General features: G+C 43.4%; 1 protein-coding gene across 1 annotated transcript; it reads left to right on the plus strand.

Moving 5' to 3' along the window:
• Positions 1-43,981: 43,981 nt before the first annotated feature.
• On the plus strand, positions 43,982-59,233 carry LOC140211214 (calcium and integrin-binding family member 4-like). The gene is made up of 5 exons (XM_072280828.1): positions 43,982-44,087; positions 51,074-51,250; positions 53,697-53,803; positions 56,423-56,511; positions 59,206-59,233. Exons 1-5 carry the CDS (start codon positions 43,982-43,984, stop codon positions 59,231-59,233), a joined length of 507 nt encoding a protein of 168 aa, XP_072136929.1.
• Positions 59,234-72,089: the final 12,856 nt, after the last annotated feature.

Genomic DNA, 72,089 nt, shown 5'->3' on the forward strand with positions numbered 1-72,089 from the left:
CTAATTTGTATGCTGCTTAAAGGATTGACGGTGGATATGCAATGGCAAGCATTTAAAGGTTGCATGGATGAACTGCAACAAATGTTCATCCCAGTTTGGCAAAAGAATAAATCAAGGAAGGTAGTGCACCCGTGGCTGACAAGAGAAATTAGGGATAGTATCAATTCCAAAGAAGAAGCATACAAATTAGCCAATCCTTTCTATTGCGTTAGTCTCTTCTTTAACCAGCAATGCCACCCCACCTCCCCTCCCTTCATGTCTATCCCTCCTGAATATTGAATACCCCTGAACGTTGAGCTCCCATCCTTGGTCACCCTGGAGCCATGTCTCTGTGATCCCAACTATATCATAATCATTAATAACAATCTGCACTTTCAATTCATCCACCTTATTACGAATGCTCCTTGCATTGACACACAAAGCCTTCAGGCGCTCTTTTACAACTCTCTTAGCCCTTATACAATTATGTTGAAAAGTGCCCCTTTTTAATGCTTGCCCTGGATTTGTCAGCCTGCCACTTTTACTTTTTTCCTTAGTACTTTTTGCTTCTACCCTCACTTTACACCCCTCTGTCTCTCTGCACTGGTTCCCATCCCCCTGTTGTGAACTAACCTCCTCTCGCCTAGCCTCTTTAATTTGATTCCCACCCCCCAACCATTCTAGTTTAAAGTCACCTCAGTAGCCTTCGCTAATCTCCCTGCCAGGATATTGGTCCCCCTAGGATTCAAGTGTAACCCATCCTTTTTGTACAGGTCACGCCTTATTTTTCCTGGAACAGTTAATACCTTAAAGATGAAAGGATTAAAGATTAGCTTTACGAACATTGAAACATCAAAACATACAGTAAATCAGGCATGTGCATCATCATTTGTGACGGGCTGGGGGCAGCCCACAAGAGTCACCATGCTTCCAGCACCAACATAGCGTGCCCACAACTCACTAACCTTAAACTTAATCATTTCACTGTCAGCTGCTGTGTCATCTTACAGAATATTTCAGGCATTATTTTTTGATGCAGATTTTCATCGGCGTTACCTTTTGTTTCCCATTGCTCCAGCATGTTGCTTTTAAGTTTTTTTTTTAATTTCCTTTCTGTTTCAGATCAGAATCACTTTATTGCAAGTCTGTGAAACATACCAGAATTGATTGTGCTTGGGTGCCGTAACAGATAACAATTTACAAGACAATAGTGCAAACAGTCATGAGCAATCAACAATTAGCAGAATGGTCACATGTGCAAATGTCAATCATCAAACTTAAATAAACACGGAGATATGAACAGGCTCAATAATTATCAACAGAACAAAGAGAGCAGGAAAAACCATTTAACAAATCTATCTGTTCTGAATCCTATAGCTCTGAAAACACTTGGACAACCTTGTCCTCCATCCTATCACAGACATTCCCTGTATTCTCTCCATCCGCCCTCTTCTCTTCAATTTAAAACACACCTATTTTCTCAGTTCTCCAGTTTTGATTAAGTCATTGACCTGAGATATTAACTCTGTTTGGCTCCCCATGGAGATTGTCTGACTTGCTGCTTGTTTCCAACACCTTCTGTTTTAATTTAAATTCGTACTAAATTTGTAAAAATAAGAATGAAATGTCAAATCTTTTATTTAATGCAGATTATATGTTTGATCAAATAGTTTCATTGATAGTAATTTGAAGCTTATAATATGTTTTGCAACTTCAAGGAAATTTTTTAATATCTCATTTCTTTTGTGTGTTTGCTTTATTATTCTTTCAGTTATTCATTGACATCAAAACACTTGTCTTTCATCCCATCATACATGAATATTGTACAATGGCTCAATCTTGTTCAGTTTATTATGTAAATTTATTAACCTCTCTCAGCTCCTTTTGAAAGGGGACAGACAGTACAGCACGTCAGCCTGTGAGTGACCTTTCTCTCGCTCGCTGCTCCCAGAGGAATGTGCCTGTGTTTGACCAGTCTCTCTTGATGCTGCCGGAGGATGGTGCCAGAGTCTTGAGTCTTGGGCAGGGTTTAATCAGCACAGTTTGTGGATTGAAGACTGCAGTTCATGTTATCAGGTGTTTCAGATTTTTGGTTACTCCTTTTTTACTGATATTTTGTGCGATTTTGATTGGGGCGAACTGGCTGCAGTCATTAAACAATACAGCACTAAATTGAAATGAACTGAACTAAACCAAACATTCCTAGACTGTTTCAGTTAACGACTCTGTGATTTGATGTTTCGCTCAGATTTTGCTGTTTGCGCAAATAGTTCTCTTTTTTTTGCAGGTTGGGTGTTCGATGTTTTCTTTGAACAGTTTCCATGTTGTTTCTTTGTTTCCTGCCTGTCTGTGGGAAGACAAATCACAGGGTTGTATACTGCATACATAATTTAGTCATAAATGTACTTTAAACTTTGAACTTTGATATAATCTGGGTTTCCAAAGCATTAATTACACATTGAACTATTATTTTGGCAAAATTAAATATAAAGTCAAGTCAAGCTTATTGTAATTTAACTATATACATGTATATCATCAAATGAAGCAATGTTTCTCCAACCAGGGTGTAAAGCACAGTAGTATACATAACATACATCTAACATACAATAACTTAGGCAAGCAAGGATAAAATCTACAGATGAATTACACATAATAAACAAACTAAAGTGCAAAAATCTAATACTGTAATGTACAGAACAGATGAACTGTGGCACTTCAAATGCGATGCGGCAGGGAGTTCAGAAGCCTAATGGCTTGAGGGAAGAAATTCTTTCCTATCCTGACCATTCTTGTTTTATGCATCACAGTCTCCTGCCTGATGGTGGAAAGTTAAAGATGGATGGGAGGTACCCTTAATAACACTAAGGGCCCTGAAAATGCAGAGCTCCTGATAAATGTCCCTGATGGATGGTAGGAAGGCCCCTATGATCCTCTCAGCTGTTCTCACAGTCCTTTGTAGAGATTCCTGGTCCAATGCTCACTGACCCCATACCAGGTGGAGATACAACTCGTCAGGACACTCTCAATGGTGCTCCTATAAAACACAGTTAAGATGGGGTGTGGGAACCTGGCTTGCCTTAATTTCTCTCGGAAGTGAAGGTGCTGCTGTGCCTTCTTGCTCAGGGAAGTGATGTTGAAGGACTAGGTGAGGTCATCCATGATGAGAACTCCCAGGAACTTGGTACACTTATCTCTCTATGGAGGAGCAACTTATTGGCAGAGGAGGCTGGTAAATCTGTAGCTTCCAGAAGTCCACAATGAGTTCCTTGTTCTTCTCCACTTTCGGGCTTAGGTTGTTCCTCTCACACCAGTCCACCAGCCGCTCCACTTCCTCTCTGTACTCCGACTCCTCATCGTTGTTGATGAGGCCAGCCTCTGTTGTGTCATACGCAAACTTGGTGACACGATTTGAGCTGAATCCTGCGAATCATGTGTCAGCAGTGGCTGAGCATATTAACTGTTTAGTTTTCCTAACCCACTTCAGTAAATTTTAAAAGTGATGGTGAAACACAAGCATTGACAATTACATTTGCAAAATTCCGAACTGGACTACAACAGGAAAATAGTTTTTTAGAAGGCCAGAAATAAAGTACTCCAATAGGCCGAGGTACTCTGCTCATAAGAGACTTATACATCATATCGTTCATAAAAAACACAATTAAAAAACTTTTCAATGCAGACTGCTCTGAAATGATATCGTATTTGTTATATAGGTACCGTGCACAATCCTGATTTGATGGAGACAGACGTGAAGAAGCACGGGGGAACATCTGGAGAAACTTCTGAAATGCCCGCTTCGCTGCCGCTGCTACTGTGCGATTGAGAATCTCCAGAGAGGAAGGCCCCAAATCCTTGGTTTTGCCTAGGCCTGTTGCCAGGGCTGGGGTCGAAGCGCTCGGCAGAGATGGTGCTTGGGGCTCGGTGTCGGAGGGCTGGTCGGAGGCTCGAAGTTTTCGGACGGACTCAGAGTCGCCTGTGGTCGGGTGCTTCCAGGGTGCTGCATCGACAAGTTTGCGGCGCCGGAAGCTCATGGCAGGAAGAGTTTTTCTTCCTTCTACCGTCTGCGTGAGATGATGGGACTTTCGAGAGACTTTGAAACTATTTTTTTACCGTGCCCATGGTCTGTTCTTCATCAAATTACAGTATTGCTTTGCACTGTTGTAACTATAAGTTATAATTATGTGTTTTTTGTCATTTTTTTTCAGTCTTGGTTTGTCTTGTGTTTCTGTGATATCATTCTGGAGGAACAAATTGTATCATTTCTTAATGCATGCATTACTAAATGACAAAAGAGGACTGCGTGTCCTCATAATCTAATCTAATCTAATCTAATCTAAATACAGTATTTAATTAAATCGATTGGGTTGCAGGGTGGAGATACGTCTCTACCAAAGAAGGTGTAAGGCGCTCCTTCCCTCCGCTAGCCGGCAGATCACCCTTGGGCAAGGGTAGTACCTGATTATCTCCACGATCAGTGTCACATGAACCCATGGGAGCAGGTGGTGGATGGTCACATGAGCAGCTGGTGCAGATCACAAGTCCTGGTTATGTGACGACTGACACCAGGTAGACAATCTCTGAAGAGTATAGATAATGGCTGGGGTCACCCATCTTGTAAAGACACTGCCCAGAAGAAGGCAATGGCAAACTACTTCTGTAGAAAAATTTGCCAAGGACAATCATGGTCATAGAAAGACCATGATTCCTCATGTCATACAGCACAGCATATAATGAATATACTTCAGTGAAATACTTCACAGAAAAAGAATTTCAATCTATCCTGATATAACATTAATAAGCAATTTGGTGTACCGGGTTTTCAAATTTTCTGCACGCAAGAAAAAATATTCAAATAATATCTGATCCAGAAGATAGCCCTTGAAAGCAATTACACTGTTGAAACCTCACATTTTAATACTTTTTCCATGGACTATATCTAGCTATCTGCATGATTTTCCATTTTTTTTTTTGTTTTTACTTCCCCTATACTTGACAGAGTTGTTTTAAATGCTCTAAGTGTTGATATCTGCTTCTTGTCCTCCTACTCATCTGCATCTGGTGACGTTCAACGTTGATCTGTCACATCAGTGCAGTTGCATGCACATCTTATAGCATCAAAATCAATGGAACATTTAGCAGTCTGGCCATTTTTGTTTGGTTGTCCCTCAGCTGACACAATACTTTACTGAGGCACTTGTTGAACAAATAACTTGTAGACACACAAATGCTGGAGGAACTCAGCAGGTCAGGTGGCATCCAGGGAAAAGAATGAACAGTCAACGTTTTTGGCCGAGACCCTTCTTCAGACTGGAAAGGAAAGGGGAACACGCAAGAATAAAAAGGAAACTTACCCACTCACCTGGCTTCACCCATCACCTTTCAGCTTGTCCTCCTTCCCCTGCACTGTCCTTTTAATTCTGATGCCTTCTTCCTTCCTTACAATTCTGAAGAAGGGTCTCGGCCCGAAATGTTGCCTGTTTATTCATTTCCATAGCTGCTGCCTGACCTGCCGAGATCCTCCAGCATTTTGTATGCTTTGCTTTGGATTTCCAGAATCTGCAGAATTTCTCGTGTTTATGAAATAACTTGTAGAGATTGGATTTAAACGGGGGTAATAGGGCTACCAGGAATCTTTCACAAAAAGCTGGGGTGGAAGTTTGGAGGGATTAAGCTTAATTTTTTGTCGAAGGGAAGTTTTGTGACAGTAGATTGGAAACGGAAGAGGATACCAGAGCAAAGGGGAGAGAATTATTAACACAGCCAAAGTGAGAAACAGAAATGGGAACTGGGCAGTCTACAGCTCAGTGTTGAACCTCCATGACCACAGGGAGAATGTGATTACTAAAATAAAGGGACCATAGAGAAAAACAAAGGAGAGATAATAGAAATCAAAGTTAAGTGTTTGCATACAATGTGACAGACAAACAGGTGAACAGTAAAATTCTACGTTCCATTGACTGCTATACACTGTCATGGAGAAGGTGGTGAAGAGAGAATAGTAAGAGGGAGCTTATGCATAAGATATGTATGGATTTTACTAAGGCATCTGACAAGGTTCTCCATAATAGGCTTATCCAGAAATTCATGAGGCATGGGATCCGTGAAATTTGGCTGCATAGAAGGTAGAAGGTGGTAGGGGTTGGGTCATATTCTGCCTGGAGCTCAGTGACTAGTGGTGTCCCACAGGGATCTGGTCTGGGACCCCTGATCTTATGATTCTTTTATAAATGACTTGGATGAGGAAATGGATGATTATGGGCTGTGTAGGAGGGAAGGGTTAGATTGATTGTGAGGAAGGATTATGTAGGTCAGCATAACATTGTAAGCTGAAGGTTCAACGTGGTGCTTTACTATTCTATGTCCTATGAACTAGATTTTAGGTGGTGAAACTATTCCTGCTCAGTTGACCAATCATAAGCTCAGCAGTGATGTGAAAATGCTGTAATCCAATCAGTGATGACAAAATGTCAGTGTGCAGCAGTTCAAAGACTTGGCACATGACACCAAAGCAATCCAAAGTTCAAAATGCAGAGTAAACTTATTATCATAACACTTATAGGTAGTTAGCACAATGCTTTACAGTACCAGTGACCGGCCTTCAATTCCCGCTGTGAGGAATTTATATGTTCTCCCTGTGACCGCGTGGGTTTCCTCCTCTCACAGTCCAAAGACTGGTAGGTTAATTGGTCGTTGTAAATTGTCCGTGATTAGACTAGGGCTAAATCAGGAGATTGCTGGGCGGTACAGCTCGAAGGGCCAGAAAGGCCTGTTATACATTGTATCCCCATAAATAATAAATACACAACTCTGGTATTACCTTTCCTGTGGGCATTCACAGCAAATACAAGAAACACAATGAAAGACACATCTAACAGGGCAGATAACAACCAATATTAAAAAAAAACTGTCCAATACAAGAACAAAGAGAAAAAAGATACAATAATAATAGATAAATAAATAAGCAATAAATATCGAGAACATAAGATGAAGAGTCCTTGAAAGTGGGAACAGTTCAGTAATGGGTGAGTGAAGTCGAGTGAAGTCATCCCCTCTGGTTCAGGAGCCAAGTGGTTAAGGGGTAATAACTGTTCATGAGCCTGGTGGTGTGGGACCCGAGGCTCCTGTACCTCCTTCCTGATGGCAGCAGTGAGAAGAGAGCATGTCCTGGATGGTGGGGCTCCCTGATGATAGATTCTGCTTTCCTGCGACAATGCTCTGTGTAGACGTGTTCAGTTTTGGGGAGGGTTTTACCCCGTAATGGACCAGTGCAAGTGTACAGCGCTCCTGGTGCCTGGTTCAGTTCGGAAGTTTTAGAACAGATTGTTTGCTCACTGAGGCTAGTTACAGGCGGTCATGATCAGGGTAAGGACTGGAGTAATTCAGAATTTTAGCTGAGAAAATAAGCACGTAGTTCACTGTGGAATGGGGAAGAAGGAAAAGCACAGAGGATAAATGCATTGTATTATTCCCAAAGTATCACTATTCCTCTCCATTGGTTGTCTTCAAACCACCAGCATTTATAGTTCATTTGGTTTCTATTATATTTATTGTTTTTCAATGTTTGAAACGCACGATACATTCTACTCTAAAAGTACTCTTTCAGCCTCTGCTGTAATGTAGGAAAAACAGAAATCAATATTATACACACTGAGGTCCAATAAATATCAGACGCTGTTTCAAATGTGGGTTCATGATCATTAGGAGCCAAATTCAGACTGGTCTTGGGGCCTCAAAGACTGCAGACTATCAGTCTTGGTTGTATTGAAACCCAAGTCAGAGTGGTAAGATGTCTACGCATCACAGCACCTGTAGTATCGGCAGCTGTCGATCCCAGGGGATCATGGGTTTGTGCCTCTGGTGGACTGTGTCCTCTCCAGGGCATAAGCCTGGGGGGGAAGATTTGAAGAACTGACTGTTGCCCATGCAGTGGGCTCACCCTCTCCAGGTCACTGATGTAGTCCAAGGGAAGAGCAAACGCCGATACAACTTAGCACCAGTGTCGTGGCAGAGGTTACCAGAGTGAAGTTGTAAACAACATCAAACTGCCTTAGGGACTCTGGCTCCGGATTTCTTCCTCAGGGTTTACTCCCGAAGCCTTTCCCATGGATGGGTATGGCTGCAAGGCAGCGGAGGTTTAAAATCAGAGTTTTCCTTCTCCTAGGTGGGCTGCCATCCAAGGTTGAAGAGCCCTACCTGCCCGAATTCACACCACCACCTTCCTAGTATTAACACAAGGGACTCTGCAGATGCTGGAAATCCAGAGTAACACACACAAAATGCTGGAACAGCTCAGGCAGCATCATTGGAGGGGAATAAACCATTTCTGGAGGGTTTCAGCCCAAAGCATCAACTGTTTATTCCCCTCCATAGATGCTGTCTGACCTGCTGAATTCCTCCAGCATTTTGTATGTGTCACTTGTACCGTGGGGAGCATTCTAACTGACTGCATCTCCATCTGGTATGGGGGGCAGATGGGGAAGCAAGCTGCAGAGAGTTGTAAACTCAGTCAGCTCCATCATGGGCACTAGCCTCCTCAGTATCCAGGACATCTTCAGGGAGCGATACCTCAAGAAAGCAGTGTACATCATTAGGGACGCTCTGCATCCAAGATCTGCCTTCTTCTCATTGTTACCATTAGGAAAAGATCACAGGAGCCTGAAGGCACACACTCAGCAATTCAGGAACAGTTTCTTCCCCTCTGCCATCCGATTCCTGAATGAACATTGAAACCTCACTACATTTTTTTATTTATTTATTTTCCACTACTTAGTTAATATAACTATTTATATATACATACTTACTGTAATTCACAGTTTTTTCTCTATTATTATGTAGTGCAATGTACTGTTGCTGCAAAGTTAGCACATTTCACGACATATGCCGGTGATATCAAACCTGATTCTGTCATGGTCCGGATCGGGGTCCCTTTAAATTTTGCTTGTTTATATTATGATCCGGACCGTTGATTCCCTGTTTTCCTGTGTCCCTCGACTTTGGTGATTAGAGGCAATTAACACTCGGCTGAACCGGTAGTTTATAGTCTCCGGCTTTCAGCCGTTCGGTGCGGGAGCGTCTGCAAAGTCACGGCGTGCCAATGTCATCTGGCTGGCGCAAGCCTTGTCTCCACCCGAAGCGAGTGCCGGTAAATTGCCTTTCCTCACCGAAGCAACCCTGTCCAGTTACCTCACTGAAGCGAGCCTGCAAAGTTTCCTCACCGAGTCAGTTAACTCACCAGAGAGAATCAAGAACCGCTGTCTACTGTTCCCGAGCCGAGTCGAGAGCTCGCCACTACCTGGAGGTTCCAAGCACCACATCCCGGCCCTGGTGGCATCCAAGTACCACGTCCACGTCCCGGCCCCGGCAGCATCCGAGTACCACGTCCACGTCCCGGCCCTGGTGGCGTCCAAGTACCATGTCCACGTTCTGGCCCCGGCAGCGTCCAAGTACCACGTCCAAGTCCTTGCCCTGGTGGTGTTCAAGTGCCATGTCAAGTCCTGGCCCTGGCAGCTTCCCATTTCTGAGTCTAGTCCTGGCCCTGGTGGTCTGTGATTCCTGTCCTACCCCCTTGTCTGAATCCCTTTGCTGCCCCTCTCACCTCTAGCACTCGTCTACAGCCCCCACCTGCACTTTGGTCTAGTTCCATCACTGGAGCTAGATAGGTACTGTCTGGTGTTCATTTGTGTTGGTCTTGTCTTGTCTTGTCCTCGCCTCCATGGGGGTAAGTCAGGCCGTCTTGCTGTTGCCCCGCAGGAGTCATGTCTTGTCTTGTCTTGTCCTCGCCTCCGTGGGGTAAGTCTGGCCGTCTTGCTGTTGCCCCGCGGGGGGGGTCATGTTTTGTCTTGTCTCATCCCCTCACCTCCATGGGGTAAGTCAGGCCATCTTGCTGTTGCCCCGTGAAGGGTCATGAGTACCGGCCCTATGTCCTGTACCCAAGGAGGGGTCCCAGCTCTCTGTTCTGTGTGCGAGTCCTGGCCCTATGTCCTGTTTCCAAGGAGGGGTCCTGACTCTGTGTTCTGTGTATGTGTCCATGGTTCCATGTACCTGCTCCCCTAGACCGAGGCTCTGTGTTCCCATGTCCCTCCTCTCCCTAGCCCATGTCATGTCCATGCCTGGTTCTGGGGTCCGAGCCCGAGGCAAGACCCAGGTACTGGGTCCTTGGCCAGTCTCGAGCTCGGAGTCCATACCCTAGCCTCTTCATGTCTCCTCTAGTTCTGGGAGCTGATTCCGAGTCCTAGCCTAGACCCTTGGTCCCAGCCTAGTCGTAGTCCTCAGTCCTTGTCCAGTTTGCCACTCCTGCTCCTGCCTAGCTCTCCCAATATCAAACAATAAACTAAATTTAATTAACCTCACAAGATGTGTCTTGCATTTGGGTCCACCCTTGCTCCCAAGCCCCCACCATTGTGGCAGATTCTGATATTCTATTATTCTATCCATGGTTGCTATTTTAAGTCACAGTGGTAATGATGTGCTCACTTTCACAATCGGCTTAATGTAGTGTTCAAACCAACTTATTTCACCGAACATTGCAATAAAATAATGTACGCGCAGAAGAACGTGAAAAGCAGAATTATTGAACGCAGTTGATGACTGCATTTCCAGTCATGTTTGAGATTGACAACTGAATCATCATATATAGCAGTTAGATTAAAAATCTAGATTGATTTTCCTAAAGTACAATGAACCTTTAGCCCATCATTACTGAGGTAAAGTTAGTGTCATAATTGAACTGGAGCCCTGTGTAATTCAGAACACACTTGGTGCTTATCAACCTCCCATCTCTACCCTATTAACAAAATTGCTTATTTTTACACAGGAGATTTCTTGACTCAGAATTTATCACACTGTTCTGTTTTTAATACATATTAAAAAGGAGGAATGATAGATGAGGGAAATAATTGAAAACTGGAGAAAGATAATTTGGTAACTGTGGGCATTGATTATTAAGTTGAAGAACAAAAGATTTTAACAATTGCAAAGGACGGATGACTAGTGGGTCAGAGGGAAACTGAATAGGCATAAAATGTTTCTGATTGTTGTATGTGACAAATAGTCTGCTAAAGGGATCAGTGCTGAGGCTTTTTTTTATATAATTTATAGAAATTAGTTGGTTCCTTAAAGTTGTTATAGCCAGGGGTGGTAATGGGGACAAGCTCCCATGACCTATTAAATGCTGCCTCTGATAACCAAGTCCAGCTCCTGGCCTTCATGTGTGGCTTAGCTACTAAGCCGAGTACTGATAGGAGAAGGGGCAAAGGGGGGGTTACTGGTGCCTTAAAACTAATCACTTCAGGCAGATGGGGCTCATCAGCTGCAGTTAGCCTCTTGGCGGAGGAGAAGAAAATCTCTGATCTCAAACCCACTCATGGGGAAGGCTTGGGAGTAATCCCCGAGGGAAAAATCCAGAGTTGGGTGTCTCTAAGGCAGTCCTACACTGAGTTCAACGCTGACTGGCATCTCCTGGGACGCCGCTGGTGCTCAACTGTATGGGTCTCTGCAGTCCCTTTGGATTCATCAGCTGCTGGAGAGGGCAGTCTGCTACATGGACAACAGGTCGCTCTCCATATTGTACTGCCCTGGCTTGCTGACTATGTAGACAGCCGGGACACAGTGTCCATGTTTGTCCCCCGAGCAATTATTGCAAATCATTATCGCCGGGCAAAATAAAGCAACAAGGGCTCGAGCACCTGCGGTGTTTCACCTGTCGGTGCGCCCGGTCCGGCGGTTCGCGTCTCGGGGCGCCGAGACCGGGACCCTGCAGCTCGCGTCTCGGGGCGCCCGGTCCGGCGGTTCGCGTGTCGTGGCGCCGAGACCGGGGACCGGGACCCTGCAGCTCGCGAGCTGGGGCGCCCGGTCCGACGGTTGGCGTCTCGGGGCGCCCGGTCCCTGCGGTTCGCCTCTCGGGCCGCCGGGACCCTGCAACTCGCGGGCTGGGGCGCCCGGTCCGGCGGTTCGCGTCTCGGGGCGCCGAGACCGGGGACCGGGACCCTGCAGCTCGCGAGCTGGGGCGCCCGGTCCGACGGTTGGCGTCTCGGGGCGCCCGGTCCCTGCGGTTCGCCTCTCGGGCCGCCGGGACCCTGCAACTCGCGGGCTGGGGCGCCCGGTCCGGCGGTTCGCGTCTCGGGGCGCCGGGACCGGGGACCGGGGACTGGGACCCTGCAGCTCGCGGGCTGGGGCGCGGGGCTCCCTGTGGATCTCGGGCTGATTTTGAAGTGTAACCGAAGGAGAAGCGGCCATGGGACAGTCTGCCAGTTCGGACAAGCGTTTCTCCAGAGAGGAACTGTGGGAATACCAGGTCACCCCTGCTCGGCAGTTTGGTGTGGGGGGAGAGGACGGGGGTCGGGAACGGGACTGAGGGGGCTGGGGCTAATTCCAGCTAAACAACGCCATTAAAATTACCGGGGAGGGCAAAGATGCTCGTATTGAAGACAAGAAGGCAGTCCTCAGAATCGGGTTCATTATTACTGACATATGGCGTGAAGGTTGTTATTCCGGCAATACAGTGCAATACGTAAAATTAACTCTAAATTACAATAATAAATCTATCTACACAAATTAAAGTAGCGTAAAAAGTAGGGAGGTAGTGTTAATGGATTCAGAAATCTGATGGTGAAGGGAAAGCAGCTGTTCCTAAAATGTTGAATGAGTGTCTTCGGGCTCCTGTACCTCTTCTGATGATAGTAATGAGAAGAGGGTATGTCCTGGGTGGTGAGTGTCAGATGTTCTGTAGTCAGAACTGTTCCCACAACCTATGGACTCACTTTCAAAGACTCTTCATCTCCTCAATATTTAATGCTTGTTTGTTTGTTTGTTTATTTATTATTTTTTTTCTTTCATATTTGCACAGTTGTCTTTTGCTCCTTGGTTGTTTGTCCATCCTGTAGTGTGCGACCTTTCACTGATTCTATTATGGTTCTTGGATTACTGAGTATGCCTGCAAGAAAATGAATCTCAGGACTGTACATGGTGACATACAGAATCTGAACTTTACTTTGATAATAAAGTTACCTTGAACTTTGATCATCATCTCACTTCTCACTTCCCTATTCAGCCAACAACCTCCCCTGTTCCCCATCCTGGTGTGTACCTAACGCAGTTATTCTCCATTTTTAATACCTTTATTGATACCACTCTTTTCCGGTTCTGCACATCTGATGTCTATTTCACTGGGACTGTCCACATTCAGTTGATCTCTTAGCTCCATAATCGTAGCCACAACATCTCCACCAATGACTTCCGAATCCACCTTTCCAGTGTCACTACCTGTTACCTGTTCTGTACCTGTTCCTTTCCCCTTCCTTCCCTGTTAACCCTCCTTGCACCTCCTTGCAATTAGCTCTCAGATCTACTCAATGCCTGCAAAGTTAGCAATGCCAATATGAATCAGAATCAGAATTGGGTTTAATATCACCAGCACATGTCGTGAAATTTGTTGACTTTGCAGCAACAATACATAATAGTACAGAAAAATCTTGAATTACTGTAAGTATACATTAAATAGTTAATTAAATAAGTAATGCAAAAATAAAATAATGAACAGTAGTGAGTTAGTGTTCATGAGTTCAATGTCCATTCAGAAATCGGATGGCAGAGGGGAAGAAGCTGTTTCTCAATCATTGAGTGTGTATCTTCAGGCTTCTGTACTCCTTCCTGATGGTAGCAATGAGACGAGGACACGTCCTGAGCAATGGGGGTCCTTAATGATGGACACCACCTTTTTGAGGCATCGCTCCTTGAAGATGTCCTGGACTCTACAGAGGCTAGTGCCCATGATGGAGCTGACTAAGTTTACAACTGTCCGCAGTCTATTTCAATCCTGTGCAGTAACCCCCCCCCAAACCCGCTACGCCCCTCCCCATCCCCATTCCCCATACCAGACGGTAATGCAGCCAGTTAGAATGCACTTCAAGGTACATCTGTGGAAATTTGCAAGTGTCTTTGGTGACATACCAAATCTCCTCAAACTCCTAAAGAAATATAGCCACTGTGGTGCCTTCTTTGTAGCTGCATCAATATGTTGGACCCAGGACAGATCCTCAGAGATACTGACATCCAGTAACTTGAAACTGCTCACTCTTTCCACTTCTGATCTCTCTGTGAGGACTGCTGTGTGTTCCCTCACTTTACTCTTTCTGGTCCACAATCAGCAAATTAAATTAGATTATGAGGACACGCAGTCCTCTTTTTTTGTCATTTAGTGTTGCATGCATTAAGAAATGATGCAATGTTCCTCCAGTATGTTATCACAGAAACACAAGACAGATCAAGACTGAAAAACTGACAAAATCACATAATTATAACATACAGTTACAACAGTGCAAAGCAATACCGTAACTTGATGAAGAACAGGCCATGGGCATGGTAAAAAAAAGTTCAAAGTCTCTCAAAAGTCCCATCATCTCACGCAGACGGAAGAAGGAAGAAAACTCTCTTCCTACCATGAGCTACCAGCGCCGCAAACTTGCCGATGCAGCATCCTGGAAGCACCCGACCACAGTCCAACTTTGAGTCGTCTGAAAACTTCGAGCCTCCAACCAGCCCTCCGACACTGAGCACTTCGACCCCGGCCCCAGCAACAGGAAATAGGCAAAGCCGAGGATTTGGGGCCTTTCCCTCCGGAGATTCTCGATCACACAGTTGTTTGTTGTTGTTGTTGTTGTTGTTGTTGTTGTTGTTGTTGTTCGTCCTTCGTAGTCGAAGATGACCATGGCTTCAAAGTCAAATGGGAGATTGGTGGCTGTGGGTCCGGAGGTGACTGATGAGGCCAATCCGGGCCCTGAAGGCTCGCCCACATGTGGGACACAAGTGGGTGGGTGCTGTCGTGGCAGTGGATGCTGCTCAGGCCTTGCGCACAGCACGCTTTCGTTGTGCCTCGATGATGCGCCTGACTTCAGCTGCACGGGCTCCTGTGGTGATCTTGCTGCGCCAAGCTGGACAGTCGAGGGCAAGCGTCTCCCACGTGTTGATGTCGACACCCAGGCCTTTGAGCGACGCTTTGAGGCAGTCTTTGTAACGTTTCTTCTGCCCCCCGACTGAGCGCTTGCCCTGACACAGTTCTCCGTACAGCAGCTGCTTAGGCAATCGGCTGTCTGGCATTCTGACCACATGTCCAGCCCACCTGGCTTGGGCTTTCAGCAGGAGGGTGTAGACGCTGCAGAGCCCAGCTCGTTCTCGGATTGCGAACCGGGCATTTCAGAAGTTTCTCCAGATGTTGCTCCGTGCTTCTCACGTCTGTCTCCATCAAATCAGAATTGTGCACGGCCCTTATTTGACAAATACGATCTCATTTCATCGGAGAGGCCGCGCGCGCTGCGTTGCGCCGCCATCTTCTCCTCCCGCCCGTGCTGCTTAACTGCTATACAAAATATGACACAGTTACTTTAGTTTCTATCTTTAGTAATAATGTCAATTCTTTGCATAACAAGACTTACTTTTTGACTGAAAGAAGACTAGATAATTACCATATAAATAACTCACCCCTTCTTAGCTTAAGCCCACCTCCCCTACAGGGGCAGAGGCCACTGACAGCTGCTCACCAGAGTCTTTCAAGTTGTCCCCAGATGTAGACAATCATACATCTTCTTGGCAAGGATCCTTCCTGTTGCCATTTCCGTAGCTTTGGGCTTTTACCGGATGGTGGTTGCTAGCCCCACGCCCAACCCTCCTCTTTTCACACCCAGGCTTGGAATCGTTCATGGCGAAGTTAATTCCCCCCTTGCCACATTATATTTTCTCATTCATCAGGTTAAACCTGCATGATTGTGCAGTTCCATTCTGAACCAGGTAAAAAGATTCTGCACAGGTTAACAGGATTAAAAATTAGCAGTAAGTCCTAACGTTAAGGAGATCAAGACTAATTGTAGTCTTACTCTACACTGTCTTCTTTTGATACTGCTTTACCGTTGCATTTTAATAATACGTGGTGCTTTTCTCCCCCTACTGGTGGCAAAGCAGTATAGCAGATACATAATGTTTTATCACCAACAGAAAAAAACTGCAGATTCTGGAAACCCAAACAACACACACAAAATGCTGGAGGAACTCAGCAGACCAGGCAGCATCTGTGGAAAAGAGTAAACAGTCAACATTTCAGGCCAAGACCCTTCATCTGAACAGTTCACAAACACTGGACACACTGGAGGCTGTGGTGGAACAAAGGACCCCAGGAAAAATTCCGGCAATTCTGGACAATGTTTCTCACCCTCTGCATGTCTCCTTGGCTGAACAGAGGAACACTTTTAGTAATAGACTTAGACAACTGTGCTGTTACAAAGAGCGCTATATAAAGTCAGTCTTATCCTCGGCCATTAGGCTCTATAATGAGTCAACCTATAGACACATAGAAACATAGAAAAATAGGTGCAGGAGTAGGCCCCTCAAGCCTGCACCACCATTCAGTATGATCATGGCTGATCATCCAACTCAGAACCCTGTACCTGCCTTCTCTCCATACCCCCTGATCCCTTTAGCCACAAGGGCCATATCTAACTTCCTCTTAAATATAGCCAATGAACTGGCCTCAACTGTTTCCTGTGGCAGAGATGGGGACTGGAAGACCCCTCCTGTTAGATTGTTTGAGGCAACTTATTTTTTATTCTTTCTTACTTCTATTTTAATATTTGTATATCTGTGCACTTGTAATGTTACTGTGACACTGTAATCTCCTTTGGGATTAATCAAGTATCTATCTATCTATCTATCTATCTATCTATAAAGGATTTTTGCAGTCTTTGCAAAAATCACCATTTTGTCTTTGTCTTTTTCCTGAGTTTTTTACCTTTATTTTCATATACTCTGTACCTGTTACATCATGGTCTGGTACAGCAATTTTAATAGACCATAAGATATAGGAGCAGAATTAGGCCATTTGGTCCATCAGGCCTGCTCTGGCATTTCATCATAGTTGATCCAATTTTCCTCTCAGCCTCAATCTCCGGCCTTCTCCCCATATCCCTTCATGCCCTGACCAATCAAGAATCTATCAAATTTTGCCTTAAATATACATAAAAACGGCCTCTACAGCTGCCTGTGGCAAAGTATTCCACAGATTCATCACCTTTTTTCTAAAGAAATCCTTCTCATCTCCTTTCTTAAAGGATGCCCCTCTATTCTGAGGCTGTGTTTTCTGGTTTTAGACTCTCTCACCATAGGAAACATCCTCTCCACATTCACTCTATCAAGGCCTTTCACCATTTGACAATTTCAATGAGGTCACTCCTCATTCTCCTGAATTCTAGTGAATACAGGCCCAGAACCATCAGCTGCTCTTCATATGACAAGCTGTTCAATCCTGGAATCATTTTCATGAACCTCCTTTGAACCATCTCCAGTTTCAGCACATCCTTTCTAAGATAAGGGGCCCAAACCTGTTTGCAATACTCCAAGTGAGGCCTCACCAGTGCTTTATAAAGTTTCAACATTATGTTCTTGCTTTTATATTCTAGTCCTTTTGAAGTGAATGCTAACATTGTATTTGTCTTTCTCATCACAGACTCAACCTGCAAATTAACCTTTAGGGGATCCTGCCCAAGGACTCCCAAGTCCCTTTGCATCTCAGTTTTTTGAACTTTCTCTCCATTCAGAAAATACTCAACCTTCTCACTTCTTCGACCAAAGTGCGTGATCACCGTATTCCTTCTGCTATTTCTTTGCCCATTCTGCTAATCTGTCTAAGTCCTGCTGTAGTCTCTCTACTTCCTCAAAATGACCTGCTCCTCCATCTATCTTCATATCGTCTGCAAACTTTGCAACAAAGCCATCAACTCTACCTTCCAAATCATTGATATATAACATAAAAAGAACCAGTCCCAATACAGACCCCTGTGGAACACCATTAGTCACCGGCAGCCAGACAGAAAAGGCTACCTTTATTCCCACTCTTTGCCTCCTGCCAATCAGCCACTGCCTTATCCATGTTAGAATCTTTCCTGTAATACCATGAGCTCATAGCTTGTTAAGCAGCCTCACTTGTGGCACTTTGTCGAAGGCCATCTGAAAATCCAAGCACACAACATCAATTGATTTTCCTTTATCTATCCAACTTGTTATTTCATCAAAGAATTCCAACAGATCTGTCAGGCAAGGTTTTCCCCTGAGGGAACCATGCTGACTATGACCTATTTTATCATGTGCCTCCAGTTTGATTAATACTGAAGATGCGTCGTAATGGTAGTAACATCATCTAGTGGTCATCTTTAAGAACTACTTCCACTCAAGTCAAGTGCAGTGCAGAAACTTTAGGGATTGTAACATCCCAACACCTCATCCTTAATAATCGACTCCAACATCTTCCGAAACGCTGAGGTCAGACTAACTGGCCTATAGGTTCCTTCTTCTGCCTCTCTCCCTTCTTGAAGAATGGAGTGACATTTGCAATTTTCCAGTATTCTGGAACCATTCCAGAATCAAGTGATTCTTGAAAGATCATTACTAATGCCTCCACAAATTCTTCAGCTACTTCTTTCAGAACTCTGGGGCGTACACCACCTGGTCCAGGTGACTTATCTATTTTCAGACCTTTCAGTTTCCCAAGAACCTTCTCTCTAGCTATGCTAACTTCACACACTTCATGCCCCCTGACATGTGGAACGTTCACCATACTGCTAGCGGCTTCCACGGTGAAGATCTTCTCATACGTACCATTGAGCAGGAGGTCCAGAAGCCTGATGTCACACACCATCAGGTTCATGGCCTTTGATCGATCAGCTCATGAACGTGCACAACCTGTTCATTACCTCAGGTCAGCAACATCATGACCACTTTGCACTACGATGGACTTTATCTTTTTATCCTTCTTGTAAAAAATGCTATGATGTTTATAAATTGTGCTTAATTGATGTTTTCTTGTGAAAGCTGCTTGTCTGATGCTGTGTGTCAGTAATGGTGCTGCGAGTAAGTTTTTCAACACGGCTGTGCACACATCTACTGTACTCGTACATATGATAGCAAACTCGATTTTGACTTTTGACTTTGAGATAATACACAAGATTCAGGAAATACTCAACTGGTGAAGCAGCATCTGTGGAGAAAGATATGGTTAAAATCTCAGTTCAGTGATCTTTCATCAGAAACAGGGAAAAATGGAAATAAACAGGCTGTACAATGCAAACAAAGCAAGGGAACGGGGAAAGGGGGAAAATTTGACTTTGATTGGGTGAAAGGCAGGAGCTGTGTAGAAGCAAGAATGTTCCCTTGGCATAGGGTGCCACAGCAGTGTACTGGTTAGTGAAACACTATTACAGCTCAGGGTGTTGCAGTTTGGAGTTTAACTCCACTGTCCTCTGTAAGGAGTTTATATGTCTCCCTTATGAACGTGTAGATTTCCTCCGGGTGCTCTGGTTTCCTCCCATGTAATGATTAGTAGGTTACTTGGTCACAGTAAATTGTCCTGTGATTGGGCTAGGGTTCAATAGGTGGTTTGCTGAATGGTGTGGCTCACTGGGCTGGCTGGGCCTGTTCTGCTCTGTATCTCTGAATAAATAATATAAAAGTTCCACTGCAACGTTTCAGAGAAGTTTGGATGGGAGGGGTCTGGAGGGCAATGGTCCCGATGCAGCTCGATGGGACGAGGCAAAAAACTGTTTGACACAGACTAGATGGACCAAAGTGTCTGTTTTTCTGCTGCAGTGTTCTGTGATTCTATAACTACGTCAGACTATTGCTGGGCTATTCTGTGTTAGTTCTCCTAACAAATCCTCCTTCTTTTGAGAGAAAGACTTTGGAGGATCAATGGGTTGTGAGTGACTTTACCATATCCAGACTCAGGGCCGAAGTAGGTACCAGGTGACTTTCCAGATTTGTTACTTTCTGTGCTCCAGTTTCCTCCCACAGTCCAAACATGTCCTGATTAATAGGTTAATTAGTCATTCTAATTGTCCTGCGATTAGGCTAGGGTTAAATAATTATTTATTTATTTATTTATTGAGATACAGCACTGAATAGGCCCTTTGAGCCATGTTGCCCAGCAATCCCCTGATTTAATCTTTGATAATATCAAAGAGGATACTAAAAGCTTTTTCAAGTATATAAAGAGTAAAAGACAGGAGAGAGTAGATATAGGACTGATAGAAAATGATGCTGGAGAAATTGTAATGGGAGATAAGGCGATGGCAGAGGAACTGAATGAGTATTTTGCATCAGTCTTCACTGAGGAAGACATCAGCAGTATACCGGACACTCAAGGGTGGCAGGGAAGAGAAGTGTGCGCAGTCACAATTATGACAGAGAAAGTACTCAGGAAGCTGAATAGGCTAAAGGTCGATAAATCACCCGGACCAGATGGAATGCACCCTCGTGTTCTGAAGGAAGTAGCTGTGGAGATTGCGGAGACATCAGTGATGATCTTTCAAAAGTTGATAGATTCTGGCATGGTTCCGGAGGACTGGAAGATTGCAAATGTCACTCCGCTATTTAAGAAGGGGGCAAGGAAGCAAAAAGGAAATTATAGACCTGTTAGCTTGACGTCGGTGGTTGGGAAGTTGTTGGAGTCGATTGTCAAGGATGAGGTTACAGAGTACCTGGAGGCATGTGACAAGATAGGCAGAACTCAACATGGATTCCTTAAAGAAAAATCCTGCCTGACAAACCTATTATAATTTTTTGAGGAAATTACCAGTAGGCTGGACAAGAGAGATGCAGTGGATGTTGTATATCTGGATTTTCAGAAGGCCTTTGACAAGGTGCCACACATGAGGCTACTTAACAAGATAAGAGCCCATGGAATTACGGGAAAGTTACATACGTGGATAAAGCGTTGGCTGATTGGCAGGAAACAGAGAGTGGGAATAAAAGGATCCTATTCTGGTTGGCTGCCGGTTACCAGTGGTGTTCCACAGGGGTCCGTGTTGGGGGCCGCTTCTTTTTACATTGTACATCAACGATTTGGATTATGTGCTGATTTGGATTATGGTTTTGTGGCTAAGTTTGCTGACAATATGAAGATAGGTGGAGGGGCTGGTAGTGCTGAGGAAACAGAGAGTCTGCAGAGAGACTTGGATAGATTGGAAGAATGGGCAAAGAAGTGGCAAATGAAATACAATGTTGGAAAGTGTATGGTTATGCACTTTGGCAGAAAAAATAAACGGGCAGACTATTATTTAAATGGGGAAAGAATTCAAAGTTCTGAGATGCAAAGGAACTTGGGAGTCCTCGTACAGGATACCCTTAAAGTTAACGTCCAGGTTGAGTCGGTAGTGAAGAAGGCGAATGCAATGTTGGCATTCATTTCTAGAGGAATAGAGTATAGGAGCAGGGATGTGATGTTGAGGCTCTATAAGGCACTGGTGAGACCTCACTTGGAGTACCGTGTGCAGTTTTGGTCTCCTTATTTAAGAAAGGATGTGCTGACATTGGAAAGGGTACAGAGAAGATTCACTGGAATGATTCCGGGAATGTGAGGGTTAACATGTGAGGAACGTTTGTCCGCTCTTGGACTGTATTCCTTGGAGTTTAGAAGAATGAGGGGAGACCTCATAGAAACATTTCAAATGTTGAAAGGCATGGACAGAGTGGATGTGGCAAAGTTGTTTCCCATGATGGGGGAGTCTAGTACGAGAGGGCATGACTTAAGGATTGAAGAGCGCCCATTCAGAACAGAAATGCGAAGAAATTTTTTTAGTCAGAGGGTGGTGAATCTATGGAATTTGTTGCCACGGGCAGCAGTGGAGGCTAAGTCATTGGGTGTATTTAAGACAGAGATTGATAGGTATCTGAGTAGCCAGGGCATCAAAGGTTATGGTGAGAAGGCGGGGGAGCAGGACTAAATGGGAGAATGGATCAGCTCATGAAAAAATGGCAGAGCAGACTCGATGGGCCGAATGGCCAACTTCTGCTTGTTTTATGGTTTTATGGTCTTAACCTGTGCCTAATCACAGGACAATTTACAATGACCAATTAATCCCCTGATTTAATCTGAACCTAATCACAGGACAATTTACAATGACCAATTAATCCCTGGATTTAATCTGAGCCTAATCACAGGACAATTTACAATGACCAATTAATCCCTGGATTTAATCTGAGCCTAATCATGGGACAATTTGCAATGACCAATTAGCCTACCAAATAGTACACTTCTTTAGACTGTGGGAGGAAATGGGAATACCTGGCAGTAACCCACACGGTCACGGGGAGAACGTACAACCTCCTTACAGGCAGCAGTGGGAATTGAACTCGGGTCACTGGTACTGTAAAGCGGTGTGCTAACCACTACACTACCGTATGATGGGAATTGAACCCGGGTCGCTGGTACTGTAAAGCGTTGTGCTAGCCACTACACTACTGTGTGATGAGAATTGAACCCAGGTCACTAGTACCGTAAAGCGTTGCGCTAACCACCACACTACTGTGCCGAGGTTCACTTGGAGGTGCGATTCATTGGGCCAGAAGGCCTGTTCCACGTGATATCTCTAAATAAGATAAAATAAAATACTGCTTTCTCCATCCATTATATTTCATTGCAATAAATATCAAACATTGTATTGAGCCTGGTATATTTTTCAACCCTCTTGATATCTGAATCAGAATCAGGGTTAATATCACCGGCATGTGCCATGAAATTTATTAACAATAGAATAGAAAAAAATAGAATAGAAAAAAATCTGTGAATTACAGTAAGTATATATAGTTAAATAGTACAAAAATAGGAAATAAAAAAGTACTGGGGTATTGTTCATGGGTTCAATATCCATTCAGAAATTGGATGGCAGAGGGGAACAAGCTGTTCCTGAATCACCGAATGTGTGCCTTCGGGCTTCAGTACCTTCTACCTGATGGTAACAATTTGATTGTGCTTTAAAGAAAGATACTATGATAACCATTGTTTTTATATTTCTACAGGCACTAACATTTTTAACAAGAAAGGAAATTCAGTGGTAAGGATGTTTGCATTAACACTGCTTTTTATTTGCAGATTGTAGAACTCTAAAGTGAAAGAGAGAAGATGATGGAAGTACCCAGCAGGTCAGGCATTTGTGGGAAGAGAAACAAGAGATAATATTTCAGATGGAGATATCTGCTGAAGAGTTTTTCAGCTGTAACATTGACTCTGGTTCTCTTCCCACAGCTGTGACACAACCTAATCAATATTCCCACCATCTCCTGTCTTTTTTAATTTTTTTGTTACGTTTATTTATTTATTTATTTATTTATTTATTGGGATTGTTGTCACGTGAACAAAATCATTGGAGAGACGTAGCTGGTAGATACGAAGTGGTCTTTTATTCAACAAAATGAGATACAGCAGCATCTTATTGAGAACCTTTCAGAAGAAGAGGCCTGCTCAGCCCAATATTACATTCTACTGACACCCAAAATGAACGTTAAATCAGCATTGTCTGGTTTTCTGATTGACTGCAGTTCACGGCTCTTTGGAACCCATTGTTCAGAGCTGCATTTTAAATTTAATCCACGGTCCATACTCAGATCTGAAGATTGGTGGCTGAAGTTAGTATTTTGCTATATGTCCTAAAATGCTCTAACAGAGATACAGCGTGGAATCGACATTTCCAGCCCTCCAAGCTGTGCTGTCCAGCAATCCCTGATTTAACTCTACTCTTTTTCTGTGTTGAATTTACCAGCAGAGAGATGTAGCAAGTAAATAATTTCAAGTGACATGCTAATATTAGTGCAATTACAAATTGCGTATCTCCTTGCAGATATTTTCTTGCATTAGAGATGATGTACAACTGTACAGTGTTGACTTTTTGAGTAATCATGTAATTCCGATAGAGTGTTGCTCTATCCTGTGAGTCTTTTTTTGGAAACATAGGTGAGCTGGCCGCTCTTCTAAGACACTAGACCAGGAGTTCCCAACCTTTTTTATGGCATGGACCAATAAGTCAAAGTCAGCATGGTTTCTATCACGGCAAATCTTGCCAGACAAATTTGTTAGAGTTCTTCAAGGAAGTAACAAGCAGGGTGGACAAAGGAGAGGCAGTGGATGTCATTTACTTGGATTTTCAGAAAGCTTTTGATAAGGTGCCACACATGAGGCTGCTTAACAAGATAAAGTTTTATGGTGTTACTGGATACTGGCATAGGTAGAGGAATGGCTGACAGGCAGGAGGCAGCAACTGGGAATAAATGGGGCCTTTTCTGGTTGGCTGCCAGTGACTAGTGGTGTTCCCCAGGGGTCAGTATTGGGACCGCTAATTTTCACATTGTTTGTCAGTGATTTAGATAACGGAGTAGATGGCCTTGTGGTAAAGTTTGTGGATGACATGGAGATAGGTGGAGGGGTAGGTAGTGCTGAGGAAGTAATGCAGTTACAGCAGGACTTAGACAAATTGGAAGAATGGGCAAAAAAGTAGTAGGTGGAGTAGTGCTGGGAAATGTATGATAATGCATTTTGGTTAAAGGAACAATAGTGCAGACTATTATCTAAATGGTGAGAAGATTCAAACATCAGAGGTGCAGAGGGACTTAGGAACCCTCGTGCAAGACTCCCAGAAGGTTAATTTACAGGTTGAGTCTGTGGTAAAGAAGGCAAATGCAATGTTGGCATTTATTACAAGGGAGATAGAATATAAAAGCAAGGAGATAATGCTGAGCTTTTATAAGACATTAGTCAGGCCACATTTGGAGTATTGTCAACAGTTTTGGACCCCATGTTTCAGAAAGAACGTGTTGTCATTGGAGAGAGTCCAGAGGAGGTTCATGAAGATGATTCCAGGAATGAAGGGGTTAACGTATGAAGAGTGCTTGGCAGCTTTGGGCCTGTACTCACTGGATTTAGAAGAATGCAAGGGGATTTCATTGAAGCCTACCGAATGTTGAAAGGACTAGATAGTGCGGGTGTGGAGAGGATGTTTCCTATGATGGGGATATCCAGAACTAAAGGGCACTGCCTCAAAACTGAGCAGTGTCCTTTTAGAACAGAGGTAAGGAGGGATCTTTTTAGCCAGAGAGTAGTGAATCTCTGGAATGCTCTGTCACAGACTGCAGTGGAGGTGAAGTCCATGCATATATTTAAGGTGGAAATTGCCAGTTTCCTGATCGGTCAGGGCATCAAAGGATATGGGGAGAAGGCAGGTGTATGGGGGTTGAGTGGGATCTGGGATCAGCCACGATGGAATGGCAAGTAGACTCGATGGGCTGAATGGCCTAATTCTGCTCCTATGTCTTAAAATCTTACACCATTAAGCAAGGGGTTTATGGACCCCAGGTTAGGAACTCCTGTCCCAGACCCTCAAAAATATACCTAAGTTACACGTCACAGGACATTTTTGTACAAGACATTCTAATCAACTGAACTTCAGATTTTGACTCAGTTTTATTTATCACATATACATTGAAACATAGAATGAAATGTGTCAGTTGCATTAACAACAAACACACCCACGTGCTGTGGGCAGCCGGCAAGTGTCAACCCACACATTCTGGTGCCAACATAGCGTGCCCCACAATGCTCTACGCAAGCAGCAGCAGGACAACACAGAATAAAACAGGACAACAACAGCAACACAAGTCTGTTTCCCACCCTCCCACCTCCTCACTCATACAGGCCTCCAACCCCAGATCAGGGTACCTCCGGGCATGTAGAACTCTCAAATACGGGCCAATTTTTCCTGTCCATCAGGATGTGAGGGCTAAATTTGAAGATAATAAATTTTACCTATCAGTAGATAATTACGTTTTCTATTTTCTCTTTCTTGTTCTAGATGTACCTGACTTGACATTTTATCTGATCTTGCATTATCCTCACTTGGTACCATTTGGCACCAAGGATCAGAGGATATGTTATCTCTTGTTGCTCACAGATCTACCTTCCATGAGTACCATTCATGAAAGGATGTACAGAGTCTCAACCATATTAATGCAAAGAACTTTATCAGAATTCACTGTAAATAGTGCAGAAGCCAATCATCTATCTGCAGTTGAATTTGTCGCATTGCAGTCTACCTTGGAAGATATGACGAGATCTGAAATGGAAGTTTTTTGGTATTGTACTTAAGAGAAATCTTTTTTCCATCACTGTTCAAGTTTTTACTCAAGATGCCTACTTGAAGGGACCTGTATCTCACCTTCTGTACAGACACTCCTGTACCTAGCATCAGTTCATGTACTTAGAGTATAATCAATCTATGTATATAAACTATCTTATGTAATTATATTTATTGTGTATTTTTAATTACTGTGTTCTTTATCTTAATTTTTTTTGTGCTGCATCAGATCTGGAGTAACAATTATTTTGTTCTCCTTTACACTTGTGTACTGGAGATGACATTAAACAATCTTGAGTATTGAATATTTCAGCCTTCAAATAACTGATTGAGTCACAAAAGTGTGTCTCATGAGGATTCAGTAACTCTTAAATATTGTCTGAATTATTCTGTGATGGATGCATCAGTGAAAAGGCCAGTATTAATTGCCCATCGCTAAATGTCTGTGAAGATTAGAGACACTGTGGGACAAATGGTCTGTTCCTCTTCTATTACAGCAAATTAAATGTTTGAAGGATTATTGTTGAAGATGATGGCAAATTACCTATTTGAAGGATTACGTTTGAGTTTCACTTGTTGAAGGTTATCATTACCTGCACTTTCGAAACACAGGTGTTACTTGCCACTTACCTGCCCGTGCCTGAATGTTGTCCAGGTTCAGCAGCATGGACAGCTTCATTTCGTGAAGAATATTTAATGGAATTCAACAGTAAAAATCACTGCCTCTTACAGTATGATGGAAGAGCAGTCACTGATGAAGATTGCTGTGCCCAGGTCAATGCCCCCAACGAATTCCTGCAGTGAAGCCTAAGGTTGGGATAATTGTCTTCCAATAACCAGAACATGTATGGTTTTCGCCAGGAATTATCCAATTTGAGCTTTTCTCCTCCTGATGCTTATTGACTTTCCTATAGTAGCATGATCGTACTTTCTAAGCATCTATATGCATCCTTTTACAATGCAAAACGGACACCACACAGCATGCTCTTTCCCAAGATGCCGTAAAGCTCAAGTCAAAGGATGTTAAACATAGACTCAGAAAAGAAGCAAGTTTGCATCACATCCTTCTTAAGTATTAGCTGCTGTGAGTTTTACCTACCTCAAGAATTGATAACATAGTGATGCAGTCAAATCACTGAAGCTTTTCTTAGCACTTCGTTCATTCATTCACTCCTTCATGACTTGCCGTGTTGTACCACATGGGCGATCATGGTCTTTCCGTGACTATGATTGTTTCTGGCAAATTTTTCTATAGAAGTGGTTTGCTATTACCTTCTTTCAGGCAGTGTCTTTACAAGACGGGTGACCCCAGCTATTATTAATACTCTTCAGAGCTTGCCCACCTGGTGTCAGTTGTCGCTTAACCAGGACTTGTGAGATGCACCGGCTGCTCATATGATCATCCATCACCCGCTCCCGTGGGTTCAGATGACCCTGATCGGGGAGAAGCAGATGCTACACCTTGGCCAAGGGTGATCTGCAGGCTACCCTCTTCTTTGGTAGAGATGTATCTCCACCCCACCACCATCTTAATACTTAGATGGATTCTGCATTAAGACTAGTGTTAAGAATACAAAAAGAGATAAGAAGTTAGAGGAGCACATCACATTCCTCTCTTTAGTGTCTCTTCTTTCCTTTTCGAGGTGGCTGGGGTTCTGTCAGAGTCTGTGATCTACAGCTGTGCTCAGACTACGGTTCTTCATGGTGGTGATTTCCCGTTCCCGGATCTTCCAACCGGCTGTTTCTGGTGTCTCCAGGAGCAGCCTGGAAGACGTGTGGAGTGCTGCCTCGTGAGGCTCTGTGGCCCACCAATTCCTCACTGATGAGGGAGGAGGGGGTCCAGGGGGAGGTGATAGACGGGTGAGAAGAGAGAAGAGGTCAGAGTGGGAAATAGAGAACGAAGGGAGTGGGAGGGAATTTTTTTTAACTGGAAGGAGAAATTGATATTCATGCCATCAAGTTGGAGGCTACACAGTCACAGGGAGAATGTACAAACTCCTTACAGGCAGCAGTAGGAATTGAACCAAGATTGCTGGTACTGTAAAGCGTTGTGCTAACTGTTACCATTCAAAACAAATAGAAGGAATTTTAATGGTGGAATTAAAATGTACATTAGTTATCATGTACAACAACCTTTCAATGGTAACATTTTATTGCTGGTAGAGAAAGATGCACATATATATCAGACATATCCAATAGTAAAGATAATGTACATTAGGCTGATATACCTATCACAACTTGGATCAAAACGTAGTAACTGGAAACTGATCCATATCTTCTGGTACAAGCTACCTTCCGAGTCAGGGAACCATAAAGTTACCTGGAGAGCACTGTACCTCTGTTGCCACCTCCCACCCCACTCTTCTGAGCCAGGACCAAAGTAAAGGCATCCGTTAGTCTTGCGAGACCATGGATCTGCTTCTGGAATGTCTTCACTCTGGGCAAGGTTGTATGGAAGACCAGCAGTTGCCCATGCTGCAAGTCTCCCCTCTCCACGACACCGATGTTGTCCAAGGGAAGGGCATTAGAACCCATACAGCTTGGCACCAGTGTCGTCACAGAGCAATGTGTGAGTAGGTGCCTTGCTCAAGGACACAACACGTTCCCTCGGCTGGGGCTCGAACTCACGACCTTCAGATCGCTAGTCGAATGCCTTAACCACTTGGCCACATGCCAGGTCCAAAAGTGAGTCACAAATTGGTTATCCCTGATATGGGGAAGAGTCTTGTTCAATGGACATTTAATACTTCGTTACCCTATCAAATCCTTTACAAGATTGTTTCCCAGAATTCCTTGTGCACTGGGGCTCCTGTTCACTCATTGCTTGGTAAATGCATGATGGGTTCACAGACCAAAGGATAAAGTGATGTTTGGCTACTCTCCAGCTTTTAACTAACTAGAGCAGAGTGTGCTTTGGAGGGCCTTGCTGGACGAAAAGGGGGAGTGATTTTGCTTTCAATCCGACAAAGAAAAGTTTCTAGTTCATATGAATGACCTACGTTTTTGCAGCCTAATCCCAGACCTACTTCTGCTTAGCATGAATTCTTGGTATTTTTCCTGTTTACATGCACGTTTATTGCATTAACCTGCTTACACACAAGGCTGTTACTCAGTTTAGTTGGAAGCCTGATCATTTGTAAATCCTGAAGATATTGTGGAGCATTAATCATGATCTTTCAAGAATCAATATATCCTGGAATGGTTCTGGAGAATCAGAAAATTGTAGATGTCTCTCCACTCTTTAAGAAGGGAGAGAGGCAGAAGAAAGGACATTATAGGCCAGATAGCCAGACTTCATGGGTTGGAAGCTGCTAGTATGGATAGAAGATTGGCTGACTGGCAGGAGGCAAAGAATTGGAATAAAGGGCATCTTTAGTACCGCTTGAGCACTGTCGGGGGTGATGGCCCATATAGGGGAAGCAACAGTGGCTGTGCCTCTGTCACAGAGTCTGGCCCTGTGGCTCAGAAGGATAGGGAAAGGAAGAGGATGGCGGCAGTGATAGGGGACTCTATAGTCAGGGGGTCAGACAGGTGATTCTGTGGATGCAGGAAAGAAACACGGATGGTAGTTTGCCTCCCAGGTGCCAGGGTCCGGCATGTTTCTGATCACGTCCACGATATCCTGAAGTGGAAAGGAGAACAGCCAGAGGTCGTGGTACATATTGGTACCAACGACATAGGTAGGAAAAGGGAGGAGGTCCTGAAAACAGACTACAGGGAGTTAGGAAGGAAGTTGAGAAGCAGGACCTCAAAGGTAGTAATCTCTGGATTACCGCCTGTGCCACGTAACAGTGAGTATAGGAATAAAATGAGGTGGAGGATAAATGTGTAGCTGAGGGATTGGAGCAGGGGGCAGGGATTCAGATTTCTGGATCATTGGGACCTCTTCTGGGGCAGGTGTGACCTGTACAAAAAGGACTTGAATTGGTTGCACTTGAATCCCAGGGAGACCAATATCCTGGCGGGAAGGTTTGCTAAGGCTATTAGAGAGAGTTTAAACTAGAATTGCTGGGGGATGGGAACCGAACTGAAGTGACTGAGGAAAGGGAGGTTGGCTCACAAATAGAGAAAGCTTGGAGACAGCGCGAAAGGGAGTATAGGCAGGTGATAGAGAAGGGACGCACTCAGACGGATGGTTTGAGATGTGTCTATTTTAATGCAAGGAGTATCATGAATAACGCAGATGAGCTGAGAGAGTGGATCAGTACTTGGAGCTATGATGTTGTGGCCATTACAGAGACTTGGATGGTGCAGGGACAGGAATGGTTACTTCAAGTGCCAGGCTTTAGATGTTTCAGAAAGGACAGGGAGGGAGGCAAAAGAGGTGGGTCATGGCACCGTTGATCAGAAATATTGTCACAGCTGCAGAAAAGGAGGAAATCATGGAGGGGTTGTCTATGGAGTCTCTGTGGGTGGAAGTTAGGAATAGGAAGTGGTCAATAACTCTAATGGGTGTTTTTTAGAGACCACCTAATAGTAACAGGGATATCGAGGAGCAGATAGGGAGACAGATTCAAGAAAGGAGTAATAATAACAGGGTTGTTGTGGTGGGAGATTTTAATTTCCCAAATATTGATTGGCATCTCCCTAGAGTGAGGGGTTTAGTTGGGGTAGAGTTTGTTAGGTGTGTTCAGGAAGGTTCTTTGACACAATATATAAATAAGCCTACAAGGGGAGAGGCTGTACTTGATCTGGTACTTGGGAAATGAACCTGGTCAGGTGTCAGGTCTCTCAGTGGGAGAGCATTTTGGAGATAGTGATCATAATTCTATCTCCTTTACAATAGCATTGAAGAGAAATAGGAACAGACAAGTTAGGGAAATGTTTAATTGGAGTAAGGGGAAATATGAGGCTATCAGGCAGGAACTTGCAAATATATTAAATTGGAAACAGATGTTCTCAGAGAACGTACAGAAGAAATGTGGCAAATGTTCAGGGGATATTTGCGTGGAGTTCTGAGTAGGTACGTTCCAATGAGACATGGAAAGGATGGTAGGGTACAGGAACTATGGTGTACAAAGGCTGTTGAAAATCTAGTCAAGAAGAAATGAAGAGCTTTCAAAAGGTTCAAAAAACTAGGTAATGTTAGAGATCTAGAAGATTATAAGACTAATAGGAAGGAGCTTAAGAAGGAAGTTAGGAGAGCCAGAAGGGGCCATGAAAAGGCCTTGGTGGGCAGGATTAAGGAAAACTCCAAGGCATTCTACAAATATGTGAAGAGCAAGAGGCTAAGACGTGAAAGAATAGGACCTATCAAGTGTGACAGTGGGAAAGTATGTATGGAACCGGAGGAAATAGCAGAGCTACTTAATGAATACTTTACTTCAGTACTCACTATGGAAAGGATCTTGATCGTTGTAGTGATGACTTGCAGCAGACTGAAGAACTTGAGCACGTAGATATTAAGAAAGAGGATGTGTTGGAGCTTTTGGAAAGCATCAAGTTAGATAAGTCACTGGGACCGGACGGGATGTACCCAAGCTACTGTGGGAAGCGAGGGAGGAGATTGCTGAGCCTCTGGCAATGATCTTTGCATCATCAATGAGGACTGGAGAGGTTCTGGAGGGTTGGAGGGTTGCGGATGTTGTTCCCTTATTCAAGAAGGGGATAGCCCAGGAAATAATAGGCCAGGGAGTGTTACTTCTGTGGTTGGTAAGTTGATGGAGAAGATCCTGAGAGGCAGGACTTATGAACATTTGGAGAGGCATAGTATCATTAGGAATAGTCAGCATGGCTTTGTCAAGGGCGGGTCGTGCCTTACGAGCCTGATTGAATTTTTTGAGGATGTAACTAAGCACATTGATGAAGGTAGAGCAATAGATGTAGTGTGTATGGATTTCAGCAAGGCACTTGATAAGGTACCCCATGCAAGGCTTATTGAGAAAGTAAGGAGGCATGGGATCCAAGGGGACATTGCTTTGTGGATCCAGAACTGGTTTGCCCACAGAAGGCAAAAAGTGGTTGTAGACAGGTCATATTCTGCATGGAGGCCGGTGACCAGTGGTGTGCCTCAGAGATCTGTTCTGGGACCCCTACTCTTTGTGATTCTTATAAATGTCCTGGATGAGGAAGTGAAGGGATGGGTTAGTAAATTTGCTGGTGACACAAAGGTTGCGGATGTTGTGGATAGTGTGGAGGGTTGTCAGAGATTACAGCAGGACATTGATAGGATGCAAAACTGGGCTGAGAAGTGGCAGGTGGAGTTCAACCCAAATAAGTGTGAAGTGGTTTATTTTGGTAGGTCAAATATGATGGCAGATTATAGCATTAATGGCAAGACTCTTAGCAGTGTGGAGGATCAGAGGGATCTTGGGGTCTGAGTCCATAGGACATTCAAAGCTGCTACGTAGGTTGACTCTATGGTTAAGAAGGCATACGGTGCATTGGCCTTCATCAATCGTAGAATTGAATTTAGGTGCCCAGAGGTAATGTTGCAGCTATATAGGACCCTGGTCAGACCCCACTTGGAGTACTGTGCTCAGTTCTGGTCGCCTCACTACAGGAAGGATGTGGAAACCATAGAAAGGGTGCAGAGGAGATCTACAAGGATGTTGCCTGGATTGGGGAGCATGCCTTATGAGAATAAGTTGAGTGAACTTGTCCTTTTCTCCTTGTAGCGACAGGGGATGATAGGTGACTTGATAGAGGTGTACAAGATTATGAGAGGCATTGAGCATGTGGATAGTCAGAGGCTTTTCCCCAGGGCTGAAATGGCTAGCACGATGGGGCATAGTTTTAAGGTTCTTGGAAGTAGGTACAGAGGAGATGTCAGGGGTACGTTTTTTTACGCAGAGAGTGGTGAGTGTGTGGAATGGGCTGCCGGCGACGGTGGTGGAGGCGGAAACAATAGGGTCTTTTAAGAGGCTCCTGGATGGCGACATGGAGCTTAGAAGAATAGAGGCAATGGGCAGAGCCTGGGTAGTTCTAAGTTAGGGACATGCTCGGCACAGCTTTGTGGGACGAAGGGCCTGTATTGTGCTGTATGTTTTCTATGTTTCTATGTTATTCTGGTTGACTGCCGGTGACCAGTGTGTTCCACAGGGTCAGTATTGGGATAGCTTCTTTTCACATGATATGTATGTTAATGATTTGGATGGTGCAATTGATGTCCTTGTGGCCAAGTTTGCAAACGATACAAAAATAGGTTGACGGGCAGGTAGTGTTGAGGAAGCAGGGAGTCTGCATAAGGACATAAACAGATTAGGGGAATGAGCAAAGAGGTGACAGATGGAATACTGTGTAAGGAAGTGTATGGTCCTGCTCTTTGTTAGAGAGAATAAAGACACAGACTATTTTCTAAACAAGGAGAAAATTCCAAAATCCAAGGTGTAAAAGGACTTGGGGTCTTGACTTAAAAAGCCTGGATAGAATAGATGCGGAGCAAATGATTCCTATAGTGTATGAGTCTAGGACCAGAGGTTACAGCCGCAGAATTGAGGGACATCCATTTGAAACAGAAATGAGGAGGAATTTCTTTAGTCAGAGGGTGGTAGATCTGTGGAATTCATTGCCACAGGTGGCTGTGGAGGCCAAGTCATTGGGTATATTTGAAGTGGAAGTTGATGGGTTCTTGGTTAGTCAGGTTGTCAAAGGTTGCGGGGCAAGTCAAGAGAACGACGTTGAGAAGAATAACAAATCAGCCATAGCAGAGAAGATTGATGGGCCGAGTGGCCTAGGTGTACTCCATTACACCATGAAGCTTAGCTTTATGTGCTCAAGCTTCTGGAGTAGAACTTCAAGCTGAAACTTTCTCAGAGGTGAGAATGCAACCAAATGAGCCATTGCTGGCTGATCAGGGAAATCTGACCCATTATTCTGTGCAGTTCACCATAACAAAAAACATAGTAAAAAGTTTTTTTAAGAAAAGTAGCAATAACTTCTGTATTCTACTAATGTTTTGTGGGCACAGTTCAGCGCATCGTGAAAACCGCCTCCTCTCCAATGACTTTGTCTACACTTTTTGCTGCCTCAATAAAGCAGCCAAAATCATCTCCCACCCACCCTGGAATTTTTCTCTTCTCTCCTCTCCCATCAGGCTGAGGATACAAAAGCCTGAAAGCACACACTGCAAGGTTCCAAGGTTCACAGGCAGCTTCAGTCCTGCTGTTATAAGAGTACTGAAGAATTCTACAATATGATATGATTGACTCCTGTCTTGACAATCTACCTTATTGGCCGTGCACCTTACTGTCTACCTGCACTGACTTTCTCAGTACTGCAACACTTGATTTTGCATTTTGTTTTTTTTATCTTGTACTACCTCTGAGCCACTGAGCTGTTGTCATTCCACACCACCACTTTCCGGAAGATTCTCCATATTTTCTAGCCAAGAAAGATCTCCAACCGCGTCCTACTCTTTCAGTGTCATCAAGAAGGTATGGCCACAATCATCATGAGGAAATGTTGGAGATGGATTGGGCACGTGATGAGGAGACAAGCCAACTTCATCATCAGGACAGCACTGGATTGGACACCTAAAGGCCGGAGGAAGCACAGGAGACCAGAGACAATTTCATCATACCACAGAGACAGAAATGAAGACCCTGAACCATATCTGGGACACAATAGAGAAGATGGCCAAGGACAGACAGAGGTGGAGGACCTTCATTGCTGCCCTAAACGCCAGCGGCATAACAGGCAGTAGCTAACAAACTACCTCGGTGCACTGTTGTAATGAATTAGTCTATGTGGATGGTATGCAAGACAAGTTTTTCACTCTCCCTCAGCACATGTGAGATAAACAACCTGTGCTGTACTGTTTTATATGACAATGATAAATCAGTTTACCCATTCATATATATATTCAAACTTGTTTGCTTTTTCATAGACGTGTCATTCATCATTGTCAATAATTCTCTGAATTAGTATATACTTAATCACTGCATTCTTTTTTTCAACTGTTCCCAATTTGTTTCGTCTACTTCACATAAATCTCTATTTCCATTCTCTATCATCTCACCTTTGTTTTCAAGACTTGCCTGCCCCCTAGTGGCGACTATCACACAGTACTCAAGAGCTTTTGAGAGCAGGACTCAACTGCACCAGTGATTTTCAAAGTGGGGCCGAGCCCCATTGGTGGGTTGCAGGACGTTAAAGATTGTTATATTTTCTCCTTTAATTAAATATTGGTCCATGACCTATTTTTTTGCATCGTGTAGGTGAACCATTTGATTAAAGTGCATTGCCTGAAAAATATTGAATGCAGTAGATTATAATTCTACAATAATCCTATACAAGATGAGTTTTGCAAATCTGAAATAATACAGGGACTACACGTTCCCAGTGTTGATGCCCAACTAGTCAATCTGGACCCATGGTGTATTAGACCATAGCAAATTAGGCAACTTGGCCCATCGATTCTGCTCTGCCACTCTACCATGGCTGATAATTTATTATCTCTCTCAGCCCCATACTTCTGCCTTCTCTCAGTAACGGACGCCCTAACTAATCAGGAGTCGAACAACCTCTGTTATAAGAGCAAAATAAATATTATTCATATTACACTGTAGAAAATAGTGAGACAAGATTTGAAGGAAAACAAGTCCCAAATGATACAATGTTCAAGACCTGGATAAATTATTTTTTTAAAAACCTATTTACCTAACATTTGGAAATGTTTCCAGCTCAAAACTAAATGTGTCAGTTCCTTGTTGTTATTTGGACTATTATTGTCACATTTTATTTATTTATTAAGATAAAGGAAAGGAAAGGTACGCCACATCCGGTGCTTCTCCGGTTAGCGGCCGATTTCCCTCCACGCCTCTCTGATGTAGTGGGGAACTGCATACGAGGCAAGTTACAGAAGTGGTTTGCCATTGCCTTCTGTTTGGTGAGTTTCCAAAGAGATCACCAGCTCGTAACCCAGCACGGATGGAAAGCGTGCAGGGGAGCTGGCTGGATTCGAACTCGGGACTTTTTGTTCCGAAGTCCAGCACTGATGCCACTGAGATACAGCTGTGAATAGTCCCTTCTGGCCCTTCGAGCTGCATTGCCCAACAATCCCCAAATTTTTTAACCCTAGCCTAACCACAGGACAATTTAGAATGACCAATTAATCTACAAACTGGAACATCGTTGGACTGTGGGAGGAAACCAGAGCACCCAGAGGAAACCCATGCAGTCACGGGGAGAACGTACAAATTCTTTACAGGCAGCGGTGGGAAATGAACACGGGTCGCTGGCACCATAAAGTGTTGTGCTAACCACTACACTAGCCATGTATGAAGATAATGTGAAAAACTTTATTTTACATGATGTTCATACAGACTATTCCAAAATATCAGTACAGCAAGGTCATACAAAGGGTCAAGCATTCACAGTAAGCCCCTCTATAACAGTCACACTCAGGCTACATCCACACTAGACCGGATAATTTTGAAATCACCAGTTTCGCGTAAAAATGATAAGCGTCCACACCAGGCGTTTTTGAAAATACCTCCGTCCACGTTAAAATGGGTATTTGGGCAAATCTCCTCCTACTGGGCATGCGCAGGACACATCTACAGAAAACAAGCGACAAGGAAATGGTATACTTGGTGTGCGTTTGTCCAGTTACAGACTAGAAAAACTTAAAAGGAAATTGCCAAATTACGGACAGCTGTTGGCTCTCGCGCAGGAGGACTTAAAGCTAAAAAACAAATACTGGAGCGGATGGAGGCAACTGACAGGGAGCTCATGGACAGTATGACCTGGCTGACGACAAACATTGAAAAACTGACTAACTCTGTTGCAGAGGGATTTGCAATGATGAGGAATATGATGGCTCCCCCTCAGTATTTCTCACCGCCACAATGCCAGCCTCACAGCCACTACAACAGCTACACATACGGACACACAGACCCCCGGCTGGCCCCACCAACATCTTCCCCACTCCCACAGAGGGGTCACCCTGGAAATATTTCCGACAGCCACAGTCTCTTCACCGATGAAAGGGACGACAGGTTTTTTAAAACCTCCAGTTACCCCGTACACACTACAACGCCCAGCCGGCGTTTTCAGATTTAAACACTCTGGAGAGCGTTTTAGAAAAGCTCTGTTTTCAGGGGAGGAAAATGCCGTTTCAGTGTGGACAGAGGGTCAAAACAAAGAGAAAAAGCTCCAGTTACGGATTTGTCTGGTCTAGTGTGGACGTAGCCTCAGCGTGAGCAATTAGGGTGAACAAAGGGATTGGCAGTGCCAATGCCCGCTACACTTATACAACACCGCAAACAAAATTACATTTGTAGCACGTTTAGGAGGCCGCTGTTCATCACTGCAATATCAGATCAGGTTTGGGTCTGGATCTGTGAGTGAGCTAAACTCAGGCATGGTAGCACTTAGAGGTCTAAACTAGCCTCCAGCCTCCGGGCCAGGAAAGGCAGATCAATGCCTGCTGATTTCCAAATGAAAATTGCCTCTGTCCGGATGTTACATGGAGATAAAATTAGACTGGACAGTGACATATTAGTCATCAACTATACGAAGGGTGTCGCTAAGCAGGAAAGAGCATGGAGAAGATTCACTAGGGTATTACTGGGACTGCAGGACTTGATTATAAGGAGACGTTGAATAGGCTGAGGCTTTTTCCCTGGAGTGCAGAAGGCTGATGGGTGACTTTATAGAGATTTATAAAATCAGGAGGGGTGTAGATATAGTGGTTGGCGGAAGTGTGGAGATACGTCTCTACCGAAGGGGGTGTAAGGTGCTCCTTCCCTCCACTAGCCTGCAGGTCACCCTTGGGCAAGGTGTAGCACCTGCTTAGCCCCTGATCAGGGTCACGTGAATCCATGGGAGCGGGTGGTGGATGGTTGTATGAGCAGCTGGTGTATATCTCAAGTCCTGGTTATACGACCATAAGACCACAAGTCCCTGTGGACGGTCACAGCCTTTTCCCAAGGTAGTGGCGTCTAGAACCAGAGAACATAGATATAAGCTGAGAGGGGAAATAGTTAAAAGGGACTGGTGAGGGGGGGTTCTTTCTCACTCAGAAGGTAGCTTACATATGGAATCAGCTGCTCAACAAAGACGTATTAGCAGGTACTATTCCCACATGTATCCTGAAATTGTACCTTAGTAAAACACAAATAAGCAAGTTATTTTCTCTTACGTGTATTAAAAGCAACACACACAAAATGTTGGAGGAACTCAGTAGGTCAGGCAGAATCTGTGGAAATTAATAGACAGTCAAGGTTTCAGACCAAGACCTGAAGGGGGGTCTTGGCCCAAAGCATTGATTATCTCAATAGTTCAATGGTTGAATTTAATATTAGAGAATGTATAAATTTACAATCTGAATTTCTTACTCTTCGCAGACATCCCCGAAACAGAAGAAAACCCCAAAGAGCAAATGACAGAAAAACAGAAAAAATCTATTGATTTCCACGGATGCTGCCCGACCTGCTGAGCTCCCCCAGCATTTGGTGCATGTTGCTCTGGATTTCCGGGCTTTCTCATGCTTATGTAATGTTCTCAAAATGTCAGACGTCCCAAAGTGCTTTGCATCCAGTGCTGGGAAGTAGAGAAGGATATCTTGGAGAGGGGACTTGGGAGTGAAAAAAACGTGATACTACTCTTGAACTTTAGTCAACAAATTAATCAAAAAATTGTGCTTTATGTTTCAGTATACACAAAGCATTCCTTCATTTGACTAAAGGGGCAACTGACAGTGGGGAACCAGTTCTCACCTCTGAGCAGGTCAGCAATATTCCAGCCTTAAGGGTGAGTATGGAGATCTCTGTATTTCTATCACATGGAGATTTACTAAACTGTGTCTTTTTTACTGCTGGCATTTAGACCAGCAACGAAGGTCATCCATCTCTGTCTGTCCATACTGTCGCACACAGGTATAGCAAGATGTTTCTTTGCTGTTTCTATAACAATTTTTTTTACCAGTCGGTGTTGTTAGCCCTGAGTGGAATCCCGAACCTGGAGGACCAGTGAACCACGTTTATGCTGGCAGCTCATTCCACACTCTTATGACCCTCTGAGTGAAGAAATTTCCCTTCATGTTCCCCTTAAACATTACACATTTCACCCTTAACCCATGACCTCTAGTTGCAGTCCCACCCAACCTCAGTGGAAAAGGCCTGCTTGCATTTACCCTATCTACACCCCTCATAATTTTGTATACCCCTATCAAATCTCCTCTCAATCTTCCACATTCTGAGGAATAAAGTTCTAACCTATTCAATCTTTCCTTATAACTCAGGTCCTCCTGTTCCGGCAACATCCTTGTAAATTTTCTCTGTACTCTTCAAATCTTGTTTTCATCTTTCCATTAGGTAGGTGACCAAATCTGCACACAATACTCCAAATTAGGCCTCACCAATGTCCTATGCAACTTCAACATAACATCCACCTCCTGCACTCAACACTCTGATTTGTGACTTGTCAGGCCCTTCGTGCAAACAGCATTGCTTCTGCCAAGTTGGGGATAACCACCCTGTTGTTCATTATCAATCACTGTCAGAAGGGTCCCTTTTTGATTTACAATGATTCATCTGTAACAGGGCTACATGTAAAGATGCAGAATCAAATCATCTCTATCTAGAAATTCTTAAGATTACGAGAGGCAGCATCTTTTTCCCAGGGTTAAAATACTAGAGACTTAACGTGAGAAGGAGAAAGTTCAAAGGAGATACGCGGGGTGGGGCAGGGCTTTACACAGATGCCTGGAATGAGCTGCCGAAGGTGAAGTTAGACAGAAACAACAGAAGCATTTCAGAGGATCTTAGGCACATGAGTATGTAGAGATGGTACAGGTATGAGCCATAAGCAAGGATCTAATGTTGAGGCTTTATAAAGCACTGGTAAGGCCTCACTTGAAGAATTTTGAGCAGTTTTGGGCCCCTTATCTAAGAAGGATGTGCAGACATTGGAGAGGATTCAAAAGAGTTTCACAAAAATGATTAACAAGAGAAAATCTGCAGATGCTGGAAATCCGAGCAACACACACAAAATGCTGGAGGAACTCAACAGGCCGGGCAGCATCTATGGAAAAAAAAGCACCGTTGACGTTTCGGACCGAAACGTCCTCCAGCATTTTGTGTGTGTTTCACAAAAATGATTTTGGGATTGAAAAGCTTATCATATGAGGAGCATTGATGGCTCTGGCCTGTGTTCACAGGAATTCAGAGAATGAGGTGTAACCTCATTGAAACCTATCAAATTATGAAAGGCCTCAATAGAGTGGATGTAGAGATGATGTTTCCTATGGTGGAGGAATCTAAGACCAGAGGACACAGCCTCAGAATAGAGGTACGTTGACTTAGAACAGAGATGAGGAAGAATTTCTTTAGGCAGAGAGTGGTGAATCTGTACAAACGTTTGTAGAATTTGTTGCTACAGGTGGCTGTGGAAGCCAAGTCATTGGGTATATTTAAGGCAGAGGTTGATAGATTGTTAATTTGTCAGAGTATGAAGGGACACAAGGAGAAGGCAGGATATTGGGGCTGAGAGGGAAAATGGATCAGCCATGATGAAATGGCAGAGCAGACTCAATGGGCCAAATGACTTAATTCTGCTCCTATAGCTGCAAGGTGATGTTACAGCTACATAAGACGTTAATTAAAACACACTTGGAGTACTGTGTTCAGTTCCAGTCACCTTGCTACAAAAAGGATGGGGATACACTAGAGAGAATGTATAGGTTGACAGTGTTGTTAAGAAGGCGTATGTTGTGTTGGCTGTCATCAACCATGAGATTGGGTCCAAAAGCCGTGAGCTAATTTTACAGCTATATAAGACCTTAGTGAGACCCCACTTGGAGTACTGTGTTCAGTTCTGGTCACCTCATTGCAGGAAGGATGTGGAAACCACAGAAAGGGTGCAGAGTAGATTTACAAGAATGTTGCCTGGATTAGAGAGCGTGCCTTATGAGAATAGGTTGAGTGAACTTGGCCTTTTCTCCTTGGAGCGATGGAGGATGAGAGGTGACCTGATAGAGATGTATAAGATGATGAGAGGCATTGATCGTGTGGATAGTCAGAAGCTTTTCTCCCAGGGTTGAAATGGCTAACACAAGGGGGTATAGTTTTAAGGTGCTTGGAATTAGGTACGAGGGGGATGTCAGAGGTAAGTTTTTCACACAGAGAGTGATGGGTGCGTGGAATGCAGAGGTGAAAGAGGTGCTGTTGTGCCTTTTTCACCACACAGCTGGTGTGTACAGACCACGTGAGGTCCTTGGTGATGTGGATGCCGAGGAACTTAAAGCTGTTTACCCTCTCAACCCCAGATCCATTGATGTCAACAGGGGTTAGCCCATCTCCATTCCTCCTGTAATCTACAACCAGCTCCTTTGTTTTGCGACATTGAGGGAGAGGTTGTTTTCTTGACACCACTGTGTCAGAGAGATGACTTCTTCTCTGTAGGCCACCTCGTTATTGTTTGAGATTAGGCCAATCAATGTAGTGTCATCAGCAAATTTAATTGGCAGACTGAAGCTGTGGGTGGCAATACAGTCATGGGTATACAGTGAGTAAAGGAGGCGACTTAGTACACAGCCCTGAGGGGCTCCTGTGTTGAGAGTCAGAGGGGGGTGGAGGTGAGAGAGACCTCTCTTACCACCTGCCGGCGATCTGACAGGAAGTCCAGGATCCAGCTGCACAAGGCAGGGTCAAGGCCAAGGTCTCTGAGTTTCTTGTCGAGCCTGGATGGAACTATGGTGTTGAATGCTGAACTGTGGCCCAAGAGCAGCATTCTCACATAAGCATCCCTCTTCTTGAGATGTGTAAGGACGGTATGTAGAGCAGTGGCTATTACATCATCTGTCGATCGGTTGTGTCAGTAGGCAAATCGGTAGGGGGTCTAGTGTGGGTGGTAGCAAGCTGCAGATGTGGTCCTTGACCAGCCTCTCAAAGCATTTGTTTATTATTGAAGTGAGTGCGACAGGATGCCAGTAATTCAGGCATGTTACCTCGGTCTTTTTTGGTACAGGGAGAATGGAGGATAATTTGAAGCAGGAGGGCACTCGACACTCGGATAGGGAGAGATTAAAAATGTCAGTAAACACATCTGCCAGTTGTGCTGCTCACATCCTGAGTACTCATCCTGGGATGACGCCTGGTCCCGCAGCCTTGCGACTGTCCACTCTTTGGAAGCATCAGCGTACCTCGGCCTCAGAGGTGACCAGGTTTCAGGTTGTAGTGGTGACTTTCCTCAGAGGCTCAGAGGCAACATCGAACCAAGCGTAAAAGCGATTGAGCTCATCTGGGAGAGAGGCCGCAATGTTCGCGGCACCACATGAGTTTAGAGTTTAGTTTTAGTTGGCGGGGCACCACATGAGTTTCGAGTTTAGGCTGTGAGTTTAGAGACAAACTTTCAAACTATGACATAAAATTGTTCTGGGTTAGATCAGCACAGAAATTGAATGATTAAATGCAATATTTTGATGTTCTCCTACAGGCAGTGGAATCAGCCCCTTTATCATAACTACATTCTCTTTCAATCATAAGAAATGCATAATTTAATTACTTCTCCCTGGGTCCCCTCCTCCTTCCCTTTGTCCTATGGTCCACTCTCCTCTCCGATCAGATCCTTTCTTCTCCAGCCCTTTACCGTACCCAGCCGCCTGGCTTCACCTCTCACCCTCCAACTCTGCCCCTTCTGCTCCCCCCACCTTTTTATTCTGGTGTCTTCGCCCTTCCTCTCAATCCTGAAGAAGGGTCTCGGCCCAAAATGTCGACTGTTTATTCATCTCCATAGATGCTGCCTGACCTGCTGAGTTCCTCCAGCATTTTGTGTATGTTGCATAATTAAATTGTTCCAGTTTTTAATTACCTTGAAATTTATTTATTTATTTATTTGGCAATACAGCGCAGTGACCCTTCTTGCCCCCCAAGCCACGTTGCCCTGGCCCCGACAAATCTGACTAACCCTAGCCTAATCACGGGTCAACTTATAATAACCAATTAACCTACCCGGTACATCTTTGGACTACGGGAGAAAACGGGATTGTCCGGGGAAAACCCATGCATTCCACAGAGAGGATATACAGAAATTACTTACGGAACGGCACCAGAGTTGAACTCTGAACTTGCAAACACCCCGAGCAGTAATAGTGTGGCACTGACTGCTACATTACCGTGGCAACCAAAATGGTGTTATGCTAATCACGATTTAAATGACATTAAGACATAAGTAAATGGGGCGATTTGTTTTTTTGCTGGGCAAACTAGTTCACTCGTTATGTGGACGATCATGACCATGATTGTTCTTGGCAAAATTTCTACTTTGCCTTCCACTGGGCAGCGTTTTTACAAGACGGGTGACCCCAGCCATTATCAATACTCTTCAGAAATTGTCTTCCTGGCTTCAGTGGTTGCATAACCAGGACTTGTGATCTGCACCGGCTGCTCATACGACCATCCACCACCTGCCCCCATGGTTTCACGTGACCCTGATTGGGGGAGGGGTGGGGGGCTAAGCGGGTGCTACACCTTGTCCAAGGGCGACCGGCAGGCTAGCGGAGGGAAGGAGCCTCCTTTGTAGAAACATATCTCCACCCCGTCACCCAAAATAGTAACAAAGAAGTAACAACCAGCTCATCTACAGAGCCAAAATTAAATGAATAGTGGTCAAGAGATATCAGACAGAGTAATTTATAGGCTTGGAAAATGGGCCACAGGCTGCCTTTAGGCTACTTCTCTGCTTATCACCAATGGAAGCAAATAGCAGTTCAGACTTTATTGAAGTATAATATGAGATTAGAAACTGCTCGATAAAATAAATCTATTTTGTTAGATGTACTCTGACCTCGCAAAGGAGCAATGCCAATTGAGATGCAATTGTATCATTTCGTGTACACTTATGGAATGAAGATAAAGACTGGCTTAATTTGTCTTATGTACATCAACACATGAAAGCACACAATTAAATGTGCTGTTTACATCAAATCAAATCGGTGAGGATTGTGCTGGGCAGCCACACTCCCAGCACCAACAAACCATGCGTACAATTCACTACCCTTAACTGTGCACCTTTGGACTGTGGGAGGAAACAGAGCACCCGGAGGAAACGCACGCAGTCACGGGGAGAACGTACAAACTCTTTACAGACAGCAGTGGGAATTGAACCCTGGTCACTGATCGATGGCACCGCATCAGTGTTACGCTAACCACTACACGACTCTACAGTTGACGCAATGCTATTACAGCTCAAGGCATCGGAGTTTGAGGCTCAAGTCTGACGGGCTCTGTAAGTCCTTCCTGTATGCGCGTGAGTTTCCTCTGGGTGCTCCAGTTTCCTCCAAAGACTTACCGGTTAGTTGGTCGTTGTAGACCGTCCTGTGATCAGGCTGGGGTTAAATAGGTGGGTTGCTGGGCAAAATGGCTCAAAGGGCCAGAAGGGTCTGTTCCACGCTCTATCTCTAAATATATAAATCAGCATCTTACCTCCAAAGGAGGTGAAATGTCAAGTGTTGAATACTCAATATTTAGATTATGAAGACACGCAGGCCTCTTTTGTTGTCATTTAGTAATGCATGCATTAAGAAATGATACAATATTTCCTCCGGTGTGATATCACAAAACACAGGACAGACCAAGACTGAAAAAACTAACAAAACCACATAATTATAACATATAGTTACAACAGTGCAATAATACCATAATTCCATGAAGAAGTCCATAAGCACAGTAAAAAGTTCAAAGTCTCTCAAATGTCCCACATCTCACGCAGACGGGAGAAGGAAGAAAAACTCTCCCTGCCATGCCGACCACAATCCGACTCTGAGTCATCCGAAAACTTCGAGCCTCCGTTCAGCTCTCCGACACCGAGTACTGAGCGCCATGTCTATCCGAACGATTTGACCTCAATACGGTCGCCAACAGCAGGCAAAGCCGAGGATTTTGAGGCCTTCCCTCCGGAAGATTCCAGACCGCGCAGTAACAATAGCAGCGAACTGGCGTTTCAGAAATTTCTCCAGATGTTCCTCTATGCTTTCACGTCCATTCTCCATCAAATCGGAATTGTCCACGGCCCCTATTTAACAGATACGATATCATTTTTCACCGGAGGGCTGCACATGTGCGGTGCACTGTCTCTCTCTCCTCCCGCCGTTTATTAAATATTAAATTTAGTGTCATGAAAAAAGATCTTTCACCACGACGATGATAAATGTGGCAAGGTCAACAAGAATCAGCAATATCGTTGACCTGTTCTTATAGTTCAAGGCTCCATTGTGACTGTTCACACATCTACTAATCATGATGCCACACACCTCACCACGACCCCGTACCGTGGCTCCAGTTCCAGCTGCATATCTCAATTCAAAATTCAAAGTTCATTTATTATCACAGTGCGTATATATCACTATTTACTATGCGAGGATTCATTTTCCTGCAGCCACTCACAGTAGAACAGAGAAATACAATAGAATCAATGAAAAACTACACACAAAGACTGACAAACAACCAATATGCAAAAGAAGTCAGTCAGACTGCTAAATAGCTGCTCTACCTAACTCTGCTTTGGACACTTTTAACTTGCACTGGATACTTATAACTTGATTTTAACTGACATGCGGCTGTTGGGTTTTACTATTTATTGTTATGTTTATTATTTAGTGTTGCGTTTGTTATGTTATGATTGCACTGCCCCTGAGAAACGCTGTCTCATTCTGCCCTGCAGAGCTGATGTATGGTTAGAATGACAATAAAGTTTTTTGAATCTTGAAGTGAAACTGTGCAAATACAAACAAGCAAATAATGAATCAATGAATGAGGAAATAGATAATACTGGGAACATGAGATGTAGAGTCTTTGAAAGTGACTCCATAGATTGTGGAATCAGTTCAGTGCCGAGGTGAGTGAAGTTATCCATGCTGGTTCAGGAGCCTAATGTCACGGCGTGCACTGGCAACGTTGGAACCCAAGTGCAGAGTGCAGACAGACTCTGATGTAGAGACAGCAACCAGCGTCTGTCATAAGAATTCTAACAGAACATTGGTGGCTCGGCCGAGCCTCACTGTGAGACGTAACATTCTCAAAACTAGGACCCCACAGTTAGCACTGATTGAACGTCCACTTAAATAATACATGTAACATGGAAACCCCCAGCCTATCAAAATAAACTTGGCAAGCTTAAACAGAAAGCACCAGGAGAGCACATTACCAAGAGTGATTTGCTTGAGAAAGACCACAAGGAAATCTAAATGATTAACTATTCTTTTTAAACAATAACTCACCAATTATTGAGGAGAAGATATCAGCCATGATTGAATGGTGGAGCAGACTCGATGGGCCAAATGGCCTAATTCTGCTCCTATGTCTTACGGTCTTATGGTCTAATACAGGTGCCCTAAAAGCCATGGAGCCCAACACTCTTCAGCTCCCTGCAGAGGCCCAAAGAGCTCATCGCAACTGAAGGTTTAAGGGTAATGAGGTGTTGAATCTGGTGCTGTGGGGCCTGAGGCTCCCGTACCTTCTGGAGATGGTATTGAGAATGTTGAGGCCATGCCTTAAAAGCACACAGAAGCTTTGCATAAGCACTGGAAGGAGCATGCCAATCCCCGCCTGCTCAATTTTTCCAGCACCTCTGACTCCACGACTCACATACTGGTCTCATCGGACACAAGAATCCAGAAAACCAGTCATCCTCAGTCTGAATGGACTGCCCAACCAGAACCTGATGCAATAAATAGACTTGTAACGTGACCTCTTGCAAGCTAATAGTAACATACACAAAGCACCTGGAGGAACTCAGCTGGTCAAGCAGCGTCTATGGAAAGGAACAATCAGAAGATGTTCTGGAGTGAGGCACTTCATCAGGACTTGTAAGTTAATATTTGCTTCCTCAAGACCAGATACAATAGTTTCTAATGTAACCACCTTAAAGAATATTTAATAAGATGACAACATTATGCTGCAGTATCTCAAGAACAACAACTCTTAATTTGTAGAGAAGGAAAACATAAAATCCAATGTCTCGGTATTTCAGTGGAAAAAAAGGAAATTACGATGGCATGAGAAGGGAACTGGCCAAAGTTGGCTGAAAAGGGACACTAGCAGGAAGGACAGCAGAGCAGCAATGGCTGGAGTTTCTGTAAAAAATGAGGAAAGTGCAAGACAGATATATTCCAAATAAGAAGAAATTTTCAAAGGGAAGAAGGACACTAACGTGGCTGATGAGTGAAGTCAGAGCCAAAGTAAAAACAAAAGAGAGGGTGATGCACTATCAATTACTCCAAAAGACTGGAAGTAGAGTAAATACTGAAAGGCTTTTATTAATAGTAAATGGACCAACGTCCATGCTGAGTATCTGTCCCTGGACTGAGGGAGGAGTAGTGACACAATCGCCTTTATTCAGGGGTCTGTGGGAGGAGCCACAGGGGCAGTCAGCAGAGGGACGTGTCCAGACAGGTAACCCAGTTATAACATGTATATATGGTTTACCACAGAGGGCATACAAGGTAGTCAGAGCTAGTGGAAAGTTAGAGGATTGGGAAGCTTTTAAAAACTTGCATAAGGAAACTAAGAAGGTCATTAGGAAGGTAAAGATGGATTATGAAAGGAAGCTGCGACTAATATCAAAGAAGATACTAAAAGCTTTTTTAAGTATATGAAGGGTAAAACAGAGTCGAGGGTAGATATAGGACCAATAGAAAATGACACTGGAGATATTGTAATGAGAGATGCAGAGATGGCAGAGGAACTGAATGCGTATTTTGCATCAGTCTTCACAGTGGAAGACATCTGTAGTATATCAGACATTCAAGAGTGTCAGGGAAGTGAAGCTTGTGCAGTGAAAATTACGACTGAGAAGGTGCTCAGGAAGCTTAATGATCTGAGGGTGGATAAATCTCCTGGACCTGATGGAATGCATCCTCAGGTTCTGAAGGAAGTAGCTGGAGAGATTACGGAGGCATTAACAAAGATCTTTTAAGAAGCGATAGATTCTAGCATTGTACCGGATGAATGGAAAATTGCAAATGTTACTCCGCTATTTAAGAAGAGTGGGAGGCAGCAGAAAGGAAACTATGGACCTGTTAGCCTGACATCAGTTGTTGGGAAGTTGCTGGAATCGATTGTTAGGGATGAGATTACAGAGTATCTGAAAGCACATGACAAGATAGGCCAAAGCCAACATGGTTTCCTGAAAGGAAAATCCTGTCTGACAAACCTACTGCAATTCTTTGAGGAAATTACAAGCACAGTAGACAAGGGAGATGCAGCAGACGTGTGTACTTGGATTTTCAAAAGGCCTTTGATAAGGTGTCACACATGAGGCTGCTTAGCAAGATAAGAACCCATGGAGTTACAAGAAAGTTACTAGCATGTGTGGAGCATTTGCTGGTTAGCAGAAAACAGAGAGTGGGAATAAAGTCATCCTATTCTCGCTGGCTACCAGTTACCAGTGGAGTTCCACAGGGGTCGGTGTTGGGACCGCTGCTTTTTACAATGTATGGCAATGACTTGGACTATGGGATTACTGGATTTGTGGCTAAATTTGCCGATGATACAAAGATAGGTGGAGGAACGGGTAGTGTTGAGGAAACAGAGAGCCTGCAGAGACACTTCAATAGTTATGGGGAATGGGCAAAGAAGTGGCACATGCAATGTTGGCATTCATTTCCAGAGGTATGGAATAGAAGAGCAGGCATGTGATGTTGATGCTCTATAAGGCACTCGTGAGACTACACTTGGAGTATTGTCTGCAGTTTTGGGCTCCTTATTTTAGAAAGAATATACTGACATTGGAGAGAGTTCAGAGAAGATTCACTAGAATGATTCCAGGAATGAGAGGGTTACCGTATGAGGAACGTCTGTATTTTCCTGCAGTTCAGGAGAATATGGGGGAGATCTCATAGAAACATTCCAAATGTTAAAAGGCCTGAACAGATTAGATAAGGCAAAGATATTTCCCATGGTAGGGGAGTCTAGGACAAGAGGGCATGACTTCAGGATTGAAGGACGTCCATTTAGAACAAAGATGCAGAGAAATTACTTTAGTCAGAGGGTGGTAAATCTGTGGAATTTATTGCCACGAGCAGCTGTGGAGGGCAAGTCATTGGGTACATTTAAGGCAGAGTTAGATAGGTTCTTGATTAGCCAGGGCATCAAAGAGTATGGGGAGAAGGGGAGTGGGGATGACTGAAAGAGTTGGATCAGCCCGTGATTGAATGGTGGAGCAGACTCGATGGGCAGAATGGCCTACTTCTGCTCCTATATCTTATGGTCTTATGGAACTCACACAGATATCTGATGGCAGAGATAAATAAAGGTGCAAAATGTTCAGTAAAACTATAACAACAGATCACCAGTAATCTAAAGGGATGCATTTGAAAAGCAAAGGACTTATGTTAAACATAAAAACTTGGTTAGTCTACATGAATTATTGTGGTCAGTTCTAATAATCTTATAAAATAGACCCCGAGGGACTGAAGAAGATAAAATAAAGACATGAGAAACTACTGTTTTCAAGAAATATCGAACTGAGATTCTTTTCTTAAAAGATAAGTCTGAAGTATGATCGAAAAGGTTATAAAATGACTTACTATGATAAATACAGAGAGCTTTTTCCACCTGGACATACAAATGCACAATAGACACCAACAAATCTTGTACTTCACACAGTGATTTAAATGCATTAATGCAAAGCACCGCATGAGTCCCATGGCTTTGTGTAGAGCACGTCGTGCCTTACTACCTTGGATTGAGTTTTTGACAAGATGATGAGGATGATTGGTGAAGGTAGAGATGTGGATGAGCATGGGATCCATGCATCGTAATTGGCTGTTTGGATTCTGAACTGGCTTACTCCTAGGAGGGAGAGAGTAGTAGTCAAAGGGACTTATTCTAGGGACTGTCATTAGTGGTGTTCCACAGGGATCTTCACTGGGACCTCTGCTGTTTGTGATGTATCTAAATGACCTGGATGAAAATGTCGATGGGTGGGTTAGTATGTTTGCAGATGGTATGAAGATTGCTGGTGTTGTGGATAGTGTAGAAGACTGGCAAAGGATACAGTGGGATTTAGATCAGTTGCAGATATGGGCAGAGAAATGGCAGATGGAGTTTAACCCAGACAAATGTGAAGTGTTGCACCTTGGTAGGTCAAATAGAAGGAGACATTACACTGTTAGGGGCAAGACTCTTAACAGTGTTGATGAGCGGAGGGATGTTGGGGCCCAGGTTCATAGCTCGCTGAAAGTAGTTGCACACGTTGACAGGGTTGTTGAGAAGGCATATGGCATGCTTGTCTTTATTAGTCAAGGCATTGACTTCAAAAGTCAGGAAGCATTATTGTAGCTTTAAAAACTCTAGTTAGGCTGCATCTAGAGTATTCTATACAGTACTGGTTGTCCCTTTATAGGAAGAATGTTGAGACTTGGGAGAATACGCAGAAGAGGTTTTCTAAGATGCTGTCATGATCAGAGGGCAGAGCTATAACAGGAGGTTGGACAAACTTGGGTTATTTTGTCTGAAGCAGAAATTAATTTAATTGGTTTAGCACAATATCTGTGGGCTGAAGGGCCTGTTCTCATTGTTCACTTCTATTTTGCATCAAATATAAACTTTGAAATTATACCCCATATCCAAGTTCAACCTGATGATTAATCATACTTAATCACATGATTGACAAGGTTAATGCATTATCTTCTAACATAGGAATATCATGTGCTGATTAATTCTTTTAAAGGCTTGGATTTTCTAGTAATTGTCAAATCATCGTGTTTGCCACCAACCACTGTGCTATCAACAATAAGCACATGTCCCATGGTTTGTCAGCAGTCAAGCCTCCCGAAACCTGTAAACACAAGAGATTCTGCAGATGCTGGAAATCCAGAACGACACACACAAAATGCTGGAGGAACTCAGCAAGTCAGACACCGTTAATGTCAGGGTTTCCCAACCTGGGGTCCTCAGTCAATGGTAATAAAAAAGGTTGGGAACTCGTGATCTATGGAGACATTTCAAGCTGAGACCCTTCATCAAGATGAGCATTGACTTCTCCCCCTTCCCCCGTTCTATTTTCCCATTCCATATTCTGGCTCTCCCTCCAACTCCTTCACCTCAGCTACCATCATCCTCTTTCTGGGGCCGTCCACCTTCCCCTTTTCCCAAGGTTCTTTATGATTATTAATTGATTTATCAAGAGCTCTCCAAGTGTTCTTGCTTAAGGAAAGTGTAATCATTGGTAGTTTAAGCAGTCTTGGTTAAATTTTTAACCTTAACCTACAGCAGATATCAAGTATAATTATCTGAAACAGGTGAATCCATTTCGGGACCAAATCTGTAAGGTGTTTAGCACAAATGAAGATGGTTTATTTTCATTCGAAGACTTCCTGGAGATGTTCTCCGTCTTCAGTGCAAATGCATCGCTTGCTGTAAAAACTGACTACGCATTTCGAATCTTCGGTACGTTTCCAATGGTTTGTTTTTGTCCTATTCTGAGTATAGACAATGACAACATAAAGAGATGGACCTTTATCTTTCATTCAATACAGAGTAAGAAATTACTACAATTTATATTACCATTTAATAAAGAGGAATGTTATCAAACTTAATTCACAGTGCAATAAATTCTCTTCATTTATTCAAATCTCAGCTAGATAATGAGTTGGTGCAGTATACCAGAAATATATTGTGGGTTTTTGAAAGAGGTCACTGATCTTCATGGCCCAAGTTTGTATAACATTGTCTTGTTTCTACTGTATGAAGCATGCATTGAGCCTCCCCATGGGTCGGGGTCGACCATGGATGTTGCGTCCCAGCTGTCTAGGTACACAAGCCAGGGCAGTTCGATATGGAGAGCTGGCTGTTGCCCGTGCAGCAGACTCTCCTACCCAGTCCCACCTGTGCAGCTGATAAATACACAGGAACATCAGAAACCGATACAGCTTGACACCAATGGCGTCGCAGGAGTCGCCAGTCATCATTGAACTCAGCTTGGGACTGCCTTAGGGACTTCAGCTCTGGATTTTTCCCTCAGAATTTACTCCTGAAGCCTTCCCCATGAGAGGGTATAGCTGCAAGGCAGCAGATGTTTGAGATCTGAGTTTTCCTTCCCCTAGATGAGCTGCCAACCACGGCTGACATGCCCCATCTGCTTTTGTCCCTTCTCCTGTCGGTAGAAATTGTTCCGCCAGGCTTAGTTGCTAAGCCCCACATGAAGGCCAGGAGCCAGACCTGGTTCTCAGAGGCTATTTGGGGTGTACACCATTGGGAGCATTTAATAGGTAGTGGGAGTTTATCCCCATTACCACACCCGGCTATAGCAACCTTAAGGAAGCACCACATGCATTTTCTTTACTTGGAATTAGTGTATAAGCTGTGGGTGACTACATTATAAAGATTAATTTTATTGTCACGTGTATATCGAAACGTTGGAGCTTACTGTGAAATGCTTTGTTTGAGTCAATGACCAACACAATCCGAGGATTGTGCGGGGGACACCCCACAAATACTGTCAAGCTTCCAGTGCCAACGTAGCATATCCATCACTTACTAATCCTAACCTGTACATCTTTCGAATGTGGAAAGAAACCAGAGCACCCAGAATAGTCCCACACAGTGATTGGGAGGATGCATGTACACCTTAAAGACAGCTGGCACTGTAAAGCAATGGAAGTGTAGCGGCTAGTGTAACGCTATTACAGCTCCGGGCGCCAGAGTTCAGAGCTCAATTTTGGCGCCATTTGTGCGTGCTCCCTCCGGATGTGTGGGTTCCCTCCCGCATTTAAATGAGGCACCTTTTGGTAGGTAAATCGTCCTGTGATTGTGTGTGTGGCATCCATTAGTCTTGCGAGACCATGGATCTGCACCTGGAAATTCTTACTTCAGCCTGTGTTAGAGCAGCGTCTGTTGTGGCTGTAGAGGCCCACACAGGAGTGACAGTCTCGGCTGCAGCAACTGCACTTGACAGCACTGTCCTGTGATCAGGCTAGGGGTAAATCAGTGGGTTACTGGGCAGTGTGGCTCATTGGGCTGGAAGGGCCTGTTCTGCCCTGTATCTTGAAGTAAGTGTTCTGCTACTCACTATGCTGCTGTGCTACTGGCCCCGACAGTAAGCAAGCAAAGGGCCATCTGTGTCTTATAACAAATACATACACCTCCTTAAGGCCCTAAATCCTAATGGTCCAAATCATGGTTGACATAAGTAGTTAAAAATCACATTGAATCAATATAGAGTGCTTATCATTGTCTCAAGAAGAGCAGTAAATCCTGAGAATTGTAAGTTTTTCAAAACTCAGCAAAAAGAACCGAAGTATTGATAAAGCAAGAGAAAGTACTCACACAATCACAGGTGACGGATAAAAATAGCCTGTGAAAAGCTTCTATCGCTTTGTAAGAAAAATTAATGTGGATTCCTCACAGACTCAAACAATAGAAACTATATTCAGAAATTTTAAAAAAACAGAAAAGTTACAAACTATTTTGCCAATTTCCTCCCAGAAGTAATGAAGTAAAACAAGTGCAGGGAGACTTGATGTAAAATAAAATATTGGAAAATTATTGGGTTCAAAGATGATAATTCTTGCATTCACACACCGACAGGAGAGGCCAGCCCCCAACCCGAATGGATTCCAGTGCGCCTCTCCTCCCCTGGGCGACTGCAACAGGCGATCCTGCAGCCTTGGCCTAGTCCTCATCATAACCGAGGCAACGCAACTTCCTCGCCGTTGACCTCACCAATGAACCAGTGAACTGGGCCTGCAGTGTTCTGCATTACCAATGTCCAACAGGGCCTTGTAGATGAATGGTTTTTGCAATGGACTAGTTGGGCCCAAGGGCCTGATTCGAGGGCTCTATAACTCGTGTTTAGCAGGCTGTCTTTTAATAATTTCCTTTACTTTTCACCTAGATTTAAATGGAAATGGCTACATTGACGAAGAGGACATACGGAATATCGTCCTTCGTTTGACGAACGGTTTGATGGATGAACCAAACATAGTTGTTTTAACTTACAATGTAAGTAACTACATAACTTAAATTTGTCATTATTTAATGCATTTAAAGTCCCACAAAATAAACAAAACTGGTACTCTTAATTTATCTAACACTTAATTAATTTGTATCCCAGAATTATCTAAGGGAGCCTTTTCATCCTTTATTAATATATAGATTTGTTCTCTGTTCACCCAATCTACCCAGGCCACCATTTTGGCAGTATCACCGTTTTTGTTAGGTTAAAGCATTGGATATCATCAGTTTTTGGAGATATTTCCTTATTTTTGGCCTCTTACTACTCCCAACTTTCTATTAAATTTAATAATTTTTATAGAACAGAGTAGACCTTCCCACCCTCCAATTGCCAATTTAGCCCTAACCTAACCATGGGACAATTTACAATGACCAATAAACCTACCAACCGGTATTCCTTTAGAATATGAGAGGAAACTGGAGCACCTGGAGGAAACCCAGATATTCCTTGGGATGACATATAAACTCCTTACAGGCAGCGGTGGGAATTGAACCCAGGTCGCTTGTACTGTAAAGGAATGTGCTAACCACTACGTTACCATGCCGCCCCAACTATTGCTCTTGCAAGTTTTGCCACAGATCTCTCACACTTTTAGGTCTTACCCTCTCCCTTCTTAATTCACTGGTCTCCTGTCCTCCGAAAACGAATACTTGGGTGTCTAAAAGTTTTGCACAGTACTGCAGTAATTAATGTATTGCACTGTACTGTTGCCACGAAGAAACACATTTCATGACATATGTGAGTGATGATAAACCCGATTGTGATATAGGTCTCTGTTTTGGACTGGGAGTGGGAAGGAGTCAGGAAGAGGGGAATCATGGTTGGGAAAAGGGGAAGGGAGAGGCAAGGGAGCAGGAAGCACCAGACAGACATTCCGTAATGATGAATAAACTAATTGTTTGGAATCAAGTGACCTTGCCTGGTGCCTCAGGGCTGGGCGTGTCTGTACTTGTGCCACCCCCCGCCACTGGTACTCCTTCTCTGCCACCTGTCTCACATCCCGACCGCAGCACTCCACCCTCGCCATTCCTAACATATTTTGCTCCCGCCAGATTTACAAGCTCACTCTCTGCTCCACATTGACAAATACAGTACCCTGGAAAAGTCTTAGGCTCCCTAGCTATATACATATGCCTAAGGATTTTGCAGAGTCCTGTACCTCTAAAGTACCTTATGTGCATTCACAGCTATTCTCGCAACCTCTGCCTCTTGGTACTTTGGTTATTAAGAGTTTCAGTCTTCAATAAGATGACCACTGATTTTTTTTAAATTCACAGAACATTGGCACCGTACTGGGACCATACCCCTCCAAATCCCTACTATCCATGTACCTATCCAAACTTCTCTTAAAGTCGAGCACGTATGCTCCACTTGTGCTAGTAGCTCATTCCACACTCTCCCGACACTCTGATAGAAGAAGTTTCCCCTCATGTTCCCCCAAACCTCTCGTTGTAGTCCCTCCTAACCTCGGTGAAAAAAGCCTTCTTATGTTTACCCCATCTATACCCCTCATAATTTTGTACACCTCTATCAAATCTTCTGTCAGTCTTTTACGTTCTAAAGAATGCAATCCCAGCCTGTTCAGTCTTTCCATATAACTCAGGTTCTCCAGACCAGGCAACATACTTGCAAATTTTCTTTGCACTCTTTCAACCTTATAAAGGTGGCATTAAACCACTTGCCAAGTTAACAATTGGTCCAATGGCCCCAGGACCACCAGACTCAAAAAAAAGTTTCAGTATTTCCCCAAGCAGTAAAGCTGATCAACACATCCACCCACTAACCCACCCCTGCACAACCTCCACCACCATTACTTAATCATTTCCTGTAAGTCACCTTATGTACAGACACCCCTGTACCGGCATCAACTCATAGACATACAATTAGTCTATGTATGTAAGCTATTTTTATGTATTTATATTTATTGTGTATTTTACTGTGTTTTTATTGTGTGTGTGCTTTTTTAAGCTGCATCAGATCCAGAGTAACAATCGTTTTGTTCTCCTTTACACATTCGTTCGTTTATTATGTACCGTGTCATATGAAGTGGGTGATCATGGTCCTTCCATGACCATGATTGTCCTTGGCAAATTTTTCTACGGAAGTGGTTTGCCATTGCCTTCTCCTGGCCAGCATCTTTGATGACGGGTGATCCCAGCAATTATCAATACTCTTCAGAGATTGTCTGCTTGTCATCAGTGGTCACATAACCAGGACTTGTGATGTCCACTTGCACATACAACCATCCACCACCTGCTCCCATGGCTTCACATGACCCTGACCGTGGGCTACACCTTGCCCAAGGGAGACCTGCTGGCTAGCGGAGGGAAGGAGCACCTTATACCTCCATTGGTAGACATATCACCACCCTGTCACCCACTTAAACAATGTTAAATCTTAAGTTAAATGATGAGTTCAACTTTCAGTTCCAAATTACAAAGTAATAAATAAAATGTAAATATCATTCTGTTAATGTTAGTTTATCTTATAAATGACCTTATCATCAAACTTTTAAGCATAAAAATAATATGAATACAGTACAAGCTAAATAATTCAGTAAGTTATACTTGTAACAATACTTTTCATTTCTTTAAATCCCTTAACAGATCTTAGATGAAGGAGATTTAAATAATGATGGCATGTTGTCATTTGTAGAGTTTGAAAGTATAATTGATAGATCACCCGACTTTCAAAAGTAAGTTATATTGAAAATGTTATTACAAAGAAATTAATATGCCAATCAAAATCAAATATGCAATAGTTCCCCATCCTTTACAGAAATTCTAAATGATCAATTGTTCTGTATTTCATTGTTAAAGTAAATTTATCATCAAAGTACATATATGTCCCATACACAACCCTGAGATTCATTTTCTTGTGGGCATACTCAATACATCTACAGTAGAATAATAGCCATGACAGAATCAATGAAAGACCACTCATCTTGGGCATTCACCAAGTGCAGAAGACAACAAACTGTGCAAATACAAAAAGAAGAAATAATAATAATAAATGAATGTAATAACTATCGAGAACATGAGATAAAGAATTCCTGAAAATGAGTCCATTAGTTTTGGGAACATTTCAGTGATGGGGCAAGTAAAGCTGAATGAAGTTATCCCCTTCGCTTCTGGAGCCTGAGGGTTGAGGGGTAATAACTGTTCCTGAACCTAGTGGCGTGAGTCCTGAGGCTCCTGTATTTATTGTTGTATTTTACTCTAGTAAATATCTTGTATTTACTATCCTGATGAGAAATCAGGCATGAAAAGCAGCATTTTGAGATATGTACTTTTATGAAAGAATTAATGCACAGGAAATTCAATTATACTAAGAATGCCTCCTAACATATTAATGTTAACTTAATTTAAAATGTTAACTACTAAGACAAAAAAAGCTGCTTGGTTTGATATAAGAGAAATCTATTATGAGGGTAAAATTTCATTTAGTTATTCTGCAGATCTTGGAAATCCAGAATAACACACACACACACACACACACACACACACTGCTGGAGGAACTCAGCGGGTCAGGCAGCATCTGTGGAAAGGAACAAAGAGTTAGCGTTTTGGGCTGAGACCCTGATGAAGGGTCTTGGCCTGAAATATCGACTCTTTTTTCCTTTCTGTAGATGCTACCTGACCTGCTGAGTTCCTCCAGCAAACGTTGTGTGCCACTATTCATAAATAGCTCCCTCGTTTTCATTTGAAAGTATGAAAGAGTAGTACTAATCATTGCATGTAATAAAATAATTTGCATTTAAATATCATTTTCCAGAATCAGAATCACTTTATTGCCAGTAGGTGAAACATACCAGAACTGATTGTGGTTCAGTGCCAAGCATAAACCACAGGACAATACCATAACAGACAGCACAGTTGCAACCAACAATTTACAAGACAACAGTGCAAACAGTCGTGAGCAATTCACATTTAGCAGAATGGTCACATGCCCAAATGTCAATCATCAAACTAAAATAAATGTGAACATATGAACAGACTGAATAATTATCAACAGAACCAGGAGAGCAGGGAAGACTATTTAACGGATATTGTGCAGGAACTGTTCGGGTATTACACCTGAGTGAGTTGTGTTGAAAAGCTGGATAGCTACAGGAAAGAAGTCTCGGAGATGATGTGTCGTCCTGCTGGTGATGGACTTGTAGCGTCTCCCTGATGGCAATTTGGTGATTAGGTGACTGCTCGGGTGGGTGGAGTCAGCAGTAATTGTTCCAGCTCTTTTCTTCGCTCTGGCGATGACAGGTCTTTTGATGTCAGTAGCTGACAGCCAATGATCTTCTCCACTGAGTGGACCACTCACTGCATCCCGCACTTGGAGACGGAGGAGGCGACAGGAAATCAAACGGTGATAGAGGTGGTCACAACACTGTCAATGATAGCTGAGTAAAAATTCATCGGGATATCACCTGAGATATTAAGTTTCCTAAACTAGCATAAAATTAAAAACTTAATGGATTGCTTTTGATTTTAAGTCACTGTTCTTCGACAAAATTTATTGCCAATTAGGTGAACCTCAAGAGAACATTAGTTAGGAGGATGTCAAGCCAAACCTCACGGAGAAATTCCTTCCCTTCTTCAAAAGCGCGTCACATATAAGTTTGCAAACAAGATGAAATCTGCAGATGCTGGAATTTCAAGCAACACACATAAAAGTTGCTGATGAACGCAGCAGGCCAGGCAGCATCTCTAGGAAGAGGTACAGTCGACGTTTCGGGCCGAGACCCTTCGTCAGGACTAACTGAAAGAAGAGCTAGTAAGAGATTTGAAAATGGGAGGGGGAGGGGGAGATCTGAAATGATAGGAGAAGACAGGAGGGGGAGGGATGGAGCCAAGAGCTGGAAAGTTGATTGGCAAAAGGGATACGAGAGGATCATGGGACAGGAGGCCCAGGGAGAAAGAAAGGGGGAGGGGTAAAGCCAGAGGATGGGCAAGGGAGAGGGACAGAGGGAGAAAAAGGAGAGAGAGAAAAAGAATGTGTATATATAAATAAATACACATAAATAAATTACAGATGGGGTACAAGGAGGAGGTGGGGCATCTATTTATATACACAGATTCTTTTTCTCTTCTCTCTCTCACCAACTAAAAAGCCAAACAAAACCACTCAAACACTAATCTCTCCTACATACACCTCATCCATATCCCTCCATCTTCCTTACATTCATCTGCCTATCCAAGTGTCTCATAAAAGCCTCTAATATTTTTGCCTCTACCGCCATACCAGGCAGGGCATTCCAGGCACCCACAACTCTCTGAGTAAAACACTTACTCCTTGAGTTCCCCCGTCATTTTTGTGTGCTATTGAAGAAAGGATGACTTTTATTGTGTACAAATCTTTTGTATTGAATAGCATGTTTTTGATTTTTTTTTAGATCCTTTACTATCCGGTTCTGTGAATGAAAAGTAGAAGCGGAAGAAACACATATTGTCCATATTCAAACCATTCAAGCTTCCCATTTAATAGCGGTGTGGCATCTCTGAATAGTAAATTGATTCAGCAAGACATCTAACTGGGAATGAAGGAAATAGCCACAGCCATTTAATGTTATAAATTTTCCAATATCTGCAAATTATTCTTGTTTATGTTTGAAGAAATTTGAAAGACATGCCATTATCTGTTCATTTGCAAAGGCAATGGGAATTCTTAATATTTTTCAGAAATGTTCTACATGAGAAATGAAAATGGTGCCAATTTCAGTGAGGTGCTTAATTTGAGTAAATCTTGATGTCACCGAAAAAAAAAAAACACATTTGAGTTGGAATAACAGACTAAAGAATGATATGGAGCAGATATTTAGATTATTTGCTTATCAATCAAACAGGATAACCATTTCTGTGCATACACTGATCTCTGCCGATCAGATACCCTAACTCAAATGGATGGAATTGAAAGCCAAACAAGTGCTTTGTTTTCCAGAGGAATACAAAGGCATTAATGCAAACACTTCCAACTGAAGTGTTATTTTCATCATTTTGATTTTATTTTTCCTCATTGTTAAAAAAACAAAATGTTTCTTATATTATGATGTCAATAAAAGACTGAGAAATCAAAGCTAATTTTATTGAAGTATATGCAAATCCTGACAAGACAGCTGTGTTCAAGCGGTCGACGCTGTCGGAGGATGTTATTGAAATTCTGGATTTATGGAATGGACTGTGGACTGTAGATCATATTGATCTCCTTCAGTTTTCTGTGTTCTCGCCCATTCTTTCTTGTTGCCAATTGGTGCATTGCAGTTGGTTGTTTGGGTTTTGATGTCCTTGTTGTCATTTTGGAGTGATCTGTTAATTTTTAGTGTGCGAAGGAGGGGTTGGGCGTTTGGGGTTTGCAAGTTTTTGTTTCTTTTTTTATGTGAGGGGTGGGGTTGATGGCTTCCTTTCAGTAACTCCCAAGATTTTCTTTTTCTTGTGGCTATCTGGAAAAGAAGGATCTCAGAGTTGTATACTGCATACACACTTTGATAATAAATGAACCTTTGAGCTTATATGGCATCAAATGATAACAATTTGAGTATTTGTGGAAAGTGCAGGAGCTAGATTTCCCTGTTTCAGCACAGAGCCATCAAATGCACCTCATATGATAAGCCATTCAATGATTCTGGGATTGAAAGGCTTGTCATATGAAAAGCATTTGGTGGCTCTGGACTTCTACTCACTGGAATTGTAAAGAATGAGGGGTGAAGAGGAATTTCTTTAGCCAGTGGGTGGTGAAATTGTTGATTAGTCAGGGCATGAAGCGTTACAGGAAGAAGGCAGGAGATTGGGGCTGACAGGGAAATGGATCAGTCTTGATGAAATGACGGAGCAGACTCAATGAATTAAATGGCCTCGTTCTGCTCCTATATCTTATTGTCTTGTGGTCTTATGTGATTGATTTAAACACGTATCATTAAAAATAAAACTAAAATAAACTATATTTACACTAGCTGGTATCCCCTCCTTGGTGTTGGGGGGGGGGAGGAACCACCACTCAAGCAGTGGGTATCAGCAGAAAACCCAGCCACAGAGACTAGAGAGGCAAGCAAATTAGTTCTTGAAGCATTGGTGGGTACAGTATAACTCCCCTCTGGTGAGGGTACCCCCAGATAGCTATATTAGATAGGGCTACAAATCTTCTGCTGAGTTTAGGGCATTGTGGACAGGGGACCCAGTACCATTACACACTTGATTAAAGATTAGCTTTATTTGTCAAAGTTCAAGGTAGATTTATTATCAAAGTACGTGTCTACCCACAGACAGCCACAAAACAAAGAAACACCATGGAACCCCGTGATGGGAATCCCAAATGATGGACACCACCTTTTTGAGGCACAGCTCCTTGAAGATGTCCTGGATACTCTGGAGGCCAGTGCCCATGGTGAAGTTGAGAAATTCTACAAAAAAAGAACAAATCGCTCTAATGGCAAAAAATGAATGAAAAACACAGAATATGAAACATCATAACTGCAAAGTCATTGAAACGGTCTAAGAATGTTCAGTTTAGTTCACATTAGACACAAGAACATTGAAACATACAGTAAAATTCATCATTTACATCAATAACCAACACAGACCAAATACATGTGGTATAAATTTGACATGGTATACAATCTGTTATTTCTTGACGTCCGATAATTGCGTATGGGCACTATTTACACAGCATTCACTCAAACTGAGGTTTCTTTAATCGGAACATCACAATATTCCTAGTTGGTTGAACCCCAATCATACCGACAGTAGATGTATACTGTTTGTGAAAGGTGGCCTTTTCACCGCTGAGTCCTGTGGCTGAGTCCAAGTTAGCTATCAAGCCAAGTGAGAGGGTTACACAGGAATTAGACCATAAGACCATAAAACATAGGAGCAGAATTAGGCCATCTGGCCCATTGAGTCTGCTCCAGCATTCAATCATTGATGACATGCTTTTTGCTCTCCTCAACCTCATTCCCTGGCCTTCTCCCCGTAACCTTTGATGCCATGTTCAATCAAGAACCTATCAACTCTGCCTTAAATACACCCAATGACCTGGCCTCCGGAGCTGCATGTGGCTACAAATTCCACAAATTCACCACCTTTTGGCAAAAGAAATTTCTCCATATCTCTGTTTTGAAATGGCGCCCCTCCATCTTGAGGTTGTGCCCTCTTGTCCTAGACTCTCTCACTGCAGGAAACATCCTTTCCACATCTACTCTGTCTAGGCCTTTCAACATTCAAAAGGTTTCAGTGAGATCTCCCTCATTCTTCTGAATTCCAGCGAGTACAGACCCAGAGCCATCAAATATTCCTTGTATGATAACCCTTTCATTCCTGGAATCCATCACCACATCCTTAATGATTGACTCTAACATCGTCCCAACCACTGAGATCAGACTAACTGGTCTATAATTTGCTTTCTGCTGCCTTCCTCCTTTCTTAAAGAGTGGAGCAACATTTGCAATTTTCCAGTCCTCTGGCAGCATGCCAGAGTCCAATGATTTTTGAAAGATCATTCCTAATGCCACCACAATCTCTAGTACTATCTCTTTCAAAGCACTAGGATGCAGTTCCTCTGGTCTGGGTGACTTATGTACCTTTAGGTCTTTCAGCTTTTTGAGCACCTTCTCTCTTGTAATAGTAACTGCACCCACTTCTCTTCCTTCACACACTACAAATTCAGGCATACTGCTAGTGTCTTCCACAATGAAGACTGGCACAAATTACTCATTTTGTTCATCAGCCACCTCCTTGTCCCCGTTATTATTTCTCCTGCCTCATTTTCTAGTGGTCCTATATCCACTCTCATTTCTCTTTAATTTTAAACCGTACTTGAAAAAAATTTTAGTGACCACTTTGATGTAATTCGCTAGCTTGCTTTCATATTTCATTTTTTCCCCTTCTAATGTTTTTTTAGTTGCTCTCTGTAGGTTTTTAAAAACTTCCCAATCTTCTATCTTCCCACTAATTTTTGCTTTGTTGTAAGGTGGTTGATAAGGCTTATGGAATGCTTGCTCCTATTAGTTGAGGGATTGAGTTCAGAACGTTAAGCAACTTTATAAAACTTTGGTTTGGACACATCTAGAGTATTGTCTACAGTTCTAGTAGTCCCACTATAGGAAAGATGTTGAGGGTGCAGAAGAGGCTCACCAGGATGCTGCCTGGTTTAGAGGGCATGTGCTATCACTGGAGGCTGGATAAACTTGGGTTGTACTCACTGGAGCGTCAAAGAGAAGATCTGATAGAGGTTTACAAGATCATGAGAGACATAGGGTGGACAGATAATATCTAGTTCCAAGGATATAAATGTCTAATACCAGAGGGCATGCATTGAAGATGAGAGGGCTAGGTTCAAGGGGGATGTGAGGGGTAAGTATTTTACTCAGAGTGGTGGATGCCTGGAATGCACTGCCTGGTATGGTGGTAGAGGCAAATACATTAGAGGCTTTTAAGAGATATTTGGATAGGCACATGAATGTGAGGGAGACGGAGGGATATGGACATGATGTAGGTAGAAGAGATTAGTATTTGGGTGTTTTAGATTTGTTTTTTAGGTGGCTTAGCATAACATTGTGGGCCGAATGAGCTGTTCCCGTGCTGAACTGTTCTATGTTCTACATAAGTTTTTTTTCTCAGAGAGTTATGGATGCCTGGAATCTGCTGCCAGGAATGGTGAAAGAGGAAAATACATCAGACCATAAGACCACAAGCTGAAGGATTAGGCCATTTCACCCATCGAGTCTGCTCTGCCATTTCATTATGGCTGATCTAACTTTCCTCTCAGTCCCAATCTCCTGCCTTCTCCCCGTACCTTTATGTTATAAAGATGCTGAGAAATTTCTTTAGCAAGAGGGTGGTGACTTTTTAGAAGGTATTACTACAGGCAGCTTTGGAGGCCAGTTCATTGGGTGTATTTAAGGCAGAACTTGATACATTCTTGATTGGACATGGCATCAAAAATTATGGGGAGAAGGCTGGGAAGGTTTGCTAAGGCTACTGGGGAGAGTTTAAACTAGAATTGCTGGGGGTGGGAACCGAACTCAAGTGATGGAGAAAAGGAAGGTTGGCTCACAAATAGAGAAAGCTTGGAGACAGTGCGAAAGGAAGGATAGGCAGGTGATAGAGAAGGGACGCACTCAGTCCGATGGTTTGAGATGTGTCTATTTTAATGCGAGGAGTATCATGAATAAAGCGGATTGCTTAGAGCGTGGATCAGCACTTGGAGATATGATGGTGTGGCCATTACAGAGACTTGGATGGTGCAGGGGCAGGAATGGCTACTTCAAGTTCCAGGCTTTAGTGTTTCAGAAAGGACAGGGAGGGAGGCAAAAGAGGTGAGGGTGTGGCACTGCTGCTCAGAGATAGTGTCACGGCTGCAGAAAAGGAGGAAGTCATGGAGGGGTTGTCTACGGTGTCTCTGAGGGTGGAAGTTAGGAATAGGAAATATAGAAACATAGAAACATAGAAAATAGGTGCAGGAGTAGGCCATTCGGCCCTTCGAGCCTGCACCGCCATTTATTATGATCATGGCTGATCATCCAACTCAGAACCCTGTACCAGCCTTCCCTCCATACCCCCTGATCCCTTTAGCCACAAGGGCCATATCTAACTCCCTCTTAAATATAGCCAATGAACTGGCCTCAACTGTTTCCTGTGGCAGAGAATTCCACAGATTCACCACTCTCTGTGTGAAGAAGTTTTTCCTAATCTCGGTCCTAAAAGGCTTCCCCTTTATCCTCAAACTGTGACCCCTCGTTCTGGACTTCCCCAACATCGGGAACAATCTTCCTGCATCTAGCCTGTCCAATCCCTTTAGGATTTTATACGTTTCAATAAGATCCCCCCTCAATCTTCTAAATTCCAATGAGTATAAGCCTAGTCGATCCAGTCTTTCATCATATGAAAGTCCTGCCATCCCAGGAATCAGCAATCAATCTGGTGAAGGGGTCAATAACTCTACCGGGTGTTTTGTAGACCACCCAATAGTAACAGGGACATCGAGGAGCAGATAGGGAGACAGATTCTGGAAAGGTCTGATAATAACATGGTTATTGTGGTGGGAGATTTTAATTTCCCAAATATTGGTTGGCATCTCACTAGAGTGAGGGGTTTGGGGGGGGGTGGAGTTTGTTAGGTGTTTTCAGGAAGGTTTCTTGACACAATATGTAGATAAGCCTACAAGAGGAGAGGCTGTACTTGATCTGGTATTGGGAAATGAACCTGGTCAGGTGTCAGGTCTCTCAGTGAGAGAGCATTTTGGAGATAGTGGTCACAATTCTATCTCCTTTACCGTAGCATTGGAGAGGGATAGGAACAGAGAAGTTAGGGAAACGTTTAATTGGAGTAAGGGCAAATACAAGGCTATCAGGCAGAAACTTGGAAGCATAAATTGGAAACAAATGTTCTCAGGGAAACGTATGGAAGAAATGTGGCAAATGTTCAGGGGATATTTGCATGGGGTTCTGAGTAGGTACGTTCCAATGAGACAGGGAAAGGATGGTAGGGTACAAGATCCGTGGTGCACAAAGGCTGTTGTAAATCTCGTCAAGAAGAAAAGAAGAGCATATGAAAGGTTCAAAAAACTAGGTAATGATAGAAATCTAGAATATTATAAGGCTAGCAGGAAGGAGTTTAAGAATGAAATTAGGAGAGCCAGAAGGGGCCATGAGAAGGCCTTGGCCGACACGATTAAGGAAAACCCCAAGGCATTCTACAAGTATGTGAAGAGCAAGAGGATAAGACGTGAGAGAATAGGACCAATCAAGTGTGACAATGGAAAAGTGTGTATGGAACCAGAGGAAATAGTGGAGGAACTTAATGACTACTTTGCTTCAGTATTCACTGCGGAAAAGGATCTTGGCGATTGTAGGGATGACTTGCAGTGGACTGAAAAGCTTGAGAATGAAGACATTAAGCAAGAGGATGTGCTGGAGCTATTGGAAAACATCAAGTTAGATAAGTCACCGGGACCGAACGGGATGTACCCCAGGCTACTGTGGGAAGTGAGAGAGGAGATTGCTGAGACTCTGGCAATGATCTTTGCATCATCAATGAGGATGGGAGAGGTTCCAGAGGATTAGAAGGTTGCAGATGTTGTTCACTTTTTCAAGAAAGGGAGTAGGGATAGCCCAGGAAATTATAGGCCAGTGAGTATCACTTCAGTGGTTGGTAAGTTGATGGAGAAGATCCTGAGAGGCAGGATTTATGAACATTTGGACAGGCATAATATGATTAGGAATAGTCAACATATCTTTGTCAAAGGCAGGTCATGCCTTACAAATCTGATTGAATTTTTTGAGGATGTGACTAAACACATTGATGAAGGTAGAGTCGTAGATGTAGTGTATATAGATTTTATAAGTCATTTGATAAGGTACCCCATGCAAGGCTTATTGAGAAAGTAAGGAGGCATGGGATCCAAGGGGGCATTGCTTTGTGGATCCAGAACTGGCTTGCCCACAGAAGGCAAAAAGTGGTTGTAGACGGGTCATATTCTGCACAGAAGACGGTGACCAGTGGTGTGCTTCAGGGATCTGTTCTGTGACCCCTACTCTTTGTGATTTTTATAAATGACCTGGATGAAGAAGTGGAGGGATGGGTTAGTATATTTGCTGATGACATAAAGGTTGGGTGTGCTGTGGATAGTGTGGAGGGCTGTCGGAGATTACAACGGGACATTGATAGGATGCAAAACTGGGCTGAGAAGTAGCAGATAGAGTTCAACCCAGATAAATGTGAGGTGGTTCATTTTGGTAGGTCAAATATGATGGCAGAGTATAGTATTAATGATAAGACTCTTGGCAGTGTGGAGAATCAGAGGGATCTTGGGGTCCGAGTCCATAGGACACTGAAAGCTGCTGTGCAGGTTGACTCTGTGGTTAAGAAGGCATACGGTGCATTGGCCTTCATCGATCATGGGACTGAGTTTAAGAGCCGAGAGGTAATGTTGCAGCTATATAGGACCCTGGTCAGACCCCACTTGGAGTACTGTGCTCATTTCAGGTCACCTCACTGTAGGAAGAACATGGAAACCATAGAAAGGGTGCAGAGGAGATTTACAAAGATGTTGCCTGGATTGGGAAGCATGCCTTATGAGAACAGGTTGAGTGAACTCGGCCTTTTCTCCTTGGAGCAACGGAGGATGAGAGATGACTTGATAGAGGTGTACAAGATAATGAGAGGCATTGATCGTGTGGATAGTCAGAGGCTTTTCCCCAGGGCTGAATTGGCTAGCACGAGAGGGCATAGTTTTAAGGTGCTTGGAAGTAGGTACAGAGGAGATGTCAGGGGTAAGTTTTTTACTCAGAGAGTGGTGAGTGCGTGGAATGGGCTGCCGGCGGCGATGGTGGAGGCAGAAATGATAGGGTCTTTTAAGAGACTCCTGGATGGCTACATGGAGCTTAGCAAAATAGAGAGCTAAGGGTAAAGTCTAGGTAGCTCTAAGGTAGGGACATGTTTGGCACAGCTTTGTGGGCCGAAGGGCCTGTATTGTGCTGTATGTTTTCTATGATTCTATGTTTCCCAAATAACTGCGGTTATTTGCTCTTGCTGTTATCCTAATGCAGTTGATTGCCATCGGCCTTGTTGTTTACTGCATTTCTAAAATTAATACCTTCAACAAATTTGACATTTTACCCGTATTTCCAATATTGAAATTGTATAGATACACACAGTGGCCAATTTACAGGTACTTCTTGTAGCTAATAAAGTGGCCACTGGGTGTATGTTCATGGTCGTCTGCTGCTGTAGCCCATCCACTTCAAGGTTCAACATGCTGTGCATTCAGGGATGCTCTTTTGCACACTACTGTTGTAACACGAGGTTATTTGAGTTTCCGTTGCCTTCCTGTCAGTTTGAACCAGTTTGCCCATTTTCTTCTGACATTTTAGAGATTGATCAGTTCTTGGTTGAACCTGGCATCAAACGTTACGGGGAGAAGGCTGGGAACTGGGGTGAAGGAAGAGGTAAACAAAAAAGGTTCAGCCATGATTGAATGGCGGAGCAGACTTGATGGGCCAGATAGCCTAATTCTGCTCCTATATCTTATGGTCTTCTGGTCTATTTCTCATCAACAAGGTGTTTTCATCCACAGAACTGCTTCTCACTAGATCTTTTTTGTTTGTTTTTCACACCATTCTCTGTAAACTTTGGAGACTGTTGTGTGTGAAAATCCAGGAGATCACCAGGTTCTGAGATACTCAAGCCACCACATCTGGCACCAACAAGTCATTTCATGGTCAAAGTCACTTAGATCACATTTCTTCCCCAGTCTGATGCTTTGTCTGAACAACTGAAGACATGATTATTTGAGTTACTTTTATCTTCCTGTCAGCTTGAAACAGTACGGTCATTCTCCTCTGGCATCTCATGTTAGCAGAGTGCTTTTACTCACAGAACTGTCACTCGATGGATGTTTATTACACTATTTTCTGTAAACTCTAGAGTGAAAATCTCAGTAGAGCAGCAGTTTCTGAGATACTCAAACCACCCCATCTGGCACCAACAGTCAAAGGCACTTGGATCACATTTCTTCCTCATTTTTATGTTTGGTCTGAACAACTGATCCTCTTGCCCATGTCTGCATGTTTTTATGCATTGAGTTGTTGCCATGTGATTGGCTGATCAGATATTTGCATTAACGAGCAAGTTTACCATGGTACCTAATAAAGTAGTCACTGAGTGTATATAAAAGAAACAAGGATTCTAGCAATAATGAAACAATCTGAAAAAAAGTTACCACAATGTCCTTAGGCTAAATCTTTATCTAAACTGACATAACTCTCCTATTCAAAAAGATGCAGTTTTGTCAGCCTGTCTTTTAAGAGCTATTTTGAAAACACTTTTTAAAAATACATTTAAATGACATACAAATCATTATTCTGCTTTTCTTGCAGAAGGAGGAGACTTAACAACCACGAGTCAGTCTATTGTCAGTGTTAAGGAAGGCAAATGCAATGCTAGCATTCATTTCAAGATGGCTGGAATATAAAAATAAGGATGTAATGTTGAGGTTTTGTAAGACATTGGTCAGACTACATTAAGACAATAAGACATAGATACAAAATTAGGCCATTCGGCCCATCAAGTCTGCTCTGCCCTTTCATTGCGGCTGATTTATGATCCCTCTCAAGCCTATTCCCCTGGCTTCTCCCTGTAACCTTTGATGCCCTTCTCAATCAAGAACTTATCGACTTCCACTTTCAGTGGCCTCCACAGCCATCTGTGGCAATGAATTCCACAGATTCACCACCCTTTGGCTAAGGAAATCCTTCCTCATCTCTGTTCTCAAGCCCTTTTATTCCAAGCTGTGCCCTCTGGTCCAAAAACTTACCCCCCCCCCACCCATCCCACTATAGAAAACACCCTCTCCACATCCACTGACGGTAGTAAGGAAGGCAAGTGCAATGTTTGTAAAGTAAGGATGTAATGCTGAGGTTTTATAAGGCATTGGTCAGACCATATGTGGAGTATTGTGAGAGGTTTTGGGCCCCAAAGGTAAGGAAGGATATGCTGGCCTTGAAGAAGGTCCAGAGAATTTTCACAAAAATGATCCTGGGAATGAAACCAAACAAATTTCACAACAGTTATTTGAAAGAAAATAAGGCATTACTGGCTATTAATTTGGACCAGCAAGTTGATAACACTGGACAATCTTTTCAAAAGTCGTGTTTCCTCACCGTGTTTTTTGTTTTATGATAGGCCACTTGAATCTGAACACAAATATAATTTCAGACTACTTGTATCATGTAGCATTTTGGAGAAACAAGAAACTAACTTTTATTGAACATACTGCATTTAATTGCATAACAGTGTTGATGCTTTGCAGTAGTTCAACTAAGCTAAAAATGTTTGGTTGATGATTTTCATTTGTACGCAGTGTCTGAGGCTTCTCGCTTAAGTGTCCAACAATAATCAGCCAGCATTGATGGATTCCAGTTGCCCTGATGCCATTTTTCCATTACCACAATGTCCTGGTGAAACCTTTCACCTGCTCATCACTGACAGCACCAAGATTTTCAGGGAAGAAGTCTAAATAGGAATGCAGAAGATGAATCTTTAGTGACATGTTGCATTTCATGGTTTTGTATACTTGAAGCATGTTGTCAACTAGCTGCACGTAGTTTGGTGCTCTGTAGTTGCCAAGAAAATTTTCAACAACATCCTTGAATGCCTTCCACGCGATTTTCTCTGGTCCCACTAGAAGTTCTTCAAATTACCTGTCATTGATGACCTGTTTGATATGTGGACCAACAACTTCCTTAAGCTTGGCATAATTATTCTGGGAAACATCTGTCTCAAATATCAAAATCCTTCACAGAAATTTATAGCCTTTCTAAAAACTGCCCTACCATGCCGCATCTGTTCTGCCTAAGCATGCCCAGTCATGTCTGGACAAGACGGAAAAACTTTGGCTTACATTATGAGCAATATTTTAATTGACTTGAATTATGAATTGAAATAATTTCATGGTAGTTTTATGATCGGCAGCCCCAATCCATAAGATGCACCCAAAAGTATTCAGGAAGCAAAATCTTCATTGTCTTGAAGTTGTTCCATTAATATTAAGCATTTGCCACAACTTCCACATCAAAATAAAGAAAACATGTGAAAAGTACGGTCCAATTTTCAAGGTTGTTTGTCGACTGAAGGACACATGCAATCACTTTACATGAACCACTTTGTTAACAACTGGATGGCAGGGAAATTTATAAATTGTTCTGCAGGTGACCTTGCCATTTAATTTCAGATTAAGTTAGTTTAAGTAAAGTGATAATAATATGATCTGAGTGACAAAATTACAGCATGGGCATTGGTCACGATTACTTTATTGGTCAGTATAACACTCCAGCCCATGCAACCCAGCCAAGGTTGACCAGTCCACAGGTCACTCCTCGTGATCCATACACTTCCGGAGGTTCTCTCAGCAGTTTCTGTGACGGTCCTGATGGCTCTTCCCTTTGGAGCCCTCATAATGCCAAGGAGAGAGTAGGTTCTGCACAGCAAGCAGCCAGCAAAATCTCTGCACCCCACTTCTATAGGCTCACATTGTGTCCTCCATCCCTGTCTTTGGCAACTGCTCGACCAGCTCCTGGAATCTGGCCTTCTTACGCTCAAGCATCTCCTCAATCCGGTCTTCACAAGGCACTGTTAGTCCTACCATGACAACCTGCTTCGAGGTTTCGGACAGAATGACCACGTCAGGCCTCAGTGATGATGACGAGATCAAGTCAGGGAACTTTAATCGCTTCACACATAAAAGTTGCTGGTGAACGCAGCAGGCCAGGCAGCATCTGTAGGAAGAGGTGCAGTCGATGTTTCAGGCCGAGACCCTTCGTCAGGACTTTAGCTTGCCAAGATTGACTTTCAGTTGTTATTCCAGAATAGTTTACAGAATCGGGCAGAGTTAAGATGGGGCCAAGTAGCTGCCTCTTCAAGCTCATTTGTGGAAACAGCTTAAACTCTTCTCTTTAATGTCTCTTTATTTCCTTTTTAAGGTGGGTGGGGTTCTATTGAGATCCTGACCTGCAAATGGCACTCAAACTGCATTTTTTTTACAACAGCTGAGTTCCCATGCTTGGAGCTCGCTGGCTGACCGTTTTCCCACATTCTCCAGACACAGCTTGGAAAATAGCGTCTCTGGGACGACTGATTCCAGGCCTGTGTTGTCGCGGGAGACGAAACACCAGGATTTTGCTGCGGCGGGTGTATGAACAGAGGTCTCTGTTGTCAAGCGGCCGCACTCTCTCCCTCTTTCTCTCAATAGCGGGAGAGTTTGCTACCAATTCTCGAGTCAGAGAACCTCGGAATAAAAAGTGATGTGATAGACTGTAATATCATAACAGCGACTGTCAGTCTTCCCTCCTCTGTGAAATGGGTAACATCTCTCTGTGCCTTGTTAGTGAGAGGGCCTGTGGCATGCTGAACTGTCGGGTAAACAATAGTTTTTGTTGACTGCAGATCATGGTCTCCCTTCAGGTGATTTTCTATTGCTTGCTGGGTGGTGGGCACTGATGCTTTTTGCTGAAATGGGCGGGGGAGGGGGGAGGTTGATGTGTTGATGCTTGCAGTGCTTGTGTGGGGGAGGGGGAGAGGAGGCTTTGGGGTTCTACCTGTAACACCCTGCTAATGTCCTTCCCTCGTTCATTCTTACAGAGTTCTTCTGTATTTCATGAATGTCTGCAAAGGCAAGTTCAGGTTGTATACTGTACACATTCTCTGATCACAAACAGAGCCATTTGACCACTTGAGTTCGACTGCTGACAACATTGTTACACAGTAAACACTCTGCGTATGATTGTAGAAT

The sequence above is a fragment of the Mobula birostris genome, chromosome 2 (genome assembly GCF_030028105.1).
Source record: "Mobula birostris isolate sMobBir1 chromosome 2, sMobBir1.hap1, whole genome shotgun sequence".
Lineage (NCBI taxonomy): Eukaryota > Metazoa > Chordata > Chondrichthyes > Myliobatiformes > Myliobatidae > Mobula > Mobula birostris.

Bases quoted from the DNA above. Each gene is read 5' to 3' on its own strand.
- LOC140211214 (XM_072280828.1), top strand. From the start codon at position 43,982: ATGGCACCGCATCAGTGTTACGCTAACCACTACACGACTCTACAGTTG. The intron at 53,804-56,422 runs GTAAGTAACTAC...ATCCCTTAACAG, and splicing joins TAGTTGTTTTAACTTACAAT to ATCTTAGATGAAGGAGATTT. The intron at 56,512-59,205 runs GTAAGTTATATT...ATTTTTTTTTAG, and splicing joins AGATCACCCGACTTTCAAAA to ATCCTTTACTATCCGGTTCT.